At 55.0% G+C, this 72,089-nt stretch overlaps 3 protein-coding genes, 1 long non-coding RNA gene and 1 pseudogene across 10 annotated transcripts; 2 read left to right on the forward strand and 3 right to left on the reverse strand.

Annotated features, from left to right (window-relative positions):
- Positions 1 to 15,372: 15,372 nt before the first annotated feature.
- Positions 15,373 to 20,687, reverse strand: LOC148810809 (neutral alpha-glucosidase AB-like). The gene is made up of 5 exons (XM_088908884.1): positions 20,585 to 20,687; positions 16,934 to 17,044; positions 16,657 to 16,765; positions 16,328 to 16,455; positions 15,373 to 16,057 (listed from the first exon to the last, which is right to left on the reverse strand). The coding sequence occupies exons 1-5, from the start codon at positions 20,602 to 20,604 to the stop codon at positions 15,907 to 15,909; spliced, it is 519 nt and encodes a 172-aa protein (XP_088765010.1). The 5' UTR covers positions 20,605 to 20,687; the 3' UTR covers positions 15,373 to 15,906.
- Positions 20,688 to 22,673: 1,986 nt separating this feature from the next.
- On the forward strand, positions 22,674 to 33,830 carry LOC148810810 (rab5 GDP/GTP exchange factor-like; annotated as a pseudogene). The gene is made up of 9 exons (XR_016086586.1): positions 22,674 to 23,303; positions 24,768 to 24,932; positions 26,857 to 26,996; positions 27,277 to 27,428; positions 27,732 to 27,801; positions 28,340 to 28,475; positions 28,937 to 29,031; positions 29,968 to 30,223; positions 30,874 to 33,830. The product of XR_016086586.1 is annotated as a rab5 GDP/GTP exchange factor-like (transcript).
- A 1,103-nt stretch (positions 33,831 to 34,933) lies between these two features.
- Positions 34,934 to 47,115, reverse strand: LOC148810811 (ATPase MORC2A-like). Of its 6 annotated transcripts, none has more exons than XM_088908881.1 (7): positions 46,788 to 47,115; positions 46,336 to 46,402; positions 42,278 to 42,782; positions 40,429 to 40,489; positions 38,362 to 39,565; positions 37,172 to 37,265; positions 34,934 to 36,849 (listed from the first exon to the last, which is right to left on the reverse strand). In XM_088908881.1, exons 5-7 carry the CDS (start codon positions 38,505 to 38,507, stop codon positions 36,514 to 36,516), a joined length of 576 nt encoding a protein of 191 aa, XP_088765007.1. In that variant the 5' UTR covers positions 38,508 to 39,565; positions 40,429 to 40,489; positions 42,278 to 42,782; positions 46,336 to 46,402; positions 46,788 to 47,115; the 3' UTR covers positions 34,934 to 36,513. The 6 variants fall into 6 exon arrangements, with proteins under 6 accessions (XP_088765007.1, XP_088765005.1, XP_088765004.1 ...); XM_088908879.1 differs by lacking the exon at positions 46,788 to 47,115 and adding an exon at positions 46,530 to 46,776; XM_088908878.1 differs by lacking the exon at positions 46,788 to 47,115 and having other exon boundaries at positions 38,362 to 38,538; positions 39,428 to 39,565; positions 46,336 to 46,776.
- Positions 47,116 to 48,239: 1,124 nt separating this feature from the next.
- Positions 48,240 to 49,670, reverse strand: LOC148810812 (uncharacterized). The gene is made up of 3 exons (XR_016086588.1): positions 49,624 to 49,670; positions 49,350 to 49,384; positions 48,240 to 48,260 (listed from the first exon to the last, which is right to left on the reverse strand). It is a non-coding gene; the product is annotated as an uncharacterized LOC148810812 (long non-coding RNA).
- Positions 49,671 to 50,184: 514 nt separating this feature from the next.
- On the forward strand, positions 50,185 to 51,434 carry LOC148810813 (apelin receptor A-like). Its single transcript, XM_088908846.1, has 2 exons — positions 50,185 to 50,218; positions 50,884 to 51,434. Exons 1-2 carry the CDS (start codon positions 50,185 to 50,187, stop codon positions 51,432 to 51,434), a joined length of 585 nt encoding a protein of 194 aa, XP_088764972.1.
- Positions 51,435 to 72,089: the final 20,655 nt, after the last annotated feature.

Raw genomic sequence — 72,089 nt, forward strand, 5'->3', positions numbered from 1 at the left:
CAACGCCCACAAACCCCACAGCCCCCAAAACCCCCACACACCGCCCAACGCCCACAAACCCCCCAGAACCCCCACACACCGCCCAACGCCCACACAACCCCCAGAACCCCCATACACCGCCCAGCGCCCACACACCCCCCAGAACCCCCACACACCGCCCAACGCCCACACACCCCCCAGAACCCCCACACACCGCCCGGCGCCCACACACCCCCGAGAACCCCCACACACCGCCCGGCGCCCACACACCCCCCAGAACCCCCACACACCGCCCAACGCCCACAAACCCCACAGCCCCCAAAACCCCCACACACCGCCCAACGCCCACAAACCCCACAGCCCCCGAGAACCCCCACACACCTCCCAACGCCCACACACCCCCGAGAACCCCCACACACCGCCCAACGCCCACAAACCCCCAAGAACCCCCACACACCGCCCAGCGCCCACACACCCCCCAGAACCCCCACACACCGCCCAGCGCCCACACACCCCCGAGAAACCCCACACACCGCCCAATGCCCACACCCCACAGCCCCCTAAACCCCCACACACCGCCCAACGCCCACACACCCCCGAGAACCCCCACACACCGCCCGGCGCCCACACACCCCCGAGAACCCCCACACACCGCCCAGCGCCCACAAACCCCACAGCCCCCAAAACCCCCACACACCGCCCAACGCCCACACACCCCCGAGAACCCCCACACACCGCCCAACGCCCACACACCCCCCAGAACCCCCACACACCACCCAGAGCCCACACACCCCCGAGAACCCCCACACACCACCCAACGCCCACAAACCCCACAGCCCCCAAAACCCCCACACACCGCCCAACGCCCACACACCCCCGAGAACCCCCACACACCGCCCAACGCCCACACACCCCCCAGAACCCCCACACACCGCCCAGCTTCCACACACCCCCGAGAACCCCCACACACCGCCCAACGCCCACAAACCCCACAGCCCCCAAAACCCCCACACACCGCCCAACGCCCACACACCCCCCAGAACCCCCACACACCGCCCAACAACCACACAACCCCCAGAACCCCCATACACCGCCCAGCGCCCACACACCCCCCAGAACCCCCACACACCGCCCAACGCCCACACACCCCCCAGAACCCCCACACACCGCCCGGCGCCCACACACCCCCGAGAACCCCCACACACCGCCCGGCGCCCACACACCCCCGAGAACGCCCACACACCGCCCAACGCCCACAAACCCCACAACCCCCAAAACCCCCACGCACCGCCCAACACCCACACCCCACAGCCCCCAAAACCCCCACACACCGCCCAACGCCCACAGCCCCCAGAACCCCCACAGACCGCCCAATGCCCACACACCCCCCAGAACCCCCACACACCGCCCAACGCCCACAAACCCCACAGCCCCCAAAACCCCCACACACCGCCCAACGCCCACAAACCCCACAGCCCCCGAGAACCCCCACACACCTCCCAACGCCCACACACCCCCGAGAACCCCCACACACCGCCCAACGCCCACAAACCCCCCAGAACCCCCACACACCGCCCAGCGCCCACACACCCCCGAGAAACCCCACACACCGCCCAATGCCCACACCCCACAGCCCCCTAAACCCCCACACACCGCCCAACGCCCACACACCCCCGAGAACCCCCACACACCGCCCAACGCCCACACACCCCCCAGAACCCCCACACACCGCCCGGCGCCCACACACCCCCGAGAACCCCCACACACCCCCCGGCGCCCACACACCCCCGAGAACCCCCACACACCGCCCAGCGCCAACAAACCCCACAGCCCCCAAAACCCCCACACACCGCCCAACGCCCACACACCCCCGAGAACCCCCACACACCTCCCAACGCCCACACACCCCCGAGAACCCCCACACACCGCCCAACGCCCACAAACCCCCAAGAACCCCCACACACCGCCCAGCGCCCACACACCCCCCAGAACCCCCACACACCGCCCAGCGCCCACACACCCCCGAGAAACCCCACACACCGCCCAATGCCCACACCCCACAGCCCCCTAAACCCCCACACACCGCCCAACGCCCACACACCCCCGAGAACCCCCACACACCGCCCGGCGCCCACACACCCCCGAGAACCCCCACACACCGCCCAGCGCCCACACACCCCCCAGAACCCCCACACACCGCCCAGCGCCCACACACCCCCGAGAAACCCCACACACCGCCCAATGCCCACACCCCACAGCCCCCTAAACCCCCACACACCGCCCAACGCCCACACACCCCCGAGAACCCCCACACACCGCCCGGCGCCCACACACCCCCGAGAACCCCCACACACCCCCCGGCGCCCACACACCCCCGAGAACCCCCACACACCGCCCAGCGCCCACAAACCCCACAGCCCCAAAAACCCCCACACACCGCCCAACGCCCACACACCCCCGAGAACCCCCACACACCGCCCAACGCCCACACACCCCCCAGAACCCCCACACACCGCCCAGAGCCCACACACCCCCGAGAACCCCCACACACCGCCCAACGCCCACAAACCCCACAGCCCCCAAAACCCCCACACACCGCCCAACGCCCACACACCCCCGAGAACCCCCACACACCGCCCAACGCCCACACACCCCCCAGAACCCCCACACACCGCCCAGCTTCCACACACCCCCGAGAACCCCCACACACCGCCCAACGCCCACAAACCCCACAGCCCCCAAAACCCCCACACACCGCCCAACGCCCACAAACCCCACAGCCCCCAAAACCCCCACACACCGCCCAACGCCCACACACCCCCCAGAACCCCCACACACCGCCCAACGCCCACACAACCCCCAGAACCCCCATACACCGCCCAGCGCCCACACACCCCCCAGAACCCCCACACACCGCCCAACGCCCACACACCCCCCAGAACCCCCACACACCGCCTGGCGCCCACACACCCCCGAGAACCCCCACACACCGCCCGGCGCCCACACACCCCCGAGAACGCCCACACACCGCCCAACGCCCACAAACCCCACAGCCCCCAAAACCCCCACACACCGCCCAACGCCCACACCCCACAGCCCCCAAAACCCCCATACACCGCCCAACGCCCACAGCCCCCAGAACCCCCACAGACCGCCCAATGCCCACACACCCCCCAGAACCCCCACACACCGCCCAACGCCCACAAACCCCACAGCCCCCAAAACCCCCACACACCGCCCAACGCCCACAAACCCCACAGCCCCCGAGAACCCCCACACACCTCCCAACGCCCACACACCCCCGAAAACCCCCACACACCGCCCAACGCCCACAAACCCCCCAGAACCCCCACACACCGCCCAGCGCCCACACACCCCCGAGAAACCCCACACACCGCCCAATGCCCACACCCCACAGCCCCCTAAACCCCCACACACCGCCCAACGCCCACACACCCCCGAGAACCCCCACACACCGCCCAACGCCCACACACCCCCCAGAACCCCCACACACCGCCCGGCGCCCACACACCCCCGAGAACCCCCACACACCCCCCGGCGCCCACACACCCCCGAGAACCCCCACACACCGCCCAGCGCCAACAAACCCCACAGCCCCCAAAACCCCCACACACCGCCCAACGCCCACACACCCCCGAGAACCCCCACACACCGCCCAACGCCCACACACCCCCCAGAACCCCCACACACCGCCCAGAGCCCACACACCCCCGAGAACCCCCACACACCGCCCAACGCCCACAAACCCCACAGCCCCCGAGAACCCCCACACACCGCCCAACGCCCACACACCCCCCAGAACCCCCACACACCGCCCAACGCCCACACACCCCCCAGTACCCCCACACACCGCCCAGCTTCCACACACCCCCGAGAACCCCCACACACCGCCCAACGCCCACATCCCGCAGCCCCCTAAACCCCCACACACCGCCCAACGCCCACAAACCCCACAGCCCCCAAAAACCCCAACACACCGCCCAACGCATACAAACCCCACACCCCCAAAACCCCCACACACCACCCAACGCCCACACCCCCCCCAAAACCCCAATACACCGCCCAACGCCCACACCCCACAGCCCCCAAAATCCCCACACACCGCCCAACGCCCACACAACCCCCCAACCCACACACAACGCCCAACGCCCGCACACCCCCCAGAACCCCCACACACCACCCAACGCCCACACACCCCCAAGAACCCCCACACACCGCCCAACGCCCACACACCCCCCTGAACCCCCACACACCGCCCAACGCCCACACACCCCCGAGAACCCCCACACACCGCCCAACGCCCACAAACCCCACAGCCCCCAAAACCCCCACACACCGCCCAACGCCCACACCCCACAGCCCCCAAAACCCCCATACACCGCCCAACGCCCACAGCCCCCAGAACCCCCACAGACCGCCCAATGCCCACACACCCCCCAGAACCCCCACACACCGCCCAACGCCCACAAACCCCACAGCCCCCAAAACCCCCACACACCGCCCAACGCCCACAAACCCCACAGCCCCCGAGAACCCCCACACACCTCCCAACGCCCACACACCCCCGAGAACCCCCACACACCGCCCAACGCCCACAAACCCCCCAGAACCCCCACACACCGCCCAGCGCCCACACACCCCCGAGAAACCCCACACACCGCCCAATGCCCACACCCCACAGCCCCCTAAACCCCCACACACCGCCCAACGCCCACACACCCCCGAGAACCCCCACACACCGCCCAACGCCCACACACCCCCCAGAACCCCCACACACCGCCCGGCGCCCACACACCCCCGAGAACCCCCACACACCCCCCGGCGCCCACACACCCCCGAGAACCCCCACACACCGCCCAGCGCCAACAAACCCCACAGCCCCCAAAACCCCCACACACCGCCCAACGCCCACACACCCCCGAGAACCCCCACACACCGCCCAACGCCCACACACCCCCCAGAACCCCCACACACCGCCCAGAGCCCACACACCCCCGAGAACCCCCACACACCGCCCAACGCCCACAAACCCCCGAGAACCCCCACACACCGCCCAACGCCCACACACCCCCCAGAACCCCCACACACCGCCCAGCTTCCACACACCCCCGCGAACCCCCACACACCGCCCAACGCCCACATCCCGCAGCCCCCTAAACCCCCACACACCGCCCAACGCCCACACACCCCCGAGAACCCCCACACACCGCCCAACGCCCACACACCCCCCAGAACCCCCACACACCGCCCAGCTTCCACACACCCCCGCGAACCCCCACACACCGCCCAACGCCCACATCCCGCAGCCCCCTAAACCCCCACACACCGCCCAACGCCCACAAACCCCACAGCCCCCAAAACCCCAACACACCGCCCAACGCATACAAACCCCACACCCCCAAAACCCCCACACACCACCCAACGCCCACACCCCCCCCAAAACCCCAATACACCGCCCAACGCCCACACCCCACAGCCCCCAAAATCCCCACACACCGCCCAACGCCCACACAACCCCCCAACCCACACACACCGCCCAACGCCCGCACACCCCCCAGAACCCCCACACACCACCCAACGCCCACACACCCCCAAGAACCCCCACACACCGCCCAACGCCCACACACCCCCCTGAACCCCCACACACCGCCCAACGCCCACACACCCCCGAGAACCCCCACACACCGCCCAACGCCCACAAACCCCACAGCCCCCAAAACCCCCACACACTGCCCAACGCCCACACACCCCCCAGAACCCCCACACACCGCAAAACGCCCACACAACCCCCAGAACCCCCATACACCGCCCAGCGCCCACACACCCCCCAGAACCCCCACACACCGCCCAACGCCCACACACCCCCCAGAACCCCCACACACCGCCCGGCGCCCACACACCCCCGAGAACCCCCACACACCGCCCGGCGCCCACACACCCCCGAGAACCCCCACACACCGCCCAGCGCCCACAAACCCCACAGCCCCCAAAACCCCCACACACCGCCCAACGCCCACACACCCCCCCGAACCCACACACACCGCCCAACGCCCACACACCCCCCAGAACCCCCACACAGCACCCAACGCCCACACACCCCCAAGAACCCCCACACACCGCCCAACGCCCACACACCCCCCTGAACCCCCACACACCGCCCAACGCCCACACACCCCCGAGAACCCCCACACACCGCCCAACGCCCACAAACCCCACAGCCCCCAAAACCCCCACACACCGCCCAACGCCCACAAACCCCACAGCCCCCAAAACCCCCACACATCGCCCAACGCCCACACACCCCCCAGAACCCCCACACACCGCCCAACGCCCACACAACCCCCAGAACCCCCATACACCGCCCAGCGCCCACACACCCCCCAGAACCCCCACACACCGCCCAACGCCCACACACCCCCCAGAACCCCCACACACCGCCCGGCGCCCACACACCCCCGAGAACCCCCACACACCGCCCAACGCCCACAAACCCCACAGCCCCCAAAACCCCCACACACCGCCCAACGCCCACACCCCACAGCCCCCAAAACCCCCACACACCGCCCAACGCCCACAAACACCACAGCCCCCGAGAACCCCCACACACCGCCCAATGCCCACACACCCCCCAGAACCCCCACACACCGCCCAACGACCAAAAACCCCACAGCAACCAAAACCCACACACACCCCCCAAAACCCCCACAACCCCGAGAACCCCACACACCGCCCAACACCCACAAACCCCACAGCCCCCAAAACCCCCACACACCGCCCAACGCATACAACCCCACAGCCCCCAAAACCCCAACACACCGCCCAACGCCCACACACCCCACAGCCCCCAAAACCCCCACACACCCCACAAAACCCCCATACACCGCCCAACGCCCACACCCCACTGCCCCCAAAACCCCCACACACCGCCCAACGCCCACACACCCCCAAGAACCCCCACACACCGCCCAACGCCCACACACCCCACAGCCCCAAAAACCCCCACAAACCACCCAACGCCCACAAACCCCACAGCCCCCAAAACCCCCACACACCACCCAACCCCCACACATCCCCGAGAACCCCCACACACCGCCAAGCTCCCACAAACCCCACAGCCCCCAAAACCCCCACACACCGCCCAACGCCCACACACCCCCCAGAACCCCCACACACCGCCCAACGCCCACACACCCCCGAGAACCCCCACACACCGCCCAACGCCCACAAACCCCACAGCCCCCAAAACCCCCACACACCGCCCAACGCATACAACCCCACAGCCCCCAAAACCCCCACACACCGCCCAACGCCCACACACCCCCGAGAACCCCCACACACCGCCCAACGCCCACAAACCCAACAGCCCTCAAAACCCCCACACACCGCCCAACGCCCACACACCCCCCAGAACCCCCACACACCGCCCAACGCCCACACACCCCCGAGAACCCCCACACACCGCCAAGCGCCCACAAACCCCACAGCCCCCAAAACCCCCACACACCGCCCAACGCCCACACACCCCCCAGAACCCCCACACACCACCCAACGCCCGCACACCCCCCAGGACCCCCACACACCGCCCAACGCCCACAAACCCCACAGTCCCCAAAACCGCCCAACGCCCACACACCCCCCAGAACCCCCACACACCGCCCAGCGCCCACACACCCCCGAGAACCCCCACACACCGCCCAACGCCCACAAACCCCACAGCCCCCAAAACCCCCACACACCGCCCAACGCACACACACCCCCGAGAACCCTCATACACCGCCCAACGCCCACAAACCCCACAGCCCCCAGAACCCCCACACACCGCCCAAATCCCACACATCCCCGAGAACCCCCACACACCGCCCAACACCCACAAACCCCACAGCCCCCAAAACCCCCACACACCGCCCAACGCCCACACACCCCCCAGAACCCCCACACACCGCCCAACGCCCACACACCCCCGAGAACCCCCACACACCGCCAAGCGCCCACAGACCCCCGAGAACCCCCACACACCGCCCAACGCCCACAAACCCCACAGCCCCCAAGACCCCCACACACCGCCCAACGCCCACAAACCCCACAGTCCCCAAAACCGCCCAATGCCCACACACCCCCCAGAACCCCCACACACCCCCCAATGCCCACAAACCCCCAGAACCCCCACATACCGCCCAACGCCCACACACCCCCAGAACCCCCACATACCGCCCAACGCCCACACACCCCCGAGATCCCCCACACACCGCCCAACGCCCACACAACCCCGAGAACCCCCACACACCGCCCAACGCCCACACACCCCCCAGAACCCCCACACACCGCCCAACGCCCACACACCCCCAAGAACCCCCACACACCCCACAGCCCCCAGAACCCCCACACACCGCCCAACGGCCACAGCCCCCAGAACCCCCACACACCGCCCAACGCCCACAGCCCCCAGAACCCCCACACACCGCCCAAACGCCCACACACCCCCGAGAACCCCCACACAACGCCCAACACCCACAAACCCCACAGCCCCCAAAACCCTGACACACCGCCCAATGCCCACAATCCCCCAGAACCCCCACACACTGCCCAACGCCCACAGCCCCCAGAGCCCCCACACACCGCCCAACGCCCACACACCCACCACACACCCCCACAGCCCCATCCGCACACACCCCATTCTGGTAAGACCCGGCCCGGGCTTGACTGCTGTGGAACTGGAGCCCAGTAGGCCCCGGCGCTGCTCAGAATCTGGTAAAGGAATTTCTTCACGATCGATCAGGAAGAGAGAATCCAACCACATCATTGCAGCACTGAGGCAAAGACAGAGGTGCCAGCCCCCTGCACAGCGCCAGACCAGAGCCCACACCCGTCGGGCCAGACCAAGCCAAGACCCGCCGGGTCAGACCACAGCCCACACCCGCCGGGCCAGACCACAGCCCACACCCACCGGGCCAGACCGGAGCCCAAACCCGCCGGGCCAGACCACAGTCCGAACCCACCGGGGCAGACCACAGCCCAGACCCGCCGGGCAGACCAGAGCCCAGACCCGCCGGGCCAGACCACAGTCCAAACCAGCCGTGAAAAACCACAGCCTGAAACCGTCCCACCAGGCCAGACCACAGACAGGACCCGCCGGGCCGGGCCAGACCAGAGCCCCATCCGCACACCCCAACTCCCACACACACAACACCACACACCGCCCAACTCCGACACACCCCCCCGAACCCACACACACCCCCCAATGCCCACAAACCCACAGAACCCCCACATACCGCCCAACGCCCACACACCCCCAGAACCCCCACATACCGCCCAAACGCCCACACACCCCCCAGAACCCCCACACACCGCCCAACGCCCACACACCCACCAGAACCCCCACACACCGCCCAACGCCCACACACCCCCCAGAAACCCCACACACCGCCCAACGCCCACACACCCCCAGAACCCCCACAAACCGCCCAACGCTCACAGCCCCCAGAACCCCCACGTACCGCCCAACGCCCACACACCCCCGAGAACCTCCACACACCGCCAAGCGCCCACAGACCCCTGAGAACCCCCACACACCGCCCAACGCCCACAAACCCCACAGCCCCCAAGACCCCCACACACCGCCCAACGCCCACAAACCCCACAGTCAACAAAACCGCCCAACGCCCACACACCCCCCAGAACCCCCACACACCGCCCAGCGCCCACACACCCCCGAGAACCCCCACACACCCCCCAACGCCCACAAACACCCAGAACCCCCACCTACCCGCCCAACGCCCACACACCCCCGAGATCCCCCACACACCGCCCAACGCCCACACAACCCCGAGAACCCCCACACACCCCCCAGAACCCCCACACACCACCCAACGCCCACACACCCCCAAGAACCCCCACACACCCCACAGCCCCCAGAACCCCCACACACCGCCCAACGGCCACAGCCCCCAGAACCCCCACACACCGCCCAACGCCCACATCCCCCAGAACCCCCACACACCGCCCAAACGCCCACACACCCCCGAGAACCCCCACACAACGCCCAACACCCACAAACCCCACAGCCCCCAAAACCCTGACACACTGCCCAATGCCCACAATCCCCCAGAACCCCCACACACTGCCCAACGCCCACAGCCCCCAGAGCCCCCACACACCGCCCAACGCCCACACACCCACCACACACCCCCACAGCCCCATCCGCACACACCCCATTCTGGTAAGACCCGGCCCGGGCTTGACTGCTGTGGAACTGGAGCCCAGTAGGCCCCGGCGCTGCTCAGAATCTGGTAAAGGAATTTCTTCACGATCGATCAGGAAGAGAGAATCCAACCACTTCATTGCAGCACTGAGGCAAAGACAGAGGTGCCAGCCCCCTGCACAGCGCCAGACCAGAGCCCACACCCGTCGGGCCAGACCAAGCCAAGACCCGCCGGGTCAGACCACAGCCCACACCCGCCGGGCCAGACCACAGCCCACACCCACCGGGCCAGACCGGAGCCCAAACCCGCCGGGCCAGACCACAGTCCGAACCCACCGGGGCAGACCACAGCCCAGACCCGCCGGGCAGACCACAGCCCAGACCCGCCGGGCAGACAAGAGCCCAGACCCGCCGGGCCAGACCACAGTCCGAACCAGCCGTGAAAAACCACAGCCTGAAACCGTCCCACCAGGCCAGACCACAGACAGGACCCACCGGGCCGGGCCAGACCAGAGCCCCATCCGCACACCCCAACTCCCACACACACAACACCACACACCGCCCAACGCCGACACACCCCCCCGAACCCACACACATCGCTCAACGCCCACACACCCCCCAGAACCCCCACACACCGCCCAACGCCCACACACCCACCAGAACCCCCACACACCGCCCAAACGCCCACACACCCCCCAGAACCCCCACACACCGCCCAACGCCCACACACCCACCAGAACCCCCACACACCGCCCAACGCCCACACACCCCCCAGAAACCCCACACACCGCCCAACGCCCACACACCCCCAGAACCCCCACAAACCGCCCAACGCCCACAGCCCCCAGAACCCCCACGTACCGCCCAACGCCCACACACCCCCCAGAACCCCCACACACCGCCCAATGCCCACACACCCCCCTGAACCCCCACACACCCCACAGCCCCCACACACCGCCAATGCCCACACACCCCACAGCCCCCACAAACCCATCACACACCCCCAAAGCCCACAAGCCCCCTCAAACCCATCCGCACACACCCTCACTGCCACACAGCCAACGCACCTCCCACGCCCAGCCACCACTGCGTCACACAGCTGCCGGCACACCTCGCCCTGCCCGGCCACCACTGTGTCACACCCCGCAGCTACCAGCGCACCTCACTGTGCCCGGCCACAACTGCGTCACACCTCGCCAGGCCCGGCCACCACTGCGTCACACCCCGCAGCTGCCAGCGCACCTCACCGTGCCCGGCCACAACTGCGTCACACCTCGCCAGGCCCGGCCACCACTGCGTCACACCCTGCAGCTGCCGGCGCACCTCACTGCGCCCGGCCACCACTGCGTCACACCCTGCAGCTGCCGGCGCACCTCACCGTGCCCGGTCACAACTGCGTCACACCCTGCAGCTGCCAGCGCACCTCACCGCGCCCGGCCACCACTGCGTCACACCTCGCCAGGCCCGGCCACCACAGCGTCACACCTCGCAGCTGCTGGCGCACCTCACCGTGCCCGGCCACAACTGCGTCACACCCTGCAGCTGCCGGCGCACCTCACCGTGCCCGGCCACAACTGCGTCACACCTCGCCAGGCCCAGCCACCACTGCGTCACACCCTGCAGCTGCCGGCGCACCTCACCGTGCCCGGCCACAACTGCGTCACACCCTGCAGCTGCCAGCGCACCTCACCGTGCCCGGCCACAACTGCGTCACACCCTGCAGCTGCCGGCGCACCTCACCGCGCCCGGCCACCACTGCGTCACACCCTGCAGCTGCCGGCGCACCTCACCGTGCCCGGCCACAACTGCGTCACACCTCGCCAGGCCCGGCCACCACTGCGTCACACCCTGCAGCTGCCGGCGCACCTCACCGTGCCCGGCCACAACTGCGTCACACCCTGCAGCTGCCAGCGCACCTCACCATGCCCGGCCACAACTGCGTCACACCTCGCCAAGCCCGGCCACCACTGCGTCACACCTCACAGCTGCCGGCGCACCTCACCGTGCCCGGTCACAACTGTGTCACTCCCTGCAGCTGCCAGCGCACCTCACCGTGCCCGGCCACAACTGCGTCACACCTCGCCAGGCCTGGCCACCACTGCGTCATAACCCCACAGCCCCCAGAACCCCCACACACTGCCCAACGCTAACACATCGCATAGAACCCCCACACACCGCAAAAGCCCACACACCCCAGAACCCCCACACAAGGCCCAACACCCCCACAGCCCCCAGAACCACCACACACCGCCCAACGCCCACAGCCCCCAGAACCCCCACACACCGCCCAACGCCCACAGCCCCCAGAACCCCCACACACCGCCCCAATGCCCACACACACCACAGCCCCGAGAACCCTCACACACCGCCCAACGCCCACACATACCACAGCCCCCAGAACCCCCACACACCACCCAACACCCACACTCCCCAGAACCCCCACACACCGCCCAATGCCCACACATACCACAGCCCCCAGAACCCCCACACATCGCCCAACGCCCACAGCCCCCAGAACCCCCACACACCGCCCCAATGCCCACACACACCACAGCCCCGAGAACCCTCACACACCACCCAACGCCCACACTCCCCAGGACCCCCACACACCGCCCAATGCCCACACATACCACAGCCCCCAGAACCCCCACACACCGCCCAACGCCCACACCCCACAGCCCCCAGAACCCCCACACACCGCCCAACGCTCACAGCACCCAGAATCCCCACACACCGCCCAACGCCCACACCCCACAGCCCCCAGAACCCCCACACACCGCCCAACGCTCACAGCACCCAGAACCCCCACACACCGCCCAACGCCAACACACCCCCCAGAACCCCCACACACCGCCCATCGCCCACACACTCCCCAGAACCCCCACACACTGCCCAACGCCCACAGCACCCAGGAGCCCCACACACCGCCCAACACCCACACACCCACCACACACCCCCACAGCCCCATCCGCACACACCCCATTCTGGTAAGACCCGGCCTGGACTCGACTGCTGTGGAACTAGAGCCCAGTAGGCCCCGGCGCTGCTCAGAAGGAATTTCTTCACGATCGATCAGGAAGAGAGAATCCAACTACATCATTGCAGCACTGAGGCAAAGACCGCAGTCCGAACCCGCCGGGCCGGACCGCAGTCCGAACCCGCCGGGCCGGTCCGCAGTCCGAATTCACCGGGCCAGACCGGAGCCTGAACCCGCCGGACCAGACCGCAGTCTGAACCCGCCGGGCCGGTCCGCAGTCTGAATTCGCCGGGCCAGACCGGAGCCTGAACCCGCCGGGCCGGACCGCAGTCCGAACCCGCCGGGCCGGTCCGCAGTCCGAATTCGCCGGGCCAGACCGGAGCCTGAACCCGCCGGACCAGACCGCAGTCTGAACCCGCCGGGCCGGTCCGCAGTCTGAATTCGCCGGGCCAGACCGGAGCCTGAACCCGCCGGGCCGGACCGCAGTCCAAACCCGCCGGGCCGGTCCGCAGTCCGAATTCGCCGGGCCAGACCGGAGCCTGAACCCGCCGGACCGGACCGTAGTCCGAATCCGCCGGGCCGGTCCGCAGTCCGAATTCGCCGGGCCAGACCGGAGCCTGAACCCGCCGGACCAGACCGCAGTCTGAACCCGCCGGGCCGGTCCGCAGTCTGAATTCGCCGGGCCGGACCGGAGCCTGAACCCGCCGGGCCGGACCGCAGTCCGAACCCGCCGGGCCGGTCCGCAGTCCGAATTCGCCGGGCCAGACCGGAGCCTGAACCCGCCGGACCAGACCGCAGTCTGAACCCGCCGGGCCGGTCCGCAGTCTGAATTCGCCGGGCCAGACCGGAGCCTGAACCCGCCGGACCGGACCGCAGTCCAAACCCGCCGGGCCGGACCGTAGTCCGAACCCGCCGGGCCGGTCCGCAGTCCGAATCCGCCGGGCCAGACCGGAGCCTGAACCCGCCGGGCCGGACCGAAGTCCGAACCCGCCGGGCCAGACCGGAGCCTGAACCCGCCGGGCCGGACCGCAGTCCGAACCCGCCGGACCGGACCGCAGTCCGAACCCGCCGGGCCAGACCGCAGTCTGAACCCGCCGGGCCGGTCCGCAATCCGAATCCGCCGGGCCAGACCGGAGCCTGAACCCGCTGGGCCGGACCGCAGTCCGAACCCGCCGGGCCAGACCGCAGTCTGAACCCACCGGGCCGGACCGCAGTCCGAACCCACCGAACCGGACCGCGGTCCGAACCCGCCGGGCCAGACCGCAGTCTGAACCCGCCGGGCCGGACCGCAGTCCGAACCCACCGAACCGGACCGCGGTCCGAACCCGCCGGGCCAGACCGGAGCCTGAACCCGCCGGGCCGGACCGCAGTCCGAACCCACCGAACCGGACCGCGGTCCGAACCCGCCGGGCCAGACCGCAGTCTGAACCCGCCGGGCCGGACCGCAGTCCGAACCCACCGAACCGGACCGCAGTCCGAACCCGCCGGGCCAGACCGCAGTCTGAACCCGCCGGGCCGGACCGCAGTCCGAACCCACCGAACCGGACCGCAGTCCGAACCCGCCGGGCCAGACCGCAGTCTGAACCCGCCGGGCCGGACCGCAGTCCGAACCCACCGAACCGGACCGCAGTCCGAACCCGCCGGGCCAGACCGGAGCCTGAACCCGCCGGGCCGGACCGCAGTCCGAACCCGCCGGACCGGACCGCAGTCTGAACCCGCCGGGCCGGTCCGCAGTCCGAATCCGCCGGGCCAGACCGGAGCCTGAACCCGCTGGGCCGGACCGCAGTCCGAACCCGCCGGGCCAGACCGCAGTCTGAACCCGCCGGGCCGGACCGCAGTCCGAACCCACCGAACCGGACCGCAGTCCGAACCCGCCGGGCCAGACCGCAGTCTGAACCCGCCGGGCCGGACCGCAGTCCGAACCCACCGAACCCACCGAACCGGACCGCAGTCCGAACCCGCCGGGCCAGACCGCAGTCTGAACCCGCCGGGCCGGACCGCAGTCCGAACCCGCCGAACCGGACCGCAGTCCGAACCCGCCGGGCCAGACCGCAGTCTGAACCCGCCGGGCCGGTCCGCAGTCCGAATCCGCCGGGCCGGACCGGAGCCGAACCCGCCGGGCCGGCCCGCAGTCCGAACCCACCGGGCCGGACCGCAGCCAAGACCCACTAGGCCAGACCACAACCAGAGTCCTCCGGGCCAGACCAGAGTTAAGACTCGCCGATCCAGACCAGAGCCTGAACCCGCCGGGCCCCACAGTCCCATCCGCACACACCCCCACAGCCCCATCCGCACACACCCCCACAGTCCCATCCGCACACACCCCCACAGCCCCATCCGCACACACCCCCACAGCCCCACAGCCCCATCTGCACACCCCCCCACCCCAGGGCTCCTGCCGGCGGTGTTGGAGACGATGTCCACACAGGTCTGGGCCACGTTGAGCCAGAACAGGCCGAGAGTGCGGCGGGCACTGTCACTGTGGGTCTTGAAGGTCTCCCACATTCCTGACTGGTCCTCCTCCTTCTCCTGCTGCTGCTTCGTGGGGGGGGGAGGGGGGCAAGCGTTATCGAGGCGTCACTGACTGAGGAGCCCCAGAGCACCGGAACCTGGGACGCACAATCCCAGGATCCAGCAGGATCCGGACCAATCGAGTTTAAAGGATGCTGATCATGTTTCTATCACTTCTAGCTTTCTAATTCGGCTTTTCTGTATCCCTCAGAAATTAAACTCAAACGTAAAATATATTGCTTTTGTTTACTGCCTCGTTAAACAACAATCGAGCACGTGCTGCTCCAGTGCATTGTGGGATACTTGCCTTCTCTCCCACCTGTGCTCCGCCGTCCTGGGTCTCCGCTCCCTCCTCCTCCTTCTTCGTGTCACTGTAGCAACGAGATTCGGGGGGGGTGAGTGGTGTGAACGAGCGCTATGTACAAAGGGGGCGCCCCCTACGGGGCGGGTGGTTTCCTACAGGGAGGTGGTTTCCACAGCAACAGACAAGAGGCTTCACAGGAGGGAAAGCAGGGCAGCCAAACAGAACAGATACCCCCCCACCCTCTCGCCGTCCCGGGTCAGAGGTGCTGGCGAGTCCCACATGCAAGAAGGGACGTGAGGATCCGAACTGGGGTCCTGCCTGCGCGGGTCTTACTCACGGGTAAGCAGGTGGGTCACAGATCAGAACATCAGGAACCTCCATCTGGGGCCTCAGTGGCTTCAGCTCGTTGATCTTGATCCGGGTCATGTTGCCCTGTAGCCTGTACAGTTCCGGCAGCAGCTTCACCTGGGAGACACAGCATGGGTCAACCGCAGCAACCTCCGTCCACAACACTGACCTGGTCACCTGCCTCACCGGTCAGTTCCTCCTCAGTGACCTCTGCCCACTCGACACTGACCAGGTCACCCGCCCAGTGACCTCTGCCCCCCCCGGCACTGACACTGACCAGCTCAGCCCCGGCACTGGCTGGGGTGACCTGCTCCTCACCTTGTTGTTCTCGTTGAGCAGTTGCAGGGAGAGTCTGGAATCGCTGAGCTGCTGGGTGTCCAGTAGGGCTCTGTAGAGGGACTGGCCAGGCTGGACAGCCCACTGGCACCTGGGACAGAGGGACAGCGTGAGCACAGGCGCACGTACATGCACATGCACACACCAGAGAGTCTCACTGGGTGGTCGCAGAGACGACACTGGGGCTCTTTCTGCTGACCAGCTCAGACTGGTGTGAGGATCTCAGCAGAGGCAGGAGAATGGACGAGTTCACACTCACTTGCAGAAGGAGCTCTGCTTGCAGGTCTTGAAGTTAGTGCGATGCACAGCCTGTACCAGCTGGAGCCAGAGGGCTGAGAGAGTCAGTCCTGCCAGACAGAAACGCAGTATCCTGCAATAAAGGGAGAGAGACAGGGGACTGACCACACGGTCCCAGAGCCACACAGAGAGAGAGAGACAGGGGACTGACCCCACAGTCCCAGAGGCAACACTGATTGGACCCATCGGTCATGCTAATAAAGCACCTTGAACTGACGGGCGAATGCAGAAACACAGAGAGGAGATTGCTCCATATTTTAATCTATGTAAGATGACCAGGGGAAGGGTCATCCAGGACAGGTATCTACTCGACGTAGACCTGACCAAGATGGCCGCTAAGAGAAACCAGCTGACCCGCAGATGGAAAGGGCTCAGTCCGAAAAACAACAAGACACAGGTGTGTCTCATCAGGAAACAAAATATATATGCCCTGGAAACAGTGAACCAGTGCAGAAGCCAGTAGGTGAATTTGGTTGGTGTTGGTACAGATTTAAGCATAATGGATTTATGGAAGAAATAAAGGATTACAGTTTACGGTTTGTGATTTGGATATGGCGCGGATTTGTGGAACCTTACGGACTTTGGAACTCGGACTGAATAAGGATTGAGAGAACGGATTGTGGACTGGCTTGGAAGACGGAGGAACTGGAGAAATGGAGAAAAACTCCACGAAAATTAAAGAAGAGAGTGTAGTGTGAGTACTTTTGTCTCTATTATATAATCCTTTCCCCCGGAGGCACCACATCTGGGATTAAAGCACAGCGCAGCTGGAGGCTCGGCCCTGCGTGTCCCCGGGAGACGGGTGCTGTGCTGTGCGCTTATTTTCAGCAGCCATATCACCCTGCAATTCACAGCTGGCAGCCCACTGAAGCTCAGCAGGTGTGAGCCTGGTCAGTACCAGGATGGGAGACCTCCTGGGAAAAACTAAGGTTGCTGCTGGAAATGGTGTTAGTGGGGCCAGCAGGGGGCGCTCACCCTGTGGTCCACGTGGGTCCTAATCCCCCACTAGCGATGGGAACACTATACTGTAAACAGGCACCGTTCTTCGGCTGAGACGTAAAACCGAGGTCCTGACTTGGTCCTGACACCACAGCTGATGTGTGGTGAGCGTTCTGGTGCACGGTGGCTGATGTCGCATCGTCAAGTTCAAGTTTGTCATTATACTCATATACAGGTACAGTGGTGTGAAAAAGTGTTTTCCCCCTTCCCGATTTCTTATTTTTTTGCATGTTTGTCACACTGAAATGTTTCAGATCATCTAACAAATTGAAATATTAGACAAAGAGAACACAAGTAAACACAAAATGCAGTTTTTAAATGAAGGTTTTTATTATTAAGGGAAAAAAAAATCCAAACCTACATGGCCCTGTGTGAAAAAGTGATTGCCCCCTAAACCTAATAACTGGTTGGGCCACCCTTAACAGCAACAACTGCAATCAAGCGTTCGCGATAACTGGCAATGAGTCTTTTACAGCGCTGTGGAGGAATTTTGGCCCACTCATCTTTGCAGAATTGTTGTAATTCAGCCACATTGGAGGGTTTTCGAGCCTTAACCGCTTTTTTAAGGTCATGCCACAACATCTCAATCGGATTCAGGTCAGGACTTTGACTAGGGCACTCCAAAGTCTTCATTTTGTTTTTCTTAAGCCATTCAGAGGTGGACTTGCTGGTGTGTTTTGGATCATTGTCCTGCTGCAGAACCCAAGTGCGCTTCAGCTTGAGGTCACGAACAGATGGCCGGACATTCTCCTTCAGGATTTTTTGGTAGACAGCAGAATTCATGGTTCCATTTACCACAGCAAGTCTTCCAGGTCCTGAATCAGCAAAACAGCCCCAGACCATCACACTACCACCACCATATTTTACTGTTGGTATGATGTTCCTTTTCTGAAATGCTGTGTTACTTTTACGCCAGATGTAATGGGACACACACCTTCCAAAAAGTTCAACTTTTGTCTCGTCAGTCCACAGAGTATTTTCCCCAAAAGTCTTGGGGATCATCAAGATGTTTTCTGGCAAAACTGAGACGAGCCTTTATGTTCTTTTTGCTCAGCAGTGGTTTTCGTCTTGGAACTCTGCCATGCAGGCCATTTTTGCCCAGTCTCTTTCTTATGGTGGAGTCGTGAACACTGACCTTAACTGAGGCAAGTGAAGCCTGCAGTTCTTTGGATGTTGTTGTGGGGTTTTTTGTGACCTCTTGGATGAGTCGTCGCTGCGCTCTTGGGGTAATTTTGGTCGGCCGGCCACTCCTGGGAAGGTTCACCACTGTTCCATGTTTTCGCCATTTGTGGATAATGGCTCTCACTGTGGTTCACTGGAGTCCCAAAGCTTTAGAAATGGCTTTATAACCTTTTCCAGACTGATAAATCTCAATTACTGTTTCTCATTTGTTCCTGAATTTGTTTGGATCGCAGCATGATGTCTAGCTTTTGAGGATCTTTTGGTCTACTTCACTTTGTCAGGCAGGTCCTATTTAAGTGATTTCTTGATTGAGAACAGGTGTGGCAGTAATCAGGCCTGGGTGTGGCTAGAGAAATTGAACTCAGCTTTCCAAAGAGGTGATAAACCACAGTTGATTTATGTTTTAACAGGGGGGGCAATCACTTTTTCACACAGGGCCATGTAGGTTTGGATTTTTTTTCCCTTAATAATAAAAACCTTCATGTAAAAACTGCATTTTGTGTTTACTTGTGTTCTCTTTGTCTAATATTTCAATTTGTTTGATGATCTGAAACATTTCAGTGTGACAAACATGCAACAAAATAAGAAATCAGGAAGGGGGCAAACACTTTTTCACACCACTGTATATGGTATAACAAAATGCTATTTAGCTAGCTCTCGGACAATAAGTAGTACAAAAAAACAATTCAATTGTTTAACATAAGAAAGACAGGGACAACAGGCAGTGTGCAAAACAACAAAGGTAACAGGTTATGTGCAAGAACATGCATTAACGGAATGAAATTATGGGGAGTGAGCTTTTGACATGTATGGTAGAGGTAGATTTTCAATGTGTGTTTAAGTTTTTGGTAAGAAAGAAGGTACTGTGAGGTTCAGATCATAGGTGAGAGTGAGAGAGGCTGGGAGTTTAATAGTTCGATAGTGCGGGGGTAAAAACTGTCTCCGAGTCTGGTAGTCCGGGCCCGAATGGTCCGGTATCATCCAGGTGGGGCTGCACATTGGGGGTGGTGGAGGGGAGTCCCTATTACCTGTAAAGTGCTTTAAGTGGAGTGTCCAGAAAAGCGCTATAGAAGTGTAAGCAATTATTATTTTCAGAGCCGGGAAGCCCGCCGAGACCCCGGGCTGCGTGATGCAACCAGGCCCAACCCGACCTCCCCCTCGCCGGCTGGCGTCGCATAACACTGGCCGGGCCAGCGAAACTAAACCCCTGATCTGCGGCCTAACCGCCTCCTCCATCCCCCCAGACCCGGCGCCCAGGAGCCCCTCCACCCGGCACCGCCGGCTCGGGGAACCCGCAGACCTTGGAGGACAGAGAGCAGCACCGCCAGCTTCCCTGCACACTCCGTGGTCGGACAGACCCCCAGCCGCCGCAGCCTCGTCTAATCCAGCACAGGAGGCAGGTAAACGAGCCGCCGGCGCCGCTACACCGTACCTCATAGAGTAAGTCGCCATCTTGATTCAAACCTGAGCTTTGCTCTCCCGATTCCTTTTCTGTATTCCGGCTTCTCGCGAGGTTACGTCAGCCTCCCCTGATTGGCCGGCTCGCAGCCTCGGCTCATGAATATGCATGAGCAAGGCTGAGGGAGGGGGGCGCACATGGCGGGACGCGATAGGTGGTTACGCGTACAGGTGTTTGTGTTCAAGACGGATCTCTGTCTTTACTGTTGCAAGAGCGAAGCTGCCTCAGGGCGCAGGGTGGCAGTGTAGGACGTGCCGAGGAAGTGGCGTAATTCTCGCTTGTTTTTTAGTTTCACTGCGTTAAAACTTCACTATGTAGGTTGTTGATTTGTAGATTCCAAGTGCGCAGCAGTCCGATCCAGGCCAGGTGTTCCCTGCGGCAGGGGACTGTGGTCCAGTGTACTGACCCCCCTGGACACCTCAGGGCAGTGTGACCCCCAGCACTGACCCCGCTGGACACCATCTGTTAACACCTGAAGAAGGCTCCACGGTCGAAACGTAGGTTTATTCCATGCTGGGGAAAAAAGAAAGAAAACAATTACTTGTTCCTTTGCAGCCTACGCATGCTGACGCAGCTACCCACCTGAACTACCATTTGTTTGTCTGCCTTACCACAATAAGCCCCAAAACTGAGATAATCCAGCGCTGTTTGAGCACCAATGCTGACATGTGACACATCAATTTTACTTTTTTTTTGGTTACATCTGACTTATTATGTATTAAACTGCTGAGTGCTTCACATTTGTTCATTAAAGTGAACCCAGTTTTTAATGCCATGGCTTTAACATCACAATTTTCTGAGCAACACAGAAACCCTACAGATTCAGTATCTCTGTCATTCTGTGTCATACCTACACAAAGTTAAGCTGCTCAGTGCAAGCATCGCACTCCACCTTTGTTTTTTTTGGCTGTTGGGTGATTTAGATGCATAACGGTTTCTGCCTTTTCAAAACAGTGCCAGTCATCCACTCTGTGTCTAAGAACTGTTTTTTTATTGTACGCTTACTCCCTGTCACAGCTATGGTTTTGGTCGCAATACTATGATCTTCAGTGTCAGCATTACTTTGGATGGGATCACGGTTGTTGTTGACACTTTTCCCTGCCCATCACTGCACGGTCCCAGTCTGGGAACAGCAAGTGGTCTTATAAACCCCAGCAGCTTTAGCAGAGACACTTATCTGAGAAAACCATGGTGATGTACTAAATTAGCTGAGGATCTGTAGAGTAGATCTGAAATATTTTTGAAGAGGCACACATTTTTGTTTGGCTGGGAGGGGAGTGAGACTGCTCCCTGCCCATCGCTGCACAGTCCCAGTCTGGGAATAGGAGGTGCTCTATAAACCCCAGCAGTTTTGACAGAGACACCTAGCTGCCAAAAACAAGGTGATTTACTATTAGCTGAGGGTCTGTGCAATAGATTCCATCCACCTGTGGAGAGGCACAAATTTTCCCCATCCAATTCTGCACTGCAGTTTTTCTAGAGGTGATCCACCCAGACCAAAAATATTAATAAAGACTTAAAAGGGAATGAAGAAGGGTGATTTGCTATTGGCTGACTGTCTTAACATTGTATGTCTCACCACTTTTGGTGGTGCAAAAAAAGTTTTTGTCCCTGGTTATAGTTTAAAAAAACGATTGAATTTAAATATAATAATTTGATTTAATAACACATTTCAGATACAGCTCCTTTAAAAGCTTGCATCTTAAAACCCTTTTCACTGAACAGAAAAAAAAAACATTTCTAGGAAAAATATAGCGATGACAATTTTTACAGTAGTATAAATGGAAGAAAGGTGCTGTAAAATTCATAAAAAATGAATCATCTTAGATTTGTCAAACGTGGAGATTAGTGGAGGCGATTTAAAATGAAAAAAGGACCCTCTCAAATTTTAGCTGAATGTTCAAGGAATTACAGTTAACCATGAAGAAATAACAAAGCAGGTGTTTCAGCTGCTTGTCACTTCGCTTAATGTTGCTATACTCCTCATATGCTACTGTGGCAGCTGAAAGTCTTCTACTTTGATTGAAATTCGGCTATTTGCATACACTTCCGGATCATTCGTGACGCTTAGTGTAGCATTTCCGGGTTACGGACGAAGCACCAAGAGACAGAAGAGGGTGAATCGTACTTTATCTCGAACTTGATTTATCTGTCAGCTTCGTTCATACACCGGTGTTGCAGTAAAGTGTAGGCACTGCTGCCGTCCAGCCCGATGAGTTGCCCTTCAACCCTCTTTTTGCTGTGTTTGGGACAGTGGGGTGGGAAATCGGATCTGACAGCCTCTGTAAACATCAAGACATCACGCACCGGCATTTGCGGAAACTCCGGGAAACAAGCAAAAGTTGTCTGGGCTGATAGCAGTAAAACGCCGGAAAAAAAGACGACATGCATCTAGCAAAAAAAAACTCCAAGAAAAAACAGGCTGTTTTTCTCTTTAATTTGCATTTGAGATCCGGGGGAGAAAATGTCTGGGTTTGATCGATTTTATTTTCTAAGTTATTAAAAATGATTGTACAACAACAGGGCATCACTCACTTTCGGTGCCTAGGGCGGCGGATATAAAGCCTATTTGAAAACTAGTTAAATATGGAAAACTTAAATAAAGATAACTAGTCTAGTATATAACTCGTCTCCTACAACGAGATCGCATACGGGCGGCGATTGGTGTAATCTTAGCTTCAGCTTTGTGCAGGTAATTTACAACGAAAATATATTTTTTGAAGAGTATTTTATATCTTCGATTTTCGAACTTTTAGGAATTTTCGTTGAAGTAACGATTATACGCGTTGCTGTCTTTGTTCGTTGATGACTTTTATTGCATTAAGAAAATTGCATTGCTGACACGTTTCCAGAGTGCTGCCACTATCCAGAGATGAAACCCTTATCAACACTGATGTGCGGAGGAAAGGCGTTCAGAGATCAGTGCGGGCAGCTTTCCTTCACTGATTTATGAAAAATATGACGCAGCAGGTTAATTTGTGAAATTCAAAGTACTTGTAAGAGAGTGACGTTCATCTTTAACCTGCTAGAATCTGGTGATTAAACGAATCCGGGATTTATTGGCAAGTAGGCCTACACCAAGGTGGAGTTTGAGTCGCTTTAGTTTTTTTTTCTAAAACTCATCGCTTTTCCTGTAATAAATATTTTTTCATAATTTTTTTTATTAAACTTATAAAGAATTTACAAATACAAGTACAACCAGAGGATCAAAAACAGGTACAATAGAAAAAAACCCAAACAGAAAAAAAAACATTCAACCGCCAGAGGTAATGAAGTAAATTGTGTGATCAAATTGTATTTTTTACATATATCATATGTTTTCCTTGCTTTATTATTTCTCAAATTTTGTATAGAATTTAAATAGTGTTTCAGCTCCACCTCAAAAGTACTAAAAAGGGGATTATTAGACCATTTTGATTTATGGATGTGAAATGACTAATAAATTGACTATAAATAAATGCTCTTTTTCCAAATTTTCTATTAAACAGTACAATAAAATATCAAAATCCTTAAATCTAAAAAACACCTTTAACTGCCTGCAAACAAAACTCTGGAAGTCCGTCCAAAACAACTTCACAAACACACACCTTACAAATAAGTGCACAAAAGATTCCCTTTCAGCCCGACAAAAAACACACAGATCATCCTGCTCAGGTTTAAATTTAGAGAGCACTAATTTAACTGAATAAAACTTATGAACAATTTTAAACGATATCTCTAACTTTATTTGTAATACCTATCAAATAAATATCCCAATATCTATCAGGAGTTGTCCAAACTAACTTCCAGTTTATATTTTGAAATATTGCATTCCAAAAAGATAAACCAGAAGGGATAAGATGGGGTTTACAAAGATTCCTTATATGAGTATTGTTACATTTCTTGTCCTCTCTTCCTGTAAATCTGAGGCATCTAGCGAGCAAGGCATGACTTCAGGCTGTCCCGTGACGCAGGAATGCTCTAGGTATTGCCCTACTTATAGTACACTGTACGCTCAACATTTAAGCTTCCCATGTGTTACTTAACCCATAACCTGGTGTTTTTGTTCTGGATTTTAGTTTTGATTCAATTCAGTTTATTTATCTGAGGACAAAGCTTGCCACTTGTGAAACTACAGTTCGCTGTGACATTAACAAGCCGTGACCCCTGTTTCCAGGCCAGGAGGAATGTGGGCGGAACCCAGGGGAATTCACGTGGACCAGTCGGAGCTGCTGTGCAAAGATGGCTGTGGTTACTATGGCAACCCCGCGTGGCAGGGCTGCTGCTCCAAGTGCTGGCGAGAGAGGTCTCGCAGGGCGCAGGCCTGCAGGCAGCACAGCAGGTAGGGCCCACGGCGGACCGCACTGCCTGAGTACACGTCCCGGGGCCGTGTCCCCGAGCCCTGCCTTTAATAACTGCGTCGCACGACTCAAAAAGAGTCGTTTTCAGGAAGCTTTCAGTGGTGTATCACCGTCCTTCTTGCATGTTTCTGTGTTCTTGTGAAAACATTCTAAAGCTCGTGATCAAAAAAAATGCTGCTTTTCTTCAGCTGTGATGCTGTTGACCACCTGCAGCTGCTCCCAAATTCTTGGCACAATATGTGCACACGATGTGGACTAACTGAATTGTGCAGATGGTATTTGGTGGGATCTGTTCATTCTTCAGGGCTTGGCGATTGTTTTGAATGTACAAATGTTGGTTAAATACCGAGCTTAAGTGTTTCCTATGGAATTGCATCTCACATTCACTTAAAAAAAAAAGAAAAATAGGTCAATCGCAGTGAACTTGTAGATTTGTTACAGAGCTGCGTACTAAGTTGAGTATTACTGGTATGGTACAGTCTCGGCACCATCCCCAGCTGCACACTCAAGTGCAGCAAAAAAACCTGTGGAACAAGGTTGGAGACCAGCTGATCCCGTTCTTAGTACAGCATGAAGAAATAGAGAATAGTTGAATTATTCAGTCCAGTGAACTATTACGTGGGTCATCGTTAAGATATATTTATTACGGCCTCTCCCATATATAGCTGGACGGTCTTGGATATTTGATATTATCCCTGCTCCCCTCTAGGTTTTTAGTAAAGAAATGTACGCGTTTGTACGCTGAAATCCTCCAGATGAGAGCATGCAGCTACCTTTGCAATTTTTTATCAGTTTCATGGAGCCATGAAACCAGTACAGCAGCTCTGGGTTTAAATGTGATCATGTACTTTGCCACACTGGCTTACATTTTCATTTCTAAATGATATGGAAACACCTAAGGCACAGGAGAGAACACAGGGATATTTTTTTTGCGATAAGCTACATTTATGTGTAAGCAGTTCTTACTTGTCCTCTCCTAATTTTCCACCTGTGTTGACCCTACTTATCCCCAGAACAAGATTTTTGTGTTGACCTTTTCAAGTGTTTTTCAAGCACGTCTGTTAGCTTGTATATATCTTGAATGTACGTTTGGACGGCAGGGTGGTGCAGTGGTCAGCGTTGCTGCCTCGCAGAGCTGGGGCCCTGGGTTCGATTCAAGGAGAGTTTCTTTGTGGAGTTTGCCCTGCCTGCGTTCTTGTGGGTTTCCTCCAGCTGCTCCGGTTTCCTCCCACAGTCCAAAGACCTGCTGCTAGGACAAGCTGCTAGGCTTCTGGGAAAACGGGCCCTGGTGTGAGTGCGTGTTTGTGTCTGTGTGGTGGACTGGCGACCTGACTTGCATTTGTTGCTTGACAGGATAGGCTCCGGCTCCCCCTCAACCCTGTATTGGAGAAAGATGACATAATTCTGTATCCCTCCAGTGCCGTGTTCTTATAAGGAGTGTATTTATCTCTTGTGCATTAGAGAGATTGGGGTTCACGTGTGCACTAATTGATTGTGTGTACATGTGAGCTTCAGTGCGCAGCCTGTGTACATTTGAAGAAAGCATGTGCTTTTGGTACAAGGTGACAAGTGAAAAGAGACCATTGGGCTCATCATTTGTTTGGTTGCTAGTACAGCATTGAACATCATCTCATTCAACCCTTTTTTAAAAGATCCCAGGGAATCTGTTTCATGTATATGGCTAGGTTCTCTGTTCCAAATACCTTCCACCCTTTCTTCTTGTTCTCCGATACTTATTTTGCTGGTTTGGTTTGCCCTGAATTAGTTTCCTGCCTAGATCTTGCCAGTACTTTACAGGATGCGCTCGTTGCTTTCTGACTTCCCGTGGCCGGTGTGCCCTGGGGTGTGTAGATCTTCGCTCTGCGATGGCTAAGCGTGTGTGGGGTTGCTGTTTTGTGTCCACAGCCCTAGCCCCGGTGTGGAAGGGGGCTCAGCCATCACCTTCTCCAAGTTCGAGGAGAAGAAGAGCACAGAAAAGGGGCGACGAGTCAACACCATGAAGAGGCTTTTCTGGGGCCCTTCTTCCTCTCCGAAGAAACCCAACGGTGAGATGGTCCTCTACATAGCTCAAAACACAAAGGCGTCATTTTCTCAAAATGAGCCACAGGCTTTTAAATTCACCCATCACCTGACTAGTAAACTAAGGACAGTGTTTGTTTCACAGATTTCCTGTGAAATCTAGTTTGGCTCTGAAGTGAGTGTCAGTTGTGCTGTTCTGTTTTTATCAATGGGCGGCTCTCTGAGCCTGGGCTTTACCAGTCAAGCTCCTTCATCCCCTTGCAGGGTTTTTGGTTTTACTAATATCTGTCTCCTCTCTGTCCCCAGAGTCCACAGAGAGCCAGTCTGCTGCCCTAAAGGCGTTTCAGAGCCTCCAGCCTGGAGACTTTACTAATTTCCTCAAGCTGCTGTGCAAGCCGTTCTCCCAGAGCCTGTAGTCGCGCTGCACGGCCTTTGTCAACACCATGGAGGCCTACCATGTAATAGCCCCTCTCACCGACTACCTGTCTCTGTCCACGTCTCTGCCAGTCTCCCATCTGTATTTCTGCTCCCAGACTGCCTGTCACTCACAGCCTGTCTCCTGCCACCTCTCACCCTCCCCACTCTCTCCTTCCTCCTCTAGCCCACTGTGCCCCAGGTCTGCTAACGCTTTGTCCAGTGCCCTCTCACACTGCTTCTCTGAGAAGGTGAGGCAGCAGACCTCTTTCTAGTGTCACTGAGATGAAGAGCTTAGAACCTGGAAGAACTTGGCATTGGCTGATCCCCCGTCTGTCTCTTTGTAGGATCTGCTGGTACAGAAACAGTGGGATCTGGTGCAGGATTTTTATCAGAGTATCGCCGGACACTTCAGCAGTGAGTAAAAAGCAGTTGGAGGTGTATAATACAATTTTGTATGAACTTGTGTATCTTATGGTTGGCCCCCATTATTTAACTAAAGAACAACTGAATGGTCTCATGTGCTGTGTGTCTGACGGGACTGAATGGCCTTATGTATAAACTGTCTTGTTTGGTTGATTGTCAGTAGCGTAGTGACACAAGGGCCAGATTTTGCAGCAAATTGGGCTGGATGTGTTGGATCCAGACCTTTGCTGAAACAGTTTGTTACACAGTTTTCGGTACAGTTGAGATCTGGGATTTGTTCTGGTCAAGAAAGGGATAGAAGTCTTTTTCGTGCTGTTCTAGTCTGCCGTGTTGCCTGTACCCATAGAGAGAGACTGACCGATTGAACCCAAAGGTTCTGTGGAGCACAGAACCGATACGTGTGAGAGGAATGCCTGTTGCACGCCTGAAAGAGCGCTTGGCTGTGGCTTGGTTGTGCACATGCAGTGAGCTGGAGGAAGGGTGTGGGATTCCCTCGGGCTCGAGCTGCTGCCCCCCCTCTGTCCTGCAGGCCTCTCCGAGGAGCAGACGGTGCAGATGATGGAGCACATTGAAAAGCTGATCATGACGCGTCTGCACAAGTGGGTGTTCTGCCACGACAGCTCTGACGATGAGCAGAAAGACCTGGCTCTGCAGAGGAGGATCCGGTGAGACTCGGACCACAGACCTGGAAGCCCGCTGAGTACAGCTCAGTAACAGTCATCCTTTTATAGGCTGTTGTTCATAACAGATGCTGAAAATCCCAGAATACATCACCAAGCGGACAGCTAATCCTCTGGAGGAAATTTACACAAATAGGCTGAAATTATTCCTTAAAGTCAAAATCTCATTCAGGCTTACAGGGTGTAGGAAGGCAAGATATCATTCCTTAAGCCATGTGGGTTAAAACAAAATTTGTATCTCAGATTGCATACCTGCTAAACCACTGAAGGTTAGGCCCAGAGTCCAGAAAATCACCACATGAGTTTTTCTAATGAAGTGGACTATAATTGGACAGAGGTCTTTCCTTCTGTATTAGGTTTAGGAATGTCTGAAGCAGCCTTTTACTATTACATCTACACTGCCTAACTAGTTACTAAGCTGATCTTTGCCACTGCTATTTCCACAGATCTCTCAGCTGGGTGACCCCTCAGATGCTTCATGTTCCCATTAAAGAGGAGAGGTTAGAGGTCAACAGTGACGCCCTCCTGCCTGCCATCACAGGTGAGTTTTTTTTTAAGAAGGTAACTTTTAATTTCTCACTGATTAATAACAGAATATGGCTCTGTTGTTGTGCACTGAAATGTATGTAGATGCTATGCCTTATGCTGTTCTGTCCTCACCATCTCCGTTCGATATCTTAGGCTTTTTTAATTATTTTGTTCAGCTGGTACGTTCCATTGTGCTATTTTGAATTTATTTTTACAGAACAACAGGGTAAAGTGCACACAAAACCAGACAGCTTTGTATAATAGTCTTTGATAGACGACCACTTGAAGGCCTGCACATTCATGGAACCCAGTGACCCCAGTGGCTCTCTACCAGTGTCAGACAGGATCAGGGCATCATGTCTGGCCAGGCCACTGAGCATGACTTTTCATTGAGCACATAAGCGATCTGTGCTCAAGAGTTCTGATTAAACTCACTTCCTGGAACACCTTCAAATGTATCTATGCCTTGAATGTGTAATAGTCCTGAACACCAGGATCACCTGTCTTGTCAACACTTTGAGTAGCTGTCACTGTCCTACATGGGGCTGTAGCTAGTTAGCCACTCTTATACTCTACCAATGGTCAGCATTGCTGCGTCACAATGCTGGGGCCCTGGGTTCAATTACAGGCCTGGGGTGCTGTCTGTGTGGAGTGCCTGCCCATGCTCTCTTAGGTTTCCTCTGGGTGCTCCAGTTTCCTTCCACAGTCCAAAGACATACTGGCAGGTTAACGGGCTTCTGGGAATGCTGGCCCAGTTGTGAGTATGTGCGTGTCCGGTCCAGGCTGTATCTTGCCCTGTGCCTGTTCCTTGCTGGAATAGACTCCAGCTCCTCCTGTGACTCGGAATTGGAAGCAGCGATTAGAACATTAGTGGATGAAGAGAGATTCTGAAACTTCCCGAACCCCAGTGGCCGTACGATGAAGGCATTTCGCCCCCTGCTCTCGGCAGCGATAATCGAGATGGACGCCCGGCGAGCGCCGCAGGACAAGCTGGCCTGCGTCTCCAAGTGCAACCAGAGTGTCTTCCGGGTGCTGGCCTCCAGAAGCTCGGAGCCGGCGAGCGCCGACGACTTCTGTCCGGCATGATCCTGGTGGTGCTGAAGGCCAGCCCGCCCCGGCTGCACTCCAACACGCAGTACATCACCCGCTTCGGCCTGCCGCACAGCCTCATGGCCGGGGCGTCCGGCTACTATTTCACCAACCTGGTGAGTCCAGCTGCGGGACCGCGGGCCTCTGCGGCCCAGAGCTTCCCCAGAGCGTCCCCAGACTGGCGCACTCCCGCGACGACCTTCAGGAATCTCTTTTGAACGGGGCGTGGCGTGGCTCTGAGGGTCTGTATGGGTGGGGCTTCACTGGTGACGATGACGATGATGAACAGCTGAGTTTCTTTTACACCGAGCAGGGCTGATGCAAATAAGCCCCGGTTACTTAATCAAGTATTCACACAGACCGCCTTAGTTATGCCTTTTAGTTGAATTGATTGAACTAGGGGGGACTTTTACACACAGGGACACTAGAAGTTGGATGACTGTTCCTGAAATTAATGAAACAAGTACCAAATGTTGGTGTTATTTGTTCACTCAGACTGTCTGTATACATCATTAGGACCCACATGAAGCACTGTCAATATTCCATAGGAAGAAAATGCAGGAAGGGGTGAATGCTTTTCACGAGACTGTATATGCAAGAAGAAACTAAAAATTAATGAACCACATGTGTACTGTAAGCAAGTCCTGTAAAAATTAACCATTTGACGTTCCTTTTATCATCTTGTGTATCATATGTCTATGTCGCGTCCTGTCTGTTCACCCAGAAACTGTTTAAAACTGAAGCCAGGTCTCTGCTCTCCCGGCAGTGCTGCGCTGTGGCCTTCATCGAGAAGCTGGACGGCCCGGCCCTGAACCTGAGCGCCGAGGAGTTCGAGGGGTACATGCAGGGCAAGCACGCGGCCCCGCGGGACGCGGAGACGGATTGCGAGGGGCTTCGGAGGGCCAGGAAGAACCGGCAGCTCCTGGCGGAGGTGGCGAGCCGGCAGGAGCAGCTGGCGGAGGGGGCGCAGGCCCTGCAGGCAGACCTGGCGCGGTGGGTGCAGGCAGTGCAGACGCAGGTGGAGGAAATCCAGGCCAAGGTCCCCCTGAACTTCACATGCACAGAGCCCCCGAGTCAGAGCTAGCTTCAGGGGCGTGGCCTGCCTGGGCGTCTGGATGTTCGCTTCTGAAACTTCAACCCCAGGTATTACTTTTGGTAAAATGGGTTTACAAATTACTGGGCTGAAGTTCAAGGCTTTGGTGTTTGAGACCTTATTGTAACAGTTCTGTGGAAAACAGGAAACCAAGTAACACGGTTTGATTTCTGGCTTCTGTCTCGAAGTGTTAGGTTTTGGCGACCAGCCCTTCAGCTGGGACTTTTGCAAACACCAGTGTTTTATCTTCAGTCCATTGCCAAGAACACAGCTATACCAGGGTGCAGGGTAACTCAATAGGTTTTCCTCGTGAAGGGCCAGCGCAGGGGGATGCTTTTTGGATCGGGCAGGCACTCTGAAGCAGGCCTGAGGGGTCCTGCTACACTAGGGTAGCACTGTTCAGTAAACTCAGAGAGGTCTCATTGACAAATTTGTTTTCTCAGAGGCTGCATTTACTGCACGTTGAACATGTTTTAGTTAGGAAAGTGTCAGCTGTGAGGTACCAGTAGTTCATTCTACAGTTGTACCTGCCTGCTTGCTTTCTCTGTGACACACCAATAAAGATGAGTATTTTGTTTCCTACTTAGTTATGAATATTTAAGCGCTGGAAGTCTTAAACAATACTTAAGAGTGGTTACTACTCAGGTACCTACATCTTTGCACCTTTTTTCCTTTTTCTCTGAATTATCGTCAGTTGAATCCTACGTGATCTTAGCCGCATATTTATTGTTTTTGTTTGTCGACTGTGAAGCACAGGAGTCTTTTGGCTGCTTAACCTAAACCGGCCTTTAAATAATCAGAATTGCTTCATTCCCAGGGCAGAGGGGAAGTAAAACATGCTCTGGGGAAAAAAAGGGTTTGCTTTGTAAACCCAGGTAATTGTACTGGTGCGACGATTCTAGATCTTTTGGAGTTATAGAGACAAGGGGAGTGGGTGTAGAAAAAAACCCTCTTTCAACAGCAGTCTGATACGTGTAGTGAAGTGCCATATTTATACAACGCAGAGCTTTAACCTGAGTTTGAAGTGCAGTATTCAAGAACTGTTATTTGATTGTAACCAAAAATAACCAATGCTTCCCTCTTGTGGTGGAATGCAAGTATTACAGCACTCAAGTAAAACTAAGAGACAGGTCTGTAATTTAAGGAACAGGTCATCAATTCTGCTAGTCTCATTTCAGCAGCCTCTTTCTTGTACTTTTTAAAATGAATCAGGGTGCTCAATAGAAGAACATGTCTAAATTATTTTGTTTGTAGTGGACTAGAGAAAGTTTGACATTTCTGATTTTTTTGGTCTTTCCTCAAGCGCCTTTGCGTATAAATAATGAAGTCGGGACCTTCCACCTCGGTGCCTTTTCTTATGAAGCTGGTATTGGTATTAGACTGTGATGTCCTGTTAAAGTCTGTCTCTGAGTGTAAGCTCTGTGTTATTGGTGTTCCTTAACTTTATCCCACGTATGTACTCAAGTTATGTAACTTAACAGGCCCGACCGTGGGTGGGAAAATGATTATTTTATAACAATTTGGTAAGCGATCAGAGGACAATCGCCTACCCCACCTATGGGTCCCAGTCTCCAGGGCCTCAAGAGCCTCTGGAATAAATGTAATGTTCTCGTGAAAACAGCCACTATCTCAACCCAAATTCATGACGATAGAGTGCTTGGCAGCACTGCCTGAAAACATAACTTCAGGCAGCTGGGACTCTAGCAACTATGAAATCTAGAAAGGAAAGCAGTGCATCACAACCCTTGTAACCATAGTGGTACAAGAACAAATAACTATTAACCAACTACTTGTATTTTGGAACAAGTTACAGTGTAAGCATACTAGTGCTTTCTGAATTAATCTCCAGCTGCCGCAGGCTGCTGTGTGCAGTTTCAGCAGGGCTAAAAAATGAGGAGGTATACGGAAGATACTCGTGGAACTTTCTGGGGGAGTGGGGGGTGGGTGAAGTGGGTTCACAATGATTGTGTTCAGTAAACAAAGCCACTAGCACAAGTCCTTGTGTTGTGTACAAGCAGTCTGCGTAGTGCTTGTGATGTTTACTGGTGACATGAAGTTTTGAATAAAGCACATGAAGAACCGATATGAATGTGTATTAACAATAAATTCTTATTCTCTCGTGCCGTGTCTTTTGGAATTGTCACCCTATACTTTAAAATGCTTGCATCAAATAATAGAAATACCTGTGCCTCTGAACTTTTTTTCATGCACATTTGAACTGTTTCACCATATTTATTTTATGTTGTTAAATGTTTTTTTGTTGTCATCCCTTTAATAATCATTCTAAATTGAGTTATGTTCTCAACTTCAGTACATTCCATGTCTGGAACATGTTTGCACATGGATAGAAGCTCCTTTCTGTTCCTTCTACAGTAGTTTTCCATGTGCATTTCATATCCAGAAACAGAATTACTGAAAATGTAAAGACTACCTTGCGCAGGACACATGCCCTCTGCTTTTGTTTTCAGAGCTGTAATTAAGATTTGTAAGATGCATAATCACTTGTAAAACAGAAACAGGTTCCTGCCAACCCTGAAGCTGTCTAAAATACCTCTGGTGCTCTGGCAGTCACCTTTCCTTTCTCATAAAAACTAAAGCCTATTTTTATCCAATAAAATGTCTTCTCAGAATGTACAGAGTTGTCTTTTTAAGGAAAATCATAAAACAATGAACATATTTAATTTTTAAAAGTGAAGCCAGGTGAGCTGTTATACTGAAACACTAAGAAATCACACATGAAACTGATTCTCCCTCCTTAGAGTTTTTAGGTTTAGGGTTTTAACTTTTACAGCTCAGTGTTTCCAATAATCTGTCCATCACAGTATCTCAAAAAAATCAATCCACCATTTTTAATAAACCACTTATTTCTTCTTTAACATTGTTAAAATAATTCTAAAAAAACCAAAACCTGTTGTTTCAGAGAAGGCAGAGGATCAGAAAAAATTGTATACTGAACTGTACGCACATTAGCCTGTTTCTGGGTAATCTGAAATTGAAATGATCCTCCTTCAATGTGTTGAACACAACCATGAGTTGGAATTTGGTGTATTAATCAGATTGGACTGAAATAAAAACATTATACTGATAATCCAGTAAACACTTTGGCTTGAGGGCATCCCTGTGGAGGTAGCCCACACTTTTGGTTGATAAACTGTATTTCTTTTGAAGGTGTTGAACTGTCCTCTCAACATGAACATGGACAGTTAACAGATCCCAGCAGGCAGACTGTTCAGGCTGCAAATCACAGAACCCAAGAAACGTATATGGGTCAATCAGGCTGGATTACAACGGTTAACAGGCTGTAATCAAAACTGAGAACAGGCAACAACAAAGATGGACTGTTAACACTAGTTATACAGTTTACACTTTACAGATAGTATTATTTCCTGACCTATTCATATACATGCTCTAATCTTGTTAAGGGAACAATTGTGGCACTATTTCTTGTGCCTTTAACAGACCCCAAAAGAGCAAAATCTGATCCTGCTGGGCTCAAACGTAGCTAGAAAAACTATAATTTAAAGCTGGGAAACTAACAATGATCCTTTCATCTGCAAGTGGATTTATAGCACAAAACTGTGTAGAAGTTTCCTGTATTAAACCCAGACTTCAATCCACCTGTTCACAGACATTTCCCCATCTAGATCGAAGGCTGCTTTCCGCAGTGAGGAGTAAAAGCTTCTGACAAACGGAAAACAGCAGTCAAAAAACCAGCGGGAAATTGCACCCTGCATTTAGTTAAAAGTTTGGATTTAATTTGGAGAACAGGTGACTGCATCAAGAATAAAAATCAGAGTACAGATGGTATTTCACAAGACGACAGCCTCAAAGAAACCCTGTTATCTTATGCACATCATCACAGTAGACTATGATGGCTAACATCCTTGAAATCAGCTACAGTTGGAAAAAATCCAGAATGATTAGTTCGCAGTTATTACCTGCTCTGTTTTTGTATGGCTATTTAAAAACCCTGTGGTATATACAAAGCAGTCTTACCTTACTTTGAAAATCTGTTTTTTTAACAGCAGATGCAACAATGGGAGTGCGATAGTGACTTTCTGACAATGGTCATTACTGGTTTAGCTTTAGTCTGAGCAAGACCTGACGTGAAGTTGTCACAGACAACAACAAACAGTCCAAAGAAAGCTTACGTTATTTTAGGTAAAATGTAGAAATTTTGAACTGTGATAACTAAAAATTAGGAATTTAAAAACCGTGGGGAAGGTGATGCGCTTTTCATAAACAGTCGTCCAACAGAAATATGTTAACAGACTGGAGCTCAGCTGTAAAAGTCACATTTTCCCTGGGTCCAGGAGAACACCACAGCCATCCAGGCAAGGTATCTTAGTTTCTTTGGAAGCAGAAGACGGTTCTCCCAGCTCAGCTCAATCTCCGTAGGCTACTTTGGTCCACAACCAAACAGCATCCTCCAGCCTCCTCTGCCCTTTCAATTGGCTGTCCTTAAAAGTTGAATGCAGTGTAGTTTTTGTTACCTTGGTACAATTAATGCCATTTAGCGTTATTCCTCCATCCCCGCTTAGCCACAGATTAGCGAAAGCAGATTCGCTTTCAGGCTCGGGGTGGGTTGGTGAGCACTGCCCACACAGGGAGGGTGGTGCCAGCCCTGTTCCCTGCAGGAGAGAGCTTCTGCAAAAAAAAAAGCAGTCTTTCTGCTCCTTTGCTTCCAAAGTGCTGCTGCAACCAGCCACTGACCCACCACTGCGATGCCCCCTTCTCCTGGACCCTCCAGTGCCACTGCCCACAAACGCCTTGGTCTCTAGGAATGCAGAACAATGTAAGAGAAGAACAGACGACTCCAGGAAGTGGAACAGGGTGAACGGGCCCAAGCCAGCTATGCTGTCTGTGATCAGTCCCTTTGGCTGACGTAAGAAGTAGGCGTCTCTTAATCTCCCTTAGTAAGCAGATCTTCAATGTAGGCGTCCAGCTCATCATCCGTGTTGATATCGATGTCCCGCAAGGTAGAGGATTAAATTAAGCCAAAGCTGTGGTGCCTGCTATTCGGCACAATGCAGCCAAAAATTATAGCGGAACTGCTGAAAATCTACATTTGAATTCGTAATGTGAAGTGAAAAGAGTCACTTCCAAACAAAAGTATCGGATCTGACAGTCAAGAGTACAGTCTGGTGCGTCTCGTAAAGGGAGAAAATACCCTTTAGGGATTTCAGAAACGTGTGCTTGCTAACAACATTCGATGAACAAAGAAAATAAAACTATTATTTACTTTAAAAGCAGTAGCATTTGCCCCAGCAAGGTAATTCAGCTGGACAGCCTGAAAGATATATCCAAGGTGCTTCACGCCAACTGAATAGGTCTAAACCTTGGATACAGTGGGTGCCACTTTCCCAGCAGTGGCCTGATAATTCTTACGAGCTGTCCCGTGTCCAGGCAGCGAGTGAACAGCGCGTGGGAGCCCAGCCCTGGCTGCAGCGCTGCTCTCACCTCCTGCACTTTCTGCAGCAGAGCCACGATGTTGGTGCGCAGTTTCTGCAGCTTCTCCTCCGTCTCGCGGAGCCTGGCTTCGGCGCTGTTGCTCTTCTCCACCACGGCCCGGGCCCGCGCGTCTGCGTGGCTCTGGTAGGAATTGCACAGCGTCTGCAGCCCCAGCTCGTACTGCTGGAAATACTCCTTCTGTGGAGGCAGGGCACGGCGCAGGCGTCAGCCCAGCTGCCCCACCCGAGACCGTCGCGTATTAAGATATAATATCTAACTTATGCTTACAATTTCCTCACAAACACAAATATTTATGTGTTAAATTCAACTTTCTAGAGTTTTCATATTTAGAATATGTAAGAAGGTGTAATAACCGCTAGTCAATTATATAACCAACAATGCTGTCTTCCAGTGTTCCCTGGTGAACCCTGGACGTCCCCCCATGCCCTGTTGATGAATGGTTATCTAACGGCAGCCTCGTGTCAGCAGGCTCTCTGCTCAATCCCAGAGTGCTCCCTACCATTGGGAAAGCCACCAGCTCCTCTGCAGTCATGGTGTTGACATCATCCTTAGGGATCTGGAAATCCGGAGGGAAAAAGTACCGTAGCAACATCCTGGAAGGATTAAGGCAAAGGGAAATATGTTACAGAATTGTGTCTGCAACCATAAGAATCTTTAAAGTACAGGAAAGATATTAATATGCTATGGAGAAGACTGAAGGAAAAGTACATAAACACTTGGTTCTCCGAACTTGGAATAATCAGAGCACTTTTCACTTGTCCATTGAAAAAATGTGGATTACCTGAGAACACGAGTCCCCAGTGGTCTCATTTGTAGGTGTATGAAATACCAAGGCTTCACAGAACAGTCTGCAGGGTAACTGTGTTTGAAGAGGCGAACTAACTTTGCAATCGCCCTGTACATCTCTATATATACGGGAGCCAGACACTCCTGCACAGCTGAACCGGTACAGAGAGATGCTCCGAGTGCAGACGATTCAGGCGTCGTGGTGAGGCGGAGAAGAATCTCTCCGCGGATCAGCGCCTCCAGCGATGGAAAGCTGCAAGCCGGCGGTGATGTTAGTCAGGGAGGCAATGTGCACTAGCCCTCTCCCTTAAGGCCCTGTGCCTCCTGCCACAAGGTGGCCCGCTCGAGGGACGAGCGCGTCAGAGGAACAAGCGTGTCCTTCCTCATGGGTCCTGCACAGTGCAGAAATTACTACTGGCACTTCCAAATCGGATGGGGATAAAAGGAATAAAAAACCGCTGAAGGGGCAGCATGGTTATCATTCTTTCAAGTAGGGTGCTACAACAGCATGCTTAGGCTGCAATGGAACAAGTAAAGAATGGAATAAACCTTTACTTGTTCCGTGGTTATCATTAGCATTGCTGCCCCGGTTTAATTCCTACAGTGCTGTCTGCGTGGAGTTTGTATGTTCTCCCAGTGTTTGCATGGTTTTCCTCCCGCAGTCCAGAGACATACTGGTAGGTCAACTGGCCCTGGTGTGAGTGTGTGTCTGTGTGTGTCCTGCGATGGACTGGGTCCAGACTGTACCCTACCTTTTGCCTGCTGCCTGCCAAAATAGGCCCCAGCTGCCCTGTGACCCTGATGATAAAGTGGTTAGAAAAGGGGAGGATGCCACAGAGGTCCGGAAGCCCCGGGATCGGTCGGATACCCTCTCCGCAGCCCGTTACTCAGCCCCTGGCCTACCTCATCATCACAACCAGGCTCTCGATGACTTCCCGGCTGGCCGTGGGCTGGGTGGTGTCGGGCTCCATTCGGGTGGGGGCTCCTTCCTCCTTCTCCATGTCCTCCAAGGTGTTGGGACTCTGGGACTCGGGCGTTGGAGGACGCATCAGCCGCACATCATCACTGCCCTTCAGCACCCTGCCAGCAAGACCGTGAGAAGGGCAGCAGCATCACGGACAACATCCCTGGGCTCTGGAGGACTGGTAACCACTTCTTTTCTTTGGCTATTTCATACCCCGCTTTGGAAGGCAGGCAGCTCAAGTACATTCAAGACAGTTGTGCTGTTGCTGCCGCCAAGACACGTTCCGTTTTATTGAAAATTGTCTGTCCACCAATTGCACCTTGCCTTAGACAATTCCTAGTGAGCAGGCTCAGGGTTGCCGATCAACGCCTGGCGAGCAGGATCAGCTAGATCAGCGTTGCCTATCCTCAGGATCGTGGTTGCATATCTAGCCTCAACATGGCAGCATGTTTAAATCACTTTTCACGTACAGCTCATCTGTACACCACAGAAAACTAGAATATCAGGTTATTCTAAAACCTTTCCAACTGGATTAGTAATTGTTATGGACATATTACAGAAAGCACTGTGTTGCTTACATTACCCTTGTCAAAAAGACCTTGATTAATGTAACCAGCATGACTATTTTATAGAAATGGAAAGAATTCAATTATTCAAAGAAGCTCTTGCCCAAATGTGCAAAAAGGTCAAAGAAAGTGTGCCATGAGAATAAACTCCACACCATTGCCTGCTGCTTCTATTTGTGTGAAGTGACAATGCATTGCTTTGTGTGCGTGGCCTCCAAAACGTTCCGCAGCAGGGTTCAAATATTTCAGGGTTAACCTCGGAACAGGTCATTTTTTACCATTTCCCCTACTGTGAACCAGTGCTCTGCAGAAAAACCTTGAAGAAATCCCTGAAATCGGAGATGGCAATCCGACACCGTTATCCGTCTACCTGCTGGTTTACTCCAACCATATTGTAAGGAACTCGGGAAAGCCTTCCCGAAGGGAAAAGGATACTTACCACCTGCTACGAGGGGTGATGGCAGTGGGCACGTAGTCAAACTTCACTTTCCAGAGAACGCCCTGCTTGCCAGCTTGCACAGACGAGACGCGGCCGGTGAACCACTCCTTGTTCACCTTCACTTCCACTAGTAAGCCTCTATCAGCAGACAAAGGGGACACTGTAGGCGGCCTGAAAGAGCGACCCTGCAATGACTCGCGCCCTTCACCTCTGCGAGCACAATCACGCACGGTCCAAACGAGGATGCCGCAGTGGAGGCAGAATTCTTATATTACAGTACACCCTCAGCTCAGTGGGCTAATAAATGAGAAGAGGTGTCTGTTATTGCCAAATGTCTGCTTAATCATGAATGTTTTTTTTTCATTTTTTTCTCAAAATATGCTATGACAAAAAATACATATACAACACGCAACTAACACCCGTGTAAGCAACTGATGTAGAAGGGCTTTTATTTAACTAGGCTCTGTGTGCCCCTTTGCTGTATTCTAATCCCTCATTGTAGCTTGTGTAATTCTGCTTTTCCTCTCATTGTTTTTCTGTAAAGCGCTTTGACAAGCCAATTGTAAGGGAGTGATATAAAATAAAGTTTATTATTGTCATTAGGGCTCCATTGGTATTCCTGAATTTTAAATCTATGTAGTATTTATTTTTACCTTGTTTTATTATGTATGCATCTTACAGATTATTTTTTTACATGGTTAGCATTATTTTAGAATTTACTTTTTAAAACGTACGAGTATTAAAAAAAATTGTTAAAGCATCTGAAACACAAACAAGACCCACCATGAGCAATTTGCCCACCCTTTACCTGCTCCATTGCCATTCATGGCTTTTAAATCTATTTAAAAGTATGCTGTACAAGAACATGTTACACTATCTAATGTTCAGTTAAAGCAAAGGTTTACTGGTCTGAGTCACTCTGGCCAGGCTCTCCCACTGGCTGGGCTGCAGTGTCTTAACATTCCTCCTGTGGATTCCTACAGCTCTCTAGAGCTGCTCACCTTTCTTTGCTGCCTTGAGATCCACTCCTGCTTCTTCTTCCTCTTCATTGCTGTCCGTGATCTGCCAACACAAGAGACAAGCCTGGCATTAAGCACAGCAGGGTCTGGCTCTGGAAATGAAACCACTAGCTGATGTCTCAAACGCCAGAGCAAATCTTTCCCCACCGTAGCCCCAGAGCCTCCAGGTTTCCACTCCAGATGAGCTCTCCAGCTGCTTAACTGAACCCTAAGTGAAGGTAATAATTTGGTTCATCAGATCCTGTCGACTACGAGGAGAGGAGGGCTAAAAAATGCCTTTAAATGCACTCCAAATGGGTACAGGTTTCAAGTTACTTTTGTTTTTGTTCTTACCATCTTCCGACGTTCAAGAACAGAAATGCATCAAAAGCTTCAATTAGTTTAAACTTCAGGTTCAATTAAATAACCAAGAGCTCAGAGCTCGGATAGGACACCGCGTGCTAGAGAAAGCGAAAGCTGGCGTTCTCTCACCAGCACAAAGAATTCATCAAATTCTTTATCTAAATACACCACAATCTGGATACTCAGATGTATGAATACCAAGAACCTTTATCATATCTAGATAATTTATCAGGGCGCCGGATGCATGTGTAGTGCCGGATGTGTAGTATTTGGGATGTTTTGCTCCCCAAAACAATTGCCACAGCCAACTAGATCTTTTCTTTCTGGCTTTATGTTTTTTTTACTGCTGTATAGTACATCATTTTGGCAAAAGGCAGTGGTTCATCATAAGGAGTCATCATCACAAAGGAAAATTTGCGAAGCAAAGCTATAAAATGTCATCACCTCTAGACACGGAAAGTGTCAGGTGCACCAAGCTGTAACAGAAATGTTTTAGCTACCGACATCATTGCCAATCTTGGCTAAAAAACTGCGATAGCGCGTCCACGTTTCCAGTATCGCATGACGTCAGCTTGAGACCCACAGAACTGCAGAATTGCGGGCCTTGCCTGCCAGAGAGAGGGCTGCAGGACGAGCCACACGCCAGGCTCTGCTGCAGCGACTGAGACCAGACACCGCCGCCTGTCTGTGCTGGGGGAAGGAGGCTACCGCCTAGAGGGCTTTTCGGAACCGCGCCCCGTCGGGGGATCAGCGTACCTCCACCACCACACTGCTCTGGGCTCTCCGAGCGCTTGGCTCGGCCGCTGCTCTGAACACCTGGGGCGCAATTGCAGCCGCCAGCCTGTTTTTGCCAGAGCTTGGCCTTTTCTCTTCTTCCTCCTCCTCCTCCTCCTCCGTGCTCTCAGCAGGAGGGAGTGTCCTCCGTCTGGAGCCAGGCATCTGCTTCCCAGCGCTCTGCAGATTCAAGGACAGCACATCGCACGTGACTCCGGAGAAGGGGCAGTCCAGTACAACACCCGCCACCAGAACAGACAGGGGAGCTTAGGGATGTGCAGAAACCTCAGGCCCTCACCTTCCCCACGTTGATATAATATTATCATTATTCAAGGTCCAACTGCGACGCCTTTAACATTTCCATTGGTTAAGCACACCGCGCTGCAGGAAAGTCCATCGTTCAGATGAGATATTAAGCAGACATCCCGACGAGCTGGTCATTAAAGATGCAGAGGCACTGTGCTTAAAAGCAGGGATGCTACCCGTGATGTCCTAGCTAAATTTCACTCTGGCTTTCAACCATTTCCATAAATCCATCAGAATGAACAGTGAAACACACCTCAAAAGACACAGGTGAAAACTAAGCAAAAGTCCAGTTAAAACCAAACAACGACTGGGCTCCTTTGCCCAAAGTCTGTCATCTTGTGTTCTTAATTTAGTCTTTAGTCTTAAAACACCCCCTTAATGCCACAGAAGGGAGTTCTCATATCTCTACCTGATCTGCCGCATAGTGTTGAAAAAGGGCGAGAGGCATCACCCAAGAAGGTGCAGCACTTCAGTGGGTGATAAAGTGGGTTTCCTGGAAACATGTAAATCGCTATATAAATGCAATTATTGCTACTATCCATGCAGTCCTTCTCTCTGTTTGTAAATGTACCCAATTTCCCCAGCCTTTGTGATGCACAGGGTTTATTTTAGTTCAAAGGAATCCTGGGTCGTGGTTGTTTGCCTGTTGGCCACAGGGGGGCGCGTGTCTGCGGAGCAAGGGGGTGTGAGCAGAGTCGGGGAAGAGCGCAGTACACTCCCTCCACCACCACGCTGCCCTCCGCTGTCTGCGCCCTGAGCTCCGTCACTCTCCCACTCTTCTGATTCACCGCAGGTGCCGAGCCGGTCACCTTCGTCTTCTTGGGCTGCGGCTCCTCCTCCTCCTCGCTGTTCTCTGCCTGGGGGGGGCCTCTCTTGCGCTGGCTCCCTGCGGGCGTTGCCTGCTTTGCTGTGCTCTGTGCGGCGGAGGGAGAAGAGGGGAGAAGGGCTCATTCAAGGCTCATACCTCTTTGCTCGGGAGCCGACAGCAGCTGGCCGTCAGCGGGAACGCTCCCCCTCTGCATGAGCAGGCTCGTACTCAGCTTGTACGCCGCAGTGTGTCAGAGCCGTCACAATCACCTACAACACATACTTCTTACACACCCAAGGAGCACAGATCAGACCACATACTCACCTAGAAATAAAGAACCCCAAAATTATATTGGTGTCCTGTGCTGATTATTCTTTGCCAGGCTTCCCTGCTGCATAGTCAACGTCCCGGTGCCTATCAACCCTTCACCCCCTTGACTGCCTCCCTAAAAAGGACAGCACTTAAGTTTGCCATCATCTGGGAAAAGACTTCTGGAGTTAAGGAGATCGCATTACAGACAGACTTGGGTTCATGAAAAGGATTAGTGTGCACCCCAGCATTGGCCCTACGACTTCTGCGTGGAACAGGAGTAGGTACATTTACTACACGGTCACAAGGAGAGAAGCTGGTAGTAGGCTCAGCCCTAGAAGGCTCGGTGTCAGCCTCAGTCCTAACCTGCACAGCACCTGTAGATTCAGGAGCAGGTTCAAACCTAAGAGGCTCAGAGAACACTTCTGATTCACTACCACAGAGATCCTCATCACTAGCAACATCTAATGACTCAGGGAACACCTCCCGAGTTAATCTTGGAAGCGAAACCTCCTCCAACACTACAAACTCTGGCGGAGACTCTGAAAGGGTACTAACAGACGTTCCTGTGGGGGACTGGTTTCTAACACACCTGGGGGCTGGGACAGGGCCCACACATGGCCTTAAATTAACCCTGTGTACCCGCTTTATAGGACCACCTTCCAATGGTTCCACTGCGTGTGTCGTACCCTGCACCTCTACCACCCTATACACAGTAGGTCCCCAAGCATCCTGTATCTTATTTCTGCCCAACGGTCTGTGTCTCAGATAAACCAGCTGACCTACACTGACTGGGGGAAAGAACACTTTGTCTTCTTGCAGTGCAACTCTTTCCGCAGCTTTTTGTTCTGCGTACTCTTTAGCTCGGGCATGTGCTTCGTTCAACCGTTCCTGGTGGACCACCAGCCAATCATGTCTTTTATCCAGCACCTCCTCCTGGCCCAGTAACGCATCAACAGGTAAGTGAGGATGCACTCCGTACAGAAGGAAGTAAGGCGAATATCCCGTACTAGCGTGAGGTGTCACATTGTAGGCATAGACTAACTCCGGCAGATGTTCTGGCCAACGGCGCTTCTTCTCAGGAGGCAACGTGCGTAAAAGGTCATGTAGGGTCCTGTTGAACCGTTCACAGTGTGGGTTTCCTTGAGGATGGAAAGGACTGGTGCGTGTTTTCTTCACTCCGTAAAGTTTACACAGCTCTGCAACTACCTGACTCTCAAAGGTTTTTCCCTGGTCACGATGCAACCTTTCAGGGCATACAAATTTCATAAACCATTCTTTCAGGAGGACTTTTGCTGTAGTGTCTGCCTTCTGATCACGAGTCGGGAAAGCCTGTGTAAACTTGGTAAACACGTCAGTAACTACCAACACGTTCTCCCGCCCATCAGAGGCTGGCTCGAGGACCGTGTAGTCGACAGCGACAACCTCTAAAGGCCTAGTAGCTATAAATGGTTTGATGGGTGCCTGGATTTTTGGCTGTGGCATTTTGGTCAGGATACACCATTGACACTTCTTGACCCACTGTTCCACATCATTATACATGCCCACCCAAAAGCATCTCTGTCTCAACAGATTTTGAGTGCGTTCAATTCCTTGATGACCCATCTGGTCATGTACACTTTCCAATATTTGATCTTTCATACAATCAGGCAGGAGGAGTTGGAAACATTCACCAACATGAGGATCTTCGATCACCCTGTACAATAGCCCATCAAGCTCTCGCACCCGGTGCCACTGTTTCAACAAAGACAAGGTAGATTTAGGCAACTTTGATCTCTCCTTATTCCCTGGTTTTCTCTACTTATTCCAGAACATCCGGAAAGCACTGAGAGAGGGATCAGCATCTTGAAACCGACGGAGCTCCTTCTTTGTATACCCTGGGAAAGTTTGGGTGTTACTCTGTGACTTGTTCAAGTTATCACAATCCACTCCCGCTTCCAAAACACGGATCTGTCTTATTTTGCAGCATTTCATACCGGCTGCCACCAAATCTGGCTCCAGGGGTGTGCCTCTGCTGACAACATTACAGATAGCCACACAATCATCATATTCGACATCATCAGGGTCAGGTTCAGGCTCCCCTGCAAATGGCTGCCTAGAGAGGGCATCAGCAGCAGTGTTGCAGCGTCCTGGGCGATAGAGATAAATCCCTAACCCCCTCTATGAACTGATCTCGGATAGCTCGCTTCTCATCCGACACTACATCAGGCGATACCTTTAACACAGCGCCGAGCATGCGAGAGAGAGAATGAGAGTAATTGCAAAGATCTTCCCCCTCCCTTTGCTTACAGCCATAAAAGGCTTGCAACAGTTGGGAAACACTGCGCTTCTCCCTGAAAGCATGTCTGAGGTAACTGAATATATCACTGACCTGTCTAGATTCACCACCCATACGTAAACGTACTTCTTCTAGGGCCGGACCCTTCAACAATGATAACACAAGGTCATACTGCTCAGCAGGAGTCTGTTCCCTGGCTCTGATTACTCGTTCAACTTCTTCGATAAACTCGTCAACGGAGCAACCATCTTTAGTTATATCACCACTAAAAGGCTGTACATTACGTTCTCTAGGTACATACACATATGAACGTTTTGGTTCAGGACCCAGTGCAGCAATAGTGGCCATGGCTTGGTCATATTTTCTAACTAGGTCTTCTACTTGAGACCTCAAGTCATGGAGGTTGTCACCATTACCATTCTCCGTAACTACACGACCATCAACTGCTGCACCATCATCCCTGTCATCACCTGACATTTTGGGAACTGTTCACAAACACAGTCTCTGTGCAAACATCAATCTTGGAATACCACAGTTCAGCAGATGAGTCTGAAGAGACAAGAAGACGTCCTCCACTGGCCGTTGGTGTCGTCTGGTTCCCAGCACACTGGCCACTGGACCTCTGGACCTGGCCTTCTCCGTCCGTTATCAGCCTCCTTGGACAGCTGTCTTCACCACTACCGTATTTTATGCACCACCGCTTCACTGTGAGAGTCAGAACCCCCAGACTATCAGAAACCCCACTCCTGGTACCAAAATTGTGTAGCCTGGCAAAGAATAATCAGCACAGGACACCAATATAATTTTGGGGTTCTTTATTTCTAGGTGAGTATGTGGTCTGATCTGTTCTTAGTTTAAAAAACAAAAATAAAATAACAAAAGAAATGACATATAACAATATTTTTATATACACACAATACGGCAGTGGTTCTTTCACGCAGAGGGGAAAACAAAGAAAACATGTTTAGTTTTACAGTTTTTTACATTCCATCTGACCATTACAGAAACGCATCTACACTGAACAACAAAAAAATAAATAAATTACATCACAGTTGAAGTTCAAACAACTCACCACGCAGCGCGGGCAGAAATAAGCCGCTCCCAGGCTGCGCGGGTCACCTCTCAGCCCTCCCTGAGAACTACATTACGACCATAATTAGTATCATACTTACAATTGCGTACACTTAACAAACGGTGCTAAACATAAATCTCTGTAAAGAACGAAGGAACAGAAAATACAAGGAGCATGTGAAACCCATTACTTACAAATCAATAAACAGATATCCCCAGCCCGAGTAGTTGTCTAAAAACTGGCTACCGCCTCAGTGTACTCCGTTAAAATCTAATATCCATCTCGCTACTCTTGTCTCAATCCTATGAAGTGCCCCTTTATACTCATTTAGGGGGTAAATAGGGCAACAACACCGTATTTACCGTTACAACTCCCTAGTAATTTCGGGGTCTTTTAACGGTAACTCACTGCTTCTGAGTCCCTACTGCCCATGCGCAGAACGCTGAACTCACCTGACAGGAGCCGCCAGCTAAGAGGTAGCGCCATCTAGTGGATTTGGCATAACAGGCCGCTATTCACCCTGGGTCACACACAAAATACCGAATATGTCAAAAACAGCTCTGGATAATCGAAACCGCAAAAGCACATCAGATTTACTGAGTGCTCCTTGGGTGTGTAAGAAGTATGTGTTGTAGGTGATTGTGACGGCTCTGACACACTGCGGCGTACAAGCTGAGTACGAGCCTGCTCATGCAGAGGGGGAGCGTTCCCGCTGACGGCCAGCTGCTGTCGGCTCCCGAGCAAAGAGGTATGAGCCTTGTATGAGCCCTTCTCCCCTCTTCTCCCTCCGCCGCACAGAGCACAGCAAAGCAGGCAACGCCCGCAGGGAGCCAGCGCAAGAGAGCCCCCCCCCCCCAGGCAGAGAACAGCGAGGAGGAGGAGCCGCAGCCCAAGAAGACGAAGGTGACCGGCTCGGCGCCTGCGGTGAAGCAGAAGAGTGGGAGAGTGACGGAGCTCAGGGCGCAGACAGCGGAGGGCAGCGTGGTGGTGGAGGGAGTGTACTGCGCTCTTCCCCGACTCTGCTCACACCCCCTTGCTCCGCAGACACGCGCCCCCCTGTGGCCAACAGGCAAACAACCACGACCCAGGATTCCTTTGAACTAAAATAAACCCTGTGCATCACAAAGGCTGGGGAAATTGGGTACATTTACAAACAGAGAGAAGGACTGCATGGATAGTAGCAATAATTGCATTTATATAGCGGGTATTTAGGGTGTAAATAGGGCAACAACACCGTATATACCGTTACAACTCCCTAGTAATTTCGGGTTCTTTTAACGGTAACTCACCGCTGGGTCACATGTATAAAGACAACTCAGTCTTTCAATGAACTGACAAAACACAACATTGCAACCGAAAACGAATGCGGCAAACCTCACAAGAGAAATGAGCATGTGGCATGTTTCCACCTATCCTCCCCTTTTCTAACCGATCTATCCAGTACAGGGTCAGAGAGGAGCCGGAGTCTATCCCAGCAAGCAGCGGGTGCAAGACAAGGCACACCCTGGACAGGTCGCCAGTCCATCACAGGACACTCACACACACTCATGCCAAGCGACAATTCTCCCAGAATCCAATGAATCCACCAGCATGTCTTTGGACTGTGGGAGGAAAATGGAGCACCCAGAGGAAACCCACGTGCTATGAGGCATCAATACTAAAAACTGCGTCACTGGGATATCCATGACATATTTGAATATGGAACAAGTAAAGGTTTATTTGCTGACGCAGCTACTTACTTGAACATATTTGTATATGTGCAGATTTTCATACAATTAACATCCATTATGAATGCTGACAGGTAACTGTTTTACACACAAACAGAGGATTAAATCCACAGCAAGGCTTGTACTCACTGGGGTCCATTCCAGTCCCATCGTCAAGGAAACACAGCATGAACCCACCACGCAGCTCCGGCTTCTTCTCTGGAGAGGAGAGGACAGAAAGTGGGCCAGAGAGATAACACCGCCCTGCTCTACAGAGACAGACACTTACTCCTGACAGCATGAGGAGCTTACGGATGAGGCTTACCCACTTTTGACATACACGTACCGAAAATGACCTACGATTCTGGCCTTTTATGTGAACTTGCTTGTTTTAGCCAGTTCAGCTACTCAGAAGGTGAGCACCTAGCAATTTAAAATACGTTACCCACTTTCGAAAACTCGTAAGATAGATGCATTAAGACTTGCAAATTAAATATTTTCATAAAATTAGAGCTATGAACCCTCTGCCTCATTTGGAAACGGGGATGAATCTCTCCAAACGTGATTAACTGGAGCAATATATACAGAACAAAAGTCAACAGGTGACTTCAAAGTCAGTTTAAAATAAAACATAGAAGCACCCCACAATCTGGCCAGAACAATAAAACGATTGGCAAGAGCAAAATTGGATTTAAAATCCATTGAGAGTGAGAGTGAGAGTTTTAATTTGCTAAGGTATGCACAGCAAAAACATAAACCTACCAAATTGCTAAGGTTCAAGACTGTGAGCCGCTGAGCTTTATATTTCTAAATTAACCTGATGAAATGAGGCATGAAGAAGATGGTGACAGCAACAGGCGATTCCACATTACAAACAGATGGAGGCTTATGTCCTGACAACATACTTTCCATTTATTAGTCAGAACCCTTCCTACTGCTTGCTAAGATAAGTGGCCACAAACTTAAAAGAGGCATAGAAGAAACTTTTTTTCGAAATATTTTCGACAAAAAATCTGCAAATACGGTTTTCGCTCTCAGGGCTCCTGTACTTCTGCAGCTGTTCCCTTTGCTGAGAGCTCTTTCATGAACACATCACATTACTCTGCTCTTTCTGCAAGCAGCGGCGGTCCTCATAATAACTACAGCACAGCCAGCGCCTGAGGAAACATAAAAACACCAAAACACCTTCCTCTCGGTTCAGATCACAAGTCAGAGTAACCGCCATACTCAGCTGTCAGACAAACAGACCATACTGTTTGAAGACACAGTACCAGAAACAGATGGTTGAGCGCAGTATGTGAAAACTACCTGTGTAGATGTCTATTCTTTTAGCATCCGCATCCCTGCAAAGACAAAACAACATTAGATATGCTCTGTGGGAAGTGGAAGAGGCAGCAGATAGATATTCTGTGGTTACAAATGACAGTTTCTGCACTACCTCAACTGATTTATGAACGGAACTAAACTTAACTAAGCTTAACATACCAACCTTCCCTTTGAGAACCTTGCGCTAAGCTGAACATCTACACAAACAGCGAGCCAGGATGAAAGGAAGAAAGCAGGCTAGAAAGAGGATTTGTACCTTGCGTTGTTCACAAGCTCAGCTAGGGCTCCAAACAGGAACTCGTGAGTGGTCCTGAAAGAGTGAAAAGAAATGACTGACTCAAATTATGCGACAACGATACTGAGTTTTTTAAAATAATAACTTGTCTTAGATAGATAGATACTTTATTGATCCCGTGAGGGAAATTGCAGTGCAACAGCAGCTTAACACACACAACACAGCCACAGTGTAACGAAATATATAATAATAGTACAATACATACAATACAGTACAAGAGTTACTCACAGTCCGGACGCACAAGAACAAACTAGAACAGAACAGTACACAGAAAATCGTATCACACATATGAATATAAATATAGATGTAACTATAGATATAAATATAAATGTATTGCACAGGTCCCTGGCATATATTGCACAAAAAGTGGTTGTAAACGGGAAAAAGAAAAAGAAAAAGAAAGAGAACAGATGTAGCAGTAGATGTGTAGATGCGTTTAGTCCAGAAACAGGTCACTGTCGATGTTGCCTCTGCCAAGACGCAAGGTGGATGCGTTGTACAGTCTTATGGCAGACGGCAAGAATGAATGTTCCACCAAGACTTGGCGGCAAGAACGGCAAGTCTTGGTGGAACAGCAAACTGCATTAGCCGAACAGGGGGCAGCCAAGGTCCACTGTAACTGCACTGACACTGGGGGCTGTGCAGGAGACATCTTGATAGTCCAGACAACCACATGGTCATTTTCGGGACCGTTTATACCAATACAGGACCACGATGCAGTGTGGTCCTGTAGTGGTATAGATAATGTGTAGATAATGGATGGGATACACATTCACTCAGGCAGAGGACGGACCATTTAGAGTTACCCGGTAGCCTCAGACAACATTCCTACATTCCACTACGGAAGGTAACTGGAGCACCTCACTCACTGACTGTACTGACTGTATTGTATGTATTGTATTATTATTGTATCATTCGTTACACTATGCTGTGTTGACTGCATGAAGCTGCTGTTCCACTGCAATTTCCCTCACGGGATCAATAAAGTATCTATCTATCACCTGGAGCTTCCACATGGCCAAGAGAAAAAAACTGTAAATGCTACACGGAGAGCACGTCAAGACAGAATCAAACTCGAGACACTAGAGTCGAGAAGTGCAGTGTGTTCCAGTCCCAAGTCAGCCAAACAGGAAGCCATTCAGCCTGACTGGATCCACAGCAAATTTCAGGTTTTGCCAAAAACGCATAAAACGTGTGAGTGTATGCACCAACCCCCGACAGCTTTAGGACAGGAATTCAGCCACCCGCTGCTCTTAGAAGGAATTAAGGAGAGCAAGACCTCAAAGCGCCAACCACAGACATCACTGAATGTGCTGAATGACTCACATTGTCCAAAAACTCAGAGGTCACCGTTCTACTGCTTCATCGGCAGCACCGTCACCCGCCACTTCAACAACCTCCGCAAGGAGGACCAGAAGAAGCAGCGGCTGCTCAAGATCATCACCACCCTGGTGGCGGTCTTTGCCCTCTGCTGGACCCCCTTCCACGTGCTGAAGAGCCTGGATGCCTTCATCTACCTGAAGGTGCTTCCCCAGACCTGCGCCCTGCTGAGCGTCCTGCTGCACGCCCACCCGTACACCACCTGCCTGGCCTACGTCAACAGCTGCCTCAACCCCTTCCTCTACGCCTTCTTCGACCTGCGCTTCCGCTCGCAGTGCCTGTGCCTGCTCAACCTGAAGAAGGCCATGCACGGCCAGATGAGCTCGCTGTCGTCCACCCTCAGCACGCAGACCCAGAAGTCCGAGGTGCAGTCGCTGGCCACCAAGGTGTAGGGAGCCCCGCTCCTGGGGGCGACAGACTGTGTGCACGGAGCCGGCGCGCAGAAAAAAGCACGCGGTTCCCGGACTGAGATCACCTTCCCCCCATTGTGGGAGAAAGGGACTTTGAAAAACTGAAAACCCGGTCTGTTCGCTGGGCTGTAACACTTGGAAAACCCAATGTGTGGACTTGTTCTGTTATTGGGGTAAGCCCACGCGCTTATACCTGGGCTATGAGGGGTTCCCCCAACAAACAACGCTGGGGCCAGCTGGCTGTGCCTCCAGCCGCTTGCGTTGTACACATTTTTGAAAGAGGTAAATGTGTTTCAAAGACTTATTTTTTTCTGGCTTGCCTTTTTTTTAAAAAGAGTACATGCTGTAAATTGCCGTAAAGAATTCAACCAGGGCTGAATTCTGGACAGGAGGAGTGAGATGAGAGGGAGGTCATAAGTTGTTGGCAGTGAAGTTTCAGCCTGGTCACACTGGGAAAGAAAAATGTACCGAGTGTTTTCCAGGTTTTTTTGTGCTCTGTTGCTGTCGTACTGTTTCCTTAGCACTTGTTTTAAAGAAGAAAGATTGTGCAGCCCAGTCTCCACTTTTGCTAATCTGTGCTAATGAAGGAAAGGGGCCAGGGGCTGGTGAGTGTGATTAGAAGGAAGGTGTTGCAGTTGAATTAACATGTCGGACGACAGAGGTGGTCGGGCAGGCAGATGGCTGTTGCCAAATGTTTTTCTGGGAGGGGGAGCAGAGGTCTAGGAGATGATGGCTACGAATTGACTTGAATGCACTGTTGTTACATGACTTTGGAGCTGGGGTGACTTATCATCTGTAAGTGGCTTTTGCTGTGAATGTCTCAGAAATTAAGGATTTGTATTATGGATTGTATGTTTTTGCCTATAACTAACTACTGTATCTGGATGCTTTTTAGCATTTCCTATTTGTAAATAAAAAGTGTTTTTAAAATATTCCTCTTAACTTTCTTCAATCCCTGCTGGCCGTGTGAATGTCACCCTGCCTTTAGTGCTGCTGTGTCTCTTCCCACACTTGCTCATTTGTGCAGTTGTTTCAGTTTTTGAAGACGAGAGGAACCGAGCAGCCTGCTGCTTTAAAAAAAAGCACAGGGAAAATAATGACTGCAGTTCTTTTGGGATATTGAGCTTTTCCAGGAAATTCTTTTTCTTGGCTGAGTTAAAGCAAGGGTGTCTCAGCAAGCCCGCCAGGCATGTTGAAAATGCACTATAAAGGAATTAGAAAAAGAAGCAGAGTCTGGTCTCTAACTTTTAAACATCTGCCTGCAGCAATGTGGTCAAGCAGATGTCAATAATTCCCCAGACACGATGTATTTTTTGTGTTGTTTTTTGCCAGAATATGAATAAAGTGACAGGTGGGCTTGAATCTTAAGGTAAAATAGTTCACTTAATACTGGAAAAATGGGGCAGAGTTCACATTACTGTTAGAGTGGAAAGTTATAGGACCCTTTAATAGATATTACATCACTTCATGTGCATCTACTCAAACAAGAAAACTCCCAGGAACTAACCACCATTCACATATAGCATGAATACATCATTCTTGTGCCTTATTAGGATGCTACAGGGAAGCACAAATTCAGAAAATGATGTACTACACAAGCGCTGAGAAAGACTGGTCTTACTATTGAGTTAATTGATTCATACTACAGTCAGAGGTAAAAAAGTCTTTTCACAGCATTTCTATGCAATAAGAGTTTTCATCCCAACCTTACAAAGTATATTAGTTCATAAACACTGCAACAATTTAACACAAATTAAACAATCATATATTATACAACAGACTTCTGTAATTAATAATAATAATAATTAATAATTGCTTACATTTATATAGCGCTTTTTTCTGGACACTCCACTCAAAGCGCTTTACAGGTAATGGGGACTCCCCCTCACCACCACCAGTGTGCAGCCCCACCTGGATGATAATTATGCTGGGTGATATGAAATGTTGTTACTGTAGAATTGTGTACAAAAGCTCTCTGCTCCATTGACTTTATGTAACTTGGTGCCCTTAAAAAAATGAAGCAGTCCACTACAACGTACTGTATGTAAGCTTTCATTCATGTGTCTTTAATCCTGACCATTACTATTAATACTTAACAAGACTTGCAGTTCTATTAGGATTATATGCACTTGTGTATTTTAACAATATTAAGCTTGCGTTCCACAAAAAAAAGTTTGTACATTTGAAAATGCACCCTGAGTGAGTGATGTATTGAGGTGTGTTCTCCTAAGACAAACATAATTTCATGTCAGCAATCCGATAGCAAACTTCAGAATGTGCATACAAGAAAGAATCTTAAATTAAGTGTGTTAATTGCTACATTCCAGAAGAATCCATGGGGCTTTTACCTGCAGTAGTAAGGACCATGTCTAAGTTGAAGAACATGATAGAAACGACCTCTATTGTTAGGGATATGCTGCCTTGGAGTCACCAGAAATTCTGGCTTTACAGACACAAAAAAGCCTGACAAGTGCTGTCAGATCTTAAGTTACAAGATTCATGTCCTAGCAGGTGTGCAGTGAATTTCTTTTGAACTTTAAGGCCACTGTATTACATTTAAGAACTGTCAGCCAGTGGTAAACCACACATGAAATCTCACAGGACATACAAACCACAACACGTTCTACATGACATCAGGACAAAACGAGTGCTGAGTTAAGCCCCTTCATTCTGTATGAATGAAGTAACTTGCAGGCCAACCAGAGTGTTCGGAGACAAGAAAACTGATGATTTGTCATTTGCATTCCCAAGTAACCACTAAAACAATCTGTTGAGCTTGCTAGAGGATTAAGGTATGTGTTTCCCTCAGCCGTCATTATGTATGGCATTTGACTGTGAGCACTTGTTGTAAGACCTGTAGAATATTACCAGATGAATACAGATGATGAAAGATGACTAACATCTTACTAACAGTTGAACTGCACAGGTGATTATTTGGTTATCAGAATGTGTGCTTTATAAGATGTTTAAAAATGGTTGATTCAGGAAGTTGTGAATCGATTCCTCTGGCAGCCAGCTTATTGAGTCAGGCAATCAAGTAAAATTACAACCTGAATTAAAAGCATTTAGGCCTTGGAGAAATATTAGCGACATGTGGCTGAAAACACAAGCAGGTCTGAAGATCTTAATTATTTCCCCCTATTTTCACCTGAACTATTCATTTAATTTCTTCCTGCAAAGTGCTGATCAATTGGTAGTAAAAATCTTACCGTGTAATTGTTCATGCTGTGTAATTGAAGAGCATCCGTTCTTCAATTTGGTGTTAACCTTCCTTCTGGCTTTGTCCTAATTCTGTCTGGATAATCCAGTAATAATGTCTGGCAGCAGTAAGTGACGATTCAGTTTTTTTGAAAACTTGTTTCACTTCCATACTGCTGTTTTTTCCTTCCGTGAGGTTTTATTGAAAAGGAACGCTCAATAAAACCTCAAGAAACTAAACTCAACACTGAATAATGAACTATTATTCAGTCCGTGGTTTTCCTTTAATGAGCTCAGTTGGACACAGTCTCATTTGTAATCCTTTGACAATTGTTGCCAATCAGCTCTGAAAACAGGCCAATGTTTGTGCTGAGTGTTGAGGTGGCTGATAAACTCAAGTCCACTGATGTGTGGGGTGTGGGGTTCAAGATGAACTTTTTGTGGCTCACCTCTTTCTTTTAATCCACATATTCAAATTATTAAATTATTTGTAGTCAAGTATTACATAGTTTAATAATTTTAATAATAATCTTGGCATGAATTCCTGTAGGAAGCTAAGGGCTTAAAAATAGAAATTTGTTTCATGAAGGTGTAAGATTTAAATCCTTTACTGAGGTTCCTTATAGCTAAAACAGAATTTAAAACATTTTCTTCAAATAAGAAATATTGTGATCACTCCTATTAACAGAAATAAATCTAGACTGGAAGTGTTTGATTTTGAAACCTGCAGTCTTTAACCTTAATTCAGAAAAAATCTGAATTTTATTGCATTTTGAAGTGAGGATCAAAAGTGAAAGATGTGTAGAAATGTGTCTTTTCCTTCCTTATCTAACTCTTCTTGGGCTCCATAAAATGTTATTGCAATACTCTCCTCACTGTAGAAAGTGACAGTCAGAATTAGGAACATTTTTGGGCTTTTGTTTTGGCATTGGAGACGTATTCAGAGCTTTAGGCAATCTCTACATGGAGCTGCACAAGACAGAATACAAGTGAACACTATTTTTTTGCCATCTATAGATCTCCTGATCTCCTTTACTCAGATAAAGTGTGACTATCAATGGCTGTTTCTTAGACACTTAGATATTTTCGTCCTCCTACAGTCCAAAAACAAGCAGGTAGGTTAACTGGCTTCTGGGAAAATTGTCCCTGGTGTGCGTATGTGTGTGTGTCTGTCCTACAATGGACTGTTATCCTGTCCAGGGTGTACCCTGTCCTGCACCCTTTGCTTGCTGGGATCGACTCCGGCTCCCCTGTGACCCTGAATTGGAATTGAAGTGGAACAGAATATGGGCGGATGGTGTTTTATGTGTGTCATTGTTAATCCCATGTAACACATATGTCATTATGATTATGTCTATCTATCTCTCTGTCTGTTGATATATATGAAACACTACTGTCACTTTTCCACAGTACGTGGTGACAGAAGCAAGCTAACTTTGAGCAGTGACACTTTAGGCTGTGTTGTGTTTTAAAAAAGGGCAAAAAATTCATACTGCTCTTAAATCAACCATAAACATGAAAGTTGACCCTGGAACAAGATGTATATATGGACATTTTGCAGGTTCAAGTTAGCTGTACCTGGACCAATCCTACCAATCCTATATGAATTAAAGAATCAGCAGAGAGGTGGGCTGGTTTAGCATGCGGTTAACTTGTAAGAATAACTAAAAGAGACAGTGAGATGAGCATAATGTAGAGCATAATGGGTTATAGATTGGATAATGTGCCTCACTTATTGATGTTGTACTGTAATAAAAAAACACAAAGTCAAGTCTGTCCTAAATAACTGAATTCCAGAGAACAGCATGGCCACATTTATTCACATCTCTAAGTATTGCTTTAAATCAAATTCAGCAAAGACACATCTCCAGGAACACTCTGTTCTTTGGAACCGCAGTGGAAGCCCACGAGACTGTATAGACGCCTCTGAAGGCTTCCTGCTTCCCTGGGGTACAAAAGGAGGTAAGACGCAAAAACATTCAGCAGCTGCAGCCTCATGATGGTTAAAGCCAGAGAGCTCTTCACTGCAGACAGATGATCATGGGCTTCCAGATGTTGGGGGATGGCTATAACAGAATCCACAAACAGCTGCATTAACCCCTTTCCACTGTGGTGTCCAGTATTAGACATTTAAGGCTACTGGTATAGTGGTCACCCTGTGTGGAAGAGGACACAAGTGTATCTTGCCACCATGGGCTGTGAAGAGGTTTGGGACAAAGGTAACACCTGGATACCCAATGCACACTGGCTTCTTCAGGATACATAGTGTCGAAAACTACCGTGTGAAGCTGCCAGCATGAATGTAGTATTCACAGCTGGGCTGGAAGAAAGAAGTGAATGACAAAAAGACCATTTGAATGACGATTGAAACAAATGTCTCGTGGTCAGATGAAATGAAACTTGAGCTTTTTGGCTCATCTGCGTTATGTCTGGTGTAAAACTAGACGAAGCTGGTGTAAGAGAAAACACTCTTGACCACTCTTATGTTCTGGGAGTCCTGGAGCCCTAGACAAGACAGGGGAAATGGACTCCAACACAGACCTGGACATACTGGCCTGACACCTGGCTCTTCTGCCAGGAGTACTCTTGTGTGGCCAAAACTGGAGATTCCAGCATGACAGCGATCCAGAGCTCACATCCAGATTGAAAAAGAAAGGTTAATCACACACAGAACAGACACTCTCGCCTGCCCATCCCGATCCCCAGAGCTCAATCCAGCTGAAGCTCTGTGATTCCGATTCAGGATGGCAGCTCAGTGAGGGAAACCAAAGGGTCTGAAGGGGTGTGAGCAAGTCTGCATGAAGGACTGGTCATACGGTGGTCCTGTGAAGTGCCAGGACCTCAGAGCTCACTGTAGGAGGTCTCATCACTAGAATTCCTGCCAGATGAATACTAACAACAAGGGGGTGAAGAAATGTAACCTTTGTCTTTTGAAACTTAAATTATTAATAGCAAATATGAACGTGCTGTGTGCAATGCTGTTACAATTACCGTGTAACTCTTGAGGAATTTTTAATGCAAGAAGCATGATCCAATCTGTAAATCTTTCTGTTATTTGGTGATACAGTGTTATCCGATCCCCTGATGGGATAAGAGCTTATCTGAACAATAAGTCGAAATAAATCTGGATCATTTCAAAGGAACTCTATGTATGTGACTACAGCACAAAATCCCACAACATTGTGACTTTCAATTCATTCTTATTCCTATAATTATAGCCTAAAATCGAATTGAATTTAGTCACAGCAAATCACAATGCCAGCACTGCTCTAAGACAAGAAGAGTTGCAAATGAATTTGGTAGAGGGATGTGAATTTCAGCTCCCGCGTTCTCTCAGTGACCTCGTCCTTTGATATGGCTTCCTCAGCCTGTGGTCTAGTGTGCCACACATGGGGGAGTCAGACAGGTTCCTTTGAGGATCTCAGGACGAAGGCTGGGGAGGGGTGCGAGTGTGCGAGAGGGTTACCTGCCACTGTCCCCTCGCAGCTGTCGCCCCTACTGGGACACAAAAGCACCACCCAAGTGAAAAAACGACCGGCTCACAGGTGGCTCTGCTCTGGCCCGTCTCCCAGCAGACCGAGCAGAGGGGACAGCTCCCCTAGAAAGGACACCTGAAAACACAGACTAACATATCTCACCCAGTCTTTCATCTTGGGACATGCTCCAACCTGTTGTCCCTGTCAGTCCTAGCAGAGAGACACACTGAGGGTATGCAGCTACAACTTGTATTTGCTTACTCTCTGCATAGAACTCCGTAGAGCACAAATGTATTTGATTTGTGTCTCCATACATCAGGCTTAAATACCTTCCAGAATTTATCCATCTTAAGTATATAAATGAGCTTAATTTGACTTTTTTTGAACAGGTGTAATAGCTTTAACCAGAGATCCCACAGATTCTGCTGATCCACCTGGGAATTCAACTTCAGTCACATTTGTTTTTTACAGTGTCACCTGTCTGTTAGTCCGTTCCTGTGACCATTGGTGAGAAAATTCCATCCTGCCAGGGTTCTGTGCGTAGTTTGAAGAAATGTCTTACAACACCCAACGCCGACACCCCCCCGAGAACCCCCACACACCGCCCAACGCCCACAAACCCCACAGACCCCAAAACCCCCACACACCCCGCAGAACCCCCACACACCGCCCAACACCCACACACCCCACAGCCCCCAAAACCCCCACACACTCCCCAGAACCCCCACACACCACCCAACGCCCACAAACCCCACAGCCCCCAAAACCCTGACACACCGCCCAACGCCCACATACCCCCTAGAACCCCCACACACCGCCCAACGCCCACAGTCCCCAGAACCCCCACACACCGCCCAACGCCCACACACCCCCAAGAACCCCCACACACCGCCCAACGCCCACATACCCCCTAGAACCCCCACACACCGCCCAACGCCCACAGTCCCCAGAGCCCCCACACACCGCCAAACGCCCACAGTCCCCAGAGCCCCCACACACCGCCCAACGCCCACACACTCCCCAGAACCCCCACACACCGCCCAACGCCCACACACCCCCAAGAACCCCCACACACCGCCCAACGCCCACACACCCACCACACACCCCCACAGCCCCATCCGCACACACCCCATTCTGGTAAGACCCGGCCCGGACTTGACTGCTGTGGAACTGAAGCCCAGTAGGCCTCGGCGCTGCTCAGAATCTGGTGAAGGAATTTCTTCACGATCGATCAGGAAGAGAGAATCCAACCACATCATTGCAGCACTGAGGCAAAGACAGAGGTGCCAGCCCCCTGCACAGCGCCAGACCAGAGCCCACACCCGCCGGGCCAGACCGAGCCAAGACCCGCCGGGTCAGACCACAGCCCACACCCGCCGGGCCAGACCGGAGCCCAAACCCGCCGGGCCAGACCACAGTCCGAACCCACCGGGGCAGACCACAGCCCAGACCCGCCGGGCAGACCACAGCCCAGACCCGCCGGGCCAGACCACAGTCCGAACCAGCCGTGAAAAACCACAGCCTGAAACCGTCCCACCAGGCCAGACCACAGACAGGACCCGCCGGCCCTGGCCAGACCAGAGCCCCATCCGCACACCCCAACTCCCACACACACAACACCACACACCGCCCAACGCCGACACACCCCCCCGAACCCACACACATCGCTCAACGCCCACACACCCCCCAGAACCCCCACACACCGCCCAACGCCCACACACCCCACAGCCCCCACACACCGCCCAACGCCCACACACCCCCCCGAACCCACACACATCGCCCAACGCCCACACACCCACCAGAACCCCCGCACACCGCCCAAACGCCCCCACACCCCCCAGAAACCCCACACACCACCCAACGCCCACACACCCCCCGAACCCCCACACACCGCCCAACGCCCACAGCCCCCAGAACCCCCACACACCGCCCAACGCCCACAGCCCCCAGAACCCCCGCACACCGCCCAAACGCCCACACACCCCCCTGAAACCCCACACACCGCCAACGCCCACACACCCCCGAGAACCCCCACACACCGCCCAACGCCCAGAAACCCCACAACCCCCAAAACCCCCACACGCCGCCCAACGCCCACAAACCCCACAGCCCCCAGAACCCCCACACACCGCCCAACGCCCACACACCCCCGAGAACCCCCACACACCGCCCAAATGCCCACACACCCCCCTGAAACCCCACACACCGCCCAACGCCCACACACCCCCCGAACCCCCACACACCGCCCAACGCCCACAGCCCCCAGAACCCACACACACCATCCAACGCCCACAGGCCCCAGAACCCCCACACACCACCCAAACGCCCACACACCCCCCGAACCCCCACACACCGCCCAACGCCCACAGCCCCCAGAACCCCCACACACCGCCCAACGCCCACACACCCCCCGAACCCCCACACACCGCCCAACGCCCACAGCCCCCAGAACCCCCACACACCGCCCAAACGCCCACACACCCCCCTGAAACCCCACAAACCGCCCAACGCCCACACACTCCCCAGAACCCCCACACACCGCCCAACGCCCACACACCCACCACACACCCCCACAGCCCCATCCGCACACACCCCATTCTGGTAAGACCCGGCCCGGACTTGACTGCTGTGGAACTGAAGCCCAGTAGGCCTCGGCGCTGCTCAGAATCTGGTGAAGGAATTTCTTCACGATCGATCAGGAAGAGAGAATCCAACCACATCATTGCAGCACTGAGGCAAAGACAGAGGTGCCAGCCCCCTGCACAGCGCCAGACCAGAGCCCACACCCGCCGGGCCAGACCGAGCCAAGACCCGCCGGGTCAGACCACAGCCCACACCCGCTGGGCCAGACTGGAGCCCAAACCCGCCGGGCCAGACCGGAGCCCAAACCCGCCGGGCCAGACCACAGTCCGAACCCACCGGGGCAGACCACAGCCCAGACCCGCCGGGCAGACCAGAGCCCAGACCCGCCGGGCCAGACCACAGTCCGAACCAGCCGTGAAAAACCACAGCCTGAAACCGTCCCACCAGGCCAGACCACAGACAGGACCCGCCGGGCCGGGCCAGACCAGAGCCCCATCCGCACACCCCAACTCCCACACACACAACACCACACACCGCCCAACGCCGACACACCCCCAAGAACCCCCGCACACCGCCCAAACGCCCACACACCCCCCAGAAACCCCACACACCACCCAACGCCTACACACCCCCGAACCCCCACACACCGCCCAACGCCCACAGCCCCCAGAACCCCCACACACTGCCCAACGCCCACAGCCCCCAGAACCCCCACACACCACCCAACGCCCACAGGCCCCAGAACCCCCACGTACCGCCCAACGCCCACACACCCCCCAGAACCCCGACACACCGACCAACGCCCACACACCCCTCAGAACCCCCATGTACCGCCCAACGCCCACACACCCCCCAGAACCCCCAAACACCGCCCAATGCCCACACACCCCCCAGAACCCCCACAAACCCCACAGCCCCAACACACCGCCCAATGCCCACACACCCAACAGCCCCCAGAACCCCCACACACTACCCAACGCAAACAGCAGCCAGAACTCCCGCGCACCCCACAGCCCCCACAAACCCATCACACACCCCCAAAGCCCACAAACCCCCTCAAACCCATCCGCACACACCCTCACTGCCACACAGCCAACGCACCTCCCACGCCCAGCCACCACTGCGTCACACAGCTGCCGGCACACCTCGCCCTGCCCGGCCACCACTGTGTCACACCCTGCAGCTGCCAGCGCACCTCACTGTGCCCGGCCACAACTGCGTCACACCTCGCCAGGCCCGGCCACCACTGCGTCACACCCTGCAGCTGCCGGCGCACCACACTGCGCCCGGCCACCACTGCGTCACACCCTGCAGCTGCCGGCGCACCTCACCGTGCCCGGCCACAACTGCGTCACATCTCGCTAGGCCCGGCCACCACTGCGTCACACCCTGCAGCTGCCGGCGCACCTCACCGTGCCCGGCCACAACTGCGTCACACCTCACCAGGCCCGGCCACCACTGCGTCACACCCTACAGCTGCCGGCGCACCACACTGCGCCCGGCCACCACTGCGTCACACCCTACAGCTGCCGGCGCACCACACTGCGCCCGGCCACCACTGCGTCACACCCTGCAGCTGCCAGCGCACCTCACCGTGCCCGGCCACAACTGCGTCACACCTGGCCAAGCCCGGCCACCACTGCGTCACACCCTGCAGCTGCCGGCGCACCTCACCGTGCCCGGCCACAACTGCGTCACACCCTGCAGCTGCCAGCGCACCTCACCGTGCCCGGCCACAACTGCGTCACATCTCGCCAGGCCCAGCCACCACTGCGTCACACCCTGCAGCTGCCGGTGCACCTCACCGTGCCCGGCCACAACTGCGTCACATCTCGCTAGGCCCGGCCACCACTGCGTCATAACCCCACAGCCCCCAGAACCCCCAGACACTGCCAACGCTAACACACCCCACAGAATACCCCACACACCGCAAAAGCCCACACACCACAGAACCCCCAAACAAGGCCCAACACCCCCACAGCCCCCAGAACCACCACACACCGCCCAACGCCCACAGCCCCCAGAACCCCCACACAACAACCAACGCCCACAGCCCCCAGAACCCCCACACACCGCCCAACGCCCACACTCCCCAGAACCCCCACACACCGCCCAATGCCCACACATACCACAGCCCCCAGAACCCCCACACACCGCCCAATGCACACACATACCACAGCCCCCAGAACCCCCACACACCGCCCAACGCCCACAGCACCCAGAACCCCCACACACCGCCCAACGCCCACACACCCCCCAGAACCCCCACACACCGCCCAACGCCCACACACCCCCCAAAACCCCCACACACCGCTCAAACGCCCACACACCCCCCAAAACCCTGACACACCACCCAACGCCCACACACCCCCGAGAACCCCCACACACCGCCCAACGCCCACACCCCACAGCCCCCACACACCACACACCGCCCAACGCCCAAACACCCCTGAGAACCCCCACACACCGCCCAACACCCACAAACTCCACACCCCCCAAAACCCCCACACACCGCCCAACGCCCACAGCCCCCAGAACCCCCACACACCGCCCAACTCCCACACACCCCCCAGAACCCCCACACACGCCCTGAGAACCCCCACACACCGCCCAACGCCCACACCCCACAGCCCCCAAAACCCCCACACACCCCCCAGAACTCCCACACACCGCCCAACGCCCACACACCCCCCCGAACCCCCACACACGCCCTGAGAACCCCCACACACCGCCCAACGCCCACAAACCCCAGAGCCCCCAAAACCCCCACACACCGCCCAACGCCCACAAACCCCACAGCCCCCACACACCGCCCAACGCCCACAAACGCCGCAGAACCCCCACACACCGCCCAACGCCCACACACCCCCCAAAACCCCCAAACACCTCCCAACGACCTTACACCCCACAGCAACCACACACCGCCCAACGCCCACACACCCCAAAGCACCCCCACACACCGCCCAACGCCCACAGCACCCAGAACCCCCACACACCGCCCAACGCCCACACACCCCCAGAACCCCCACACACCGCCCAACGCCCATACACCCCCCCTAAACCTCACACACCGCCCAGCGCCAACACACCCCCGAGAACCCCCACACACCGCCCAATGCCCACAAACCCCACAGCCCCCAAAACCCCCACACACCGCCCAACGCCCACAAACCCCACAGCCCCCAAAACCCCCACACACCGCCCAACGCCCACACACGCCCCAGAACCCCCACACACCGCCCAACGCCCACAAACTCCACAGCCCCAAAAACCCCCACACACCCCCCAAAACCCCCACACACCGCCCAACGCCCACACACCCCCAAGAACCCCCACACACCGCCCAACGCCTATACACCCCCCAGAACCCCCACACACCACCCAACGCCCACACAACCCCGAGAACCCCCACACACCGCCCAACGCCCACAAACCCCACAGCCCCCAAAACCCCCACACACCGCCCAACACCCACAAACCCCACAGCCCCCAAAACCCCCAAGCACCGCCCAACGCCCACACACCCCCCAGAACCCCCACACACCACCCAACGCCCACACACCCCCAAGAACCCCCACACACCGCCCAACGCCCACACACCCCCCTGAACCCCCACACACCGCCCAACGCCCACACACCCCCGAGAACCCCCACACACCGCCCAACGCCCACAAACCCCACAGCCCCCAAAACCCCCACACACCGCCCAACGCCCACACACCCCCCAGAATCCCCACACACCGCCCAGCGCCCACAAACCCCCGAGAACCCCCACACACCACCCAACACCCACACATCCCCGAGAACCCCTACACACCGCCCAACGCCCACAAACCCCACAGCCCCTAAAACCCCCACACACCGCCCAACGCCCACAAACCCCACAGCCCCCAAAACCCCAACACACCGCCCAATGCATACAAACCCCACACCCCCAAAACCCCCACACACCCCCCAACGCCCACACACCCCCCAGAACCCCCACACACCACCCAACGCCCACAAACCCCCAAGAACCCCCACACACCGCCCAACGCCCACACACCCCCGAGAACCCCCACACACCGCCCAACACCCACACACCCCCAAGAACCCCCACACACCGCCCAGCGCCCACACACCCCCCAAAACCCCCACACACCGCCCAACGCCCACACCCCACAGCCCCCAAAACCCCCACACACCGCCCAGCGCCCACACACCCCCGAGAACCCCCACACACCGCCCAACGCCCACACCCCACAGCCCCCAAAACCCCCACACACCGCCCAACGCCCACAGCCCCCAGAACCCCCACAGACCGCCCAATGCCCACACACCCCCCAGAACCCCCACACACCGCCCAACGCCCAGAAACCCCACAGCCCCCAAAACCCCCACACACCGCCCAACGCCCACAAACCCCACAGCCCCCGAGAACCCCCACACACCTCCCAACGCCCACACACCCCCGAGAACCCCCACACACCGCCCACCGCCCACAAACCCCCAAGAACCCCCACACACCGCCCAGCGCCCACACACCCCCCAGAAACCCCACACACCGCCCAGCGCCCACACACCCCCGAGAAACCCCACACACCGCCCAACGCCCACACCCCACAGACCCCTAAACCCCCACACACCGCCCAACGCCCACACACCCCCGAGAACCCCCACACACCGCCCAACGCCCACACACCCCCCAGAACCCCCACACACCCCCGAGAACCCCCACACACCCCCCGGCGCCCACACACCCCCGAAAACCCCCACACACCGCCCAGCGCCCACAATCCCCACAGCCCCCAAAACCCCCACACACCGCCCAACGCCCACACACCCCCGAGAACCCCCACACACCCCCCAACGCCCACACACCCCCCAAAACCCCCACACACCGCCCAACGCCCACACACCCCCGAGAACCCCCACACACCCCCCAGAATCCCCACACACCGCCCAGCGCCCACACACCCCCGAGAACCCCCACACACCGCCCAACGCCCACACCCCGCAGCCCCCTAAACCCCCACACACCGCCCAACGCCCACAAACCCCACAGCCCCCAAAACCCCCACACACCGCCCAACGCCCACAAACCCCACAGCCCCCAAAACCCCCACACACCGCCCAACGCCCACAAACCCCACAGCCCCCGAGAACCCCCACACACCTCCCAACGCCCACACACCCCCGAGAACACCCACACACCGCCCACCGCCCACAAACCCCCAAGAACCCCCACACACCGCCCAGCGCCCACACACCCCCCAGAAACCCCACACACCGCCCAGCGCCCACACACCCCCGAGAAACCCCACACACCGCCCAACGCCCACACCCCACAGACCCCTAAACCCCCACACACCGCCCAACGCCCACACACACCCGAGAACCCCCACACACCCCCGAGAACCCCCACACACCCCCCAGAACCCCCACACACCCCCGAGAACCCCCACACACCCCCCGGCGCCCACACACCCCCGAAAACCCCCACACACCGCCCAGCGCCCACAATCCCCACAGCCCCCAAAACCCCCACACACCGCCCAACGCCCACACACCCCCGAGAACCCCCACACACCCCCCAACGCCCACACACCCCCCAAAACCCCCACACACCGCCCAACGCCCACACACCCCCGAGAACCCCCACACACCGCCCAGCGCCCACACACCCCCGAGAACCCCCACACACCGCCCAACGCCCACACCCCGCAGCCCCCTAAACCCCCACACACCGCCCAACGCCCACAAACCCCACAGCCCCTAAAACCCCCACACACCGCCCAACGCCCACAAACCCCACAGCCCCCAAAACCCCAACACACCGCCCAACGCATACAAACCCCACACCCCCAAAACCCCCACACACCGCCCAACGCCCACACCCCCCCCAAAACCCCAATACACCGCCCAACGCCCACACCCCACAGCCCCCAAAATCCCCACACACCGCCCAACGCCCACACACCCCCCCGAACCCCCACACACCGCCCAACGCCCACACACCCCCCAGAACCCCCACACACCACCCAACGCCCACACACCCCCAAGAACCCCCACACACCGCCCAACGCCCACACACCCCCCTGAACCCCCACACACCGCCCAACGCCCACACACCCCCGAGAACCCCCACACACCGCCCAACGCCAACACACCCCCGAGAACCCCCACACACCGCCCAACGCCCACAAACCCCACAGCCCCCAAAACCCCCACACACCGCCCAACGCCCACACACCCCCCAGAACCCCCACACACCGCCCAACGCCCACACAACCCCCAGAACCCCCATACACCGCCCAGCGCCCACACACCCCCCAGAACCCCCACACACCGCCCAACGCCCACACACCCCCCAGAACCCCCACACACCGCCCGGCGCCCACACACCCCCGAGAACCCCCACACACCGCCCGGCGCCCACGCACCCCCGAGAACCCCCACACACCGCCCAACGCCCACAAACCCCACAGCCCCCAAAACCCCCACACACCGCCCAACGCCCACACCCCACAGCCCCCAAAACCCCCACACACCGCCCAACGCCCACAGCTCCCAGAACCCCCACAGACCGCCCAATGCCCACACACCCCCCAGAACCCCCACACACCGCCCAATGCCCACAAACCCCACAGCCCCCAAAACCCCCACACACCGCCCAACGCCCACAAACCCCACAGCCCCCGAGAACCCCCACACACCTCCCAACGCCCACACACCCCCGAGAACCCCCACACACCGCCCAACGCCCACAAACCCCCAAGAACCCCCACACACCGCCCAGCGACCACACACCCCCGAGAAACCCCACACACCGCCCAATGCCCACACCCCACAGCCCCCTACACCCCCACACACCGCCCAACGCTCACACACCCCCGAGAACCCCCACACACCGCCCAACGCCCACACACCCCCCAGAATCCCCACACACCGCCCAGCACCCACACACCCCCGAGAACCCCCACACACCGCCCAACGCCCACACCCCGCAGCCCCCTAAACCCCCACACACCGCCCAACGCCCACAAACCCCACAGCCCCCAAAACCCCCACACACCTCCCAACGCCCACAAACCACACAGCCCCCAAAACCCCAACACACCGCCCAACGCATACAAACCCCAAACCCCCAAAACCCCCACACACCGCCCAACGCCCACACACCCCCAAAACCCCAATACACCGCCCAACGCCCACACCCCACAGCCCCCAAAATCCCCACACACCGCCCAACGCCCACACACCCCCCCGAACCCACACACACCGCCCAACGCCCACACACCCCCCAGAACCCCCACACACCACCCAACGCCCACACACCCCCAAGAACCCCCACACACCGCCCAACGTCCACACACCCCCCTGAACCCCCACACACCGCCCAACGCCCACACACCCCCGAGAACCCCCACACACCGCCCAACGCCCACAAACCCCACAGCCCCCAAAACCCCCACACACCGCCCAACGCCCACAAACCCCCCAGAACCCCCACACACCGCCCAACGCCCACACAACCCCCAGAACCCCCATACACCGCCCAGCGCCCACACACCCCCCAGAACCCCCACACACCGCCCAACGCCCACACACCCCCCAGAACCCCCACACACCGCCCGGCGCCCACACACCCCCGAGAACCCCCACACACCGCCCGGCGCCCACACACCCCCCAGAACCCCCACACACCGCCCAACGCCCACAAACCCCACAGCCCCCAAAACCCCCACACACCGCCCAACGCCCACAAACCCCACAGCCCCCGAGAACCCCCACACACCTCCCAACGCCCACACACCCCCGAGAACCCCCACACACCGCCCAACGCCCACAAACCCCCAAGAACCCCCACACACCGCCCAGCGCCCACACACCCCCCAGAACCCCCACACACCGCCCAGCGCCCACACACCCCCGAGAAACCCCACACACCGCCCAATGCCCACACCCCACAGCCCCCTAAACCCCCACACACCGCCCAACGCCCACACACCCCCGAGAACCCCCACACACCGCCCGGCGCCCACACACCCCCGAGAACCCCCACACACCGCCCAGCGCCCACAAACCCCACAGCCCCCAAAACCCCCACACACCGCCCAACGCCCACATACCCCCGAGAACCCCCACACACCGCCCAACGCCCACACACCCCCCAGAACCCCCACACACCGCCCAGAGCCCACACACCCCCGAGAACCCCCACACACCGCCCAACGCCCACACCCCGCAGCCCCCTAAACCCCCACACACCGCCCAACGCCCACAAACCCCACAGCCCCCAAAACCCCCACACACCGCCCAACGCCCACAAACCCCACAGCCCCCAAAACCCCAACACACCGCCCAACGCATACAAACCCCACACCCCCAAAACCCCCACACACCGCCCAACGCCCACACCCCCCCCAAAACCCCAATACACCGCCCAACGCCCACACCCCACAGCCCCCAAAATCCCCACACACCGCCCAACGCCCACACACCCCCCCGAACCCACACACACCGCCCAACGCCCACACACCCCCCAGAACCCCCACACACCACCCAACGCCCACACACCCCGCCCAACGCCCACACACCCCCCTGAACCCCCACACACCGCCCAACGCCCACACACCCCCGAGAACCCCCACACACCGCCCAACGCCAACACACCCCCGAGAACCCCCACACACCGCCCAACGCCCACAAACCCCACAGCCCCCAAAACCCCCACACACCGCCCAACGCCCACACACCCCCCAGAACCCCCACACACCGCCCAACGCCCACACAACCCCCAGAACCCCCATACACCGCCCAGCGCCCACACACCCCCCAGAACCCCCACACACCACCCAACACCCACACATCCCCGAGAACCCCTACACACCGCCCAACGCCCACAAACCCCACAGCCCCTAAAACCCCCACACACCGCCCAACGCCCACAAACCCCACAGCCCCCAAAACCCCAACACACCGCCCAATGCATACAAACCCCACACCCCCAAAACCCCCACACACCCCCCAACGCCCACACACCCCCCAGAACCCCCACACACCACCCAACGCCCACAAACCCCCAAGAACCCCCACACACCGCCCAACGCCCACACACCCCCGAGAACCCCCACACACCGCCCAACACCCACACACCCCCAAGAACCCCCACACACCGCCCAGCGCCCACACACCCCCCAAAACCCCCACACACCGCCCAACGCCCACACCCCACAGCCCCCAAAACCCCCACACACCGCCCAGCGCCCACACACCCCCGAGAACCCCCACACACCGCCCAACGCCCACACCCCACAGCCCCCAAAACCCCCACACACCGCCCAACGCCCACAGCCCCCAGAACCCCCACAGACCGCCCAATGCCCACACACCCCCCAGAACCCCCACACACCGCCCAACGCCCAGAAACCCCACAGCCCCCAAAACCCCCACACACCGCCCAACGCCCACAAACCCCACAGCCCCCGAGAACCCCCACAGACCTCCCAACGCCCACACACCCCCGAGAACACCCACACACCGCCCACCGCCCACAAACCCCCAAGAACCCCCACACACCGCCCAGCGCCCACACACCCCCCAGAAACCCCACACACCGCCCAGCGCCCACACACCCCCGAGAAACCCCACACACCGCCCAACGCCCACACCCCACAGACCCCTAAACCCCCACACACCGCCCAACGCCCACACACCCCCGAGAACCCCCACACACCGCCCAACGCCCACACACCCCCCAGAACCCCCACACACCCCCGAGAACCCCCACACACCCCCCGGCGCCCACACACCCCCGAAAACCCCCACACACCGCCCAGCGCCCACAATCCCCACAGCCCCCAAAACCCCCACACACCGCCCAACGCCCACACACCCCCGAGAACCCCCACACACCCCCCAACGCCCACACACCCCCCAAAACCCCCACACACCGCCCAACGCCCACACACCCCCGAGAACCCCCACACACCGCCCAACGCCCACACACCCCCCAGAATCCCCACACACCGCCCAGCGCCCACACACCCCCGAGAACCCCCACACACCGCCCAACGCCCACACCCCGCAGCCCCCTAAACCCCCACACACCGCCCAACGCCCACAAACCCCACAGCCCCCAAAACCCCCACACACCGCCCAACGCCCACAAACCCCACAGCCCCCAAAACCCCAACACACCGCCCAACGCATACAAACCCCACACCCCCAAAACCCCCACACACCGCCCAACGCCCACACCCCCCCCAAAACCCCAATACACCGCCCAACGCCCACACCCCACAGCCCCCAAAATCCCCACACACCGCCCAACGCCCACACACCCCCCCGAACCCACACACACCGCCCAACGCCCACACACCCCCCAGAACCCCCACACACCACCCAACGCCCACACACCCCCAAGAACCCCCACACACCGCCCAACGCCCACACACCCCCCTGAACCCCCACACACCGCCCAACGCCCACACACCCCCGAGAACCCCCACACACCGCCCAACGCCAACACACCCCCGAGAACCCCCACACACCGCCCAACGCCCACAAACCCCACAGCCCCCAAAACCCCCACACACCGCCCAACGCCCACACACCCCCCAGAACCCCCACACACCGCCCAACGCCCACACAACCCCCAGAACCCCCATACACCGCCCAGCGCCCACACACCCCCCAGAACCCCCACACACCGCCCGGCGCCCACACACCCCCGAGAACTCCCACACACCGCCCGGCGCCCACACACCCCCGAGAACCCCCACACACCGCCCAACGCCCACAAACCCCACAGCCACCAAAACCCCCACACACCGCCCAACGCCCACACCCCACAGCCCCCAAAACCCCCACACACCGCCCAACGCCCACAGCTCCCAGAACCCCCACAGACCGCCCAATGCCCACACACCCCCCAGAACCCCCACACACCGCCCAATGCCCACAAACCCCACAGCCCCCAAAACCCCCACACACCGCCCAACGCCCACAAACCCCACAGCCCCCGAGAACCCCCACACACCTCCCAACGCCCACACACTCCCGAGAACCCCCACACACCGCCCAAAGCCCACAAACCCCCAAGAACCCCCACACACCGCCCAGCGACCACACACCCCCGAGAAACCCCACACACCGCCCAATGCCCACACCCCACAGCCCCCTACACCCCCACACACCGCCCAACGCTCACACACCCCCGAGAACCCCCACACACCGCCCAACGCCCACACACCCCCCAGAATCCCCACACACCGCCCAGCACCCACACACCCCCGAGAATCCCCACACACCGCCCAACGCCCACACCCCGCAGCCCCCTAAACCCCCACACACCGCCCAACGCCCACAAACCCCACAGCCCCCAAAACCCCCACAC

This window comes from Atractosteus spatula (genome assembly GCF_055471065.1).
Source record: "Atractosteus spatula isolate fAtrSpa1 chromosome 17 unlocalized genomic scaffold, fAtrSpa1.hap1 SUPER_17_unloc_4, whole genome shotgun sequence".
NCBI classification, from domain to species: Eukaryota; Metazoa; Chordata; class Actinopteri; order Semionotiformes; family Lepisosteidae; genus Atractosteus; species Atractosteus spatula.

Coding starts and splice junctions, on each gene's coding strand:
- LOC148810811 (XM_088908881.1), bottom strand. CDS start 38,507: ATGCGTCCTCCAACGCCCGAGTCCCAGAGTCCCAACACCTTGGAGGAC. Junction 37,266..38,361: donor AGCCTGGTTGTGATGATGAG/GTAGGCCAGGGG, acceptor TAATCCTTCCAG/GATGTTGCTACGGTACTTTT. Junction 36,850..37,171: donor AGCTGGTGGCTTTCCCAATG/GTAGGGAGCACT, acceptor CTGCCTCCACAG/AAGGAGTATTTCCAGCAGTA.
- LOC148810809 (XM_088908884.1), bottom strand. CDS start 20,604: ATGGCGACTTACTCTATGAG. Junction 16,766..16,933: donor AAGCAGAGCTCCTTCTGCAA/GTGAGTGTGAAC, acceptor CCTCTGTCCCAG/GTGCCAGTGGGCTGTCCAGC. Junction 16,456..16,656: donor TGCTCAACGAGAACAACAAG/GTGAGGAGCAGG, acceptor TGTGTCTCCCAG/GTGAAGCTGCTGCCGGAACT.
- LOC148810813 (XM_088908846.1), top strand. CDS start 50,185: ATGAATGTTCCACCAAGACTTGGCGGCAAGAACG. Junction 50,219..50,883: donor AAGACTTGGCGGCAAGAACG/GCAAGTCTTGGT, acceptor AACCCCCGACAG/CTTTAGGACAGGAATTCAGC.